Consider the following 71376-nt stretch of genomic DNA (forward strand, 5'->3'; position numbering starts at 1 on the left):
AATGCGGTGCCAGCGCGATAGTCCTGCGGATTTGCTTGTAGGTGATAGTGGCGTAACAGGATCTAACGCCCGCCGGAGTAGGAAATTGTCAGCAAACGAGGAGCTGAGAATAGCATCGCGGCATGCCGAGGCAGCTGGAAATCACGTAGAATACCCACCAGTGGAACCGCCCACCAACATTGGCAACTCTGTCGGGGTTTTTGTTTTAGTATTCATCGTCGTTGGCCTTCCGTGGTGGGATACCTGAGACAGTTTTATTCGTCAAGCCGACTGTTTTAAATACGACGACAGACTTTCATCTTCTGCGGATATATTTCTTGACTGATGAGTATTTTGCTACATAATCATCCACTAAGTAGGCGAAGAAGAAGGGAGCAATTGCTGGCGGGTTTTGTTAAGAAGTCGAGCAAAGAAACAATAACATATCTTACAGCGCAGCGGATAGATGAACAGATGGCTTGGTGAGAGCTGGGGGTTTCAGCGGTCCGCCCCCTGCTGGTTGTCAAAAATGTGCCCAAATTTAGGCCCAAACCGCACTACTATAATGGGGCACATGCTTGACAATCAAGCCTAACCCTAACCCTTTTAGTATTATCTAAACTCAGGTCCCTACCTTGAATGGATCAGGAAAAGCCCACCACCTACGTATTCATTCGTACTCGCCTTTGTTCCCAGAGGAAAGGGCGACTGCCGCATAATATCACTACAACTACAGTGGATGACCGGGCATGGCATGGCATGGCATGACAATCCTGGGGCCTTTGCGGTACAGAGAGGCGCCCTGAGAACACAGCGAACCCATCTATCTCACTCAGTAATACTTGCACAGCGACACGAATCACAACCAGCGCAACGCAACGTAATGCAGTCAGTAACAGCCAGTATTCCCGTAACTTGCCTTGGGTTACAAAAAATGATCTGAAGGTAAGCCGGGTCGTTCACTGACACGTTATTCTGGGGTACTGGTTACACTCGGAAATGACTTCATTAAGTGGCGTGCGGCGGTGCACTCGGCATGTGGCTTGGTGAGGTGTGAGGGGGGCTGGATGACTGTGGTTTGTAGTCCCCAGAAGATTAGTCGATCGCTTCAGTCACAAGTTGGCACACTGTCATCAGGCAATTCGGGTTAGGCTCATTTCCTATTGCACATTACTCAAGGTTAAGGTCAAGCCGCCGGATAGTTCTGTCTACGTCTTCCCGCCCAGGACATGGTTAAACATAGCGTATCCACGATGGCAATTCTGAGCAGTCATCTATCCAGCTCAGCTTGTCCCATGCTCTACCGAGTCATTCCCCCTTCGCATCTCTCCAGGCCAGGCCCTTGTGTCTTACTTTCATCCTTTGACCAATGCAGAGAATTCCTCTCGACGCAGCGGAACTGGGCGGGGCGGCTAAATGCATCATGTAGCCGATGCTGCCGGTGAGTTATCGCCTGCCGGGAATCGTTTGCTCCAAACCCGCAACCATCAGCTTTGAGCACTTTGCAGTATTGCAACTGCACCTTCACCTGCACATCTTCCCTGCTTCTGAACGACAGGAAACAGTCGTCAACCTGCCAAGCGACAAACGTATGCCTCCTACTGACAGGTAAGCAGATAACCGGCCATTAATCGATCCGGTGCTATGTTTGAGGCTCCCGGGTTTGGCTGCCGTTGCGCTTTGGTAACATGTCGAAAGGGGATATCAGGCGTTAATTGCTGCCCGCAGTTAACGACGTCGTTTTTTGCGACATAACATCAACATTTTGACACCACACACCTCTCGCCTTGGCACTGGGTACCATGAACCCTAGGGGCACCTCAGGTATCACGAGCGTCACGGTGTCTTTGGCTTTCTCCGCTTCTTGATCATCAGCTCGAATGCGGGGCCATCTTCCACATATCCAACCAGGAGTCTGACCATCTCAATCCCCGTCGCCTGTGCCTTCTAACCGTGGTTATTCCCTCAGTGTTTCCGCGGTGCGTGAAGGTTAGGTAGTAGCGGCTGCATGCATGGGGAGCTCAGACCTATCACAGCCCACCACGTCGGGTGACAAACAAACGACAAAAACCTGTCGGAAGGGAAGTGAAGAGAAGTCGCCTCACAGCACAGCTTGGGAAATCGCAAATGCTCTCGAGACCAAGGCCGCCGTCCCCTCCTACACCAATTCCGTTTTGATTTCTCACACTCTGCCACAATACCCGCCAAAGACTCCGAGCCATGACCACCCCAATAGCTTGGGATCTTGACCCTCTTCCCGCAGAACCAACAAGGCATCCCCAGAAGCTTCGCCAAAAAGCGCGCCCCAAACGATACCACGATTGCGGCGAGGACTGGCTGAAGTGTCTCTCTTCCAGATGCATTCGGTGCAACGCCAGCGCGCGTCTCGTTGCTGGAGACGTAATCTCTCCTACACGGCCTTCATTCCGGCCCTGGCGCGGCATATGGCCGTCCTTCAGGTTGAGACAACCTAACAGAAGCTTCCGAGAACCGAGCGGCATTTCCAAGGCTCGGCGCAGCGTTGACTTCGCCGCTACAGACGACAAGGCTGGACGCTTGATTCCGGTCCCCCAGCATACCGACAACACCGAGCTTCCAATCGATCCAGCAATTGTCAATGTCTCCACCCCGCACGCGGCATCGTCTTTCAGCCCAAATGGATCGGTCCGGCTCACTTGGCAAGGATCTTACACGTCGCGGGACCACCCCAATCAGCGAAACGCGTACCACGCCCGATTTCCCATCCAACATCACCCCATTACCAACGACGCAGCCCTCGCCGCCCCGCTACATATACGGGGCGGTCAAATTCCCCCCGGAACAATGGAGACACGGACCACACGGCATTCCGACAACCACGGCTGCGGTAACCGGAACGTGCAGGGATTGGAGAGAGCAGGGACAAACGTCGGGGAGGGAGCGTCAGTTGTGGGGTACGTACCCTGCTGAGTTTGGGAGGGATGGAGGATAGACAATCTCTCAATCAACTAATGTTGCCCTACTTCGATCCGTGTGCTAATATCGGAGCGATCTTGATTGCCCACCAGGATGAGTGTGCAACAGTGGCCCTCGATAATACGTCCGATACACACTCGCTCTCCTTCCATGTCCGCCAACACTTTTGCCCCCAGAACAAACATGTCCATGTACGTACTGTGTATTTTCGGCAACATTGTTTGTGAAAACGTGCAAGCCCAAGATGGAGGCCACGCTTCGTAGAATTGGCCGCATGGACCGACCGTGCCGGCGACAGCTGTGCGGAGGAGGGGCGTCTCCGAATCTGAGAAGATGGAAGAGGGTGGGAAATTGGACCCCAGGACCGGAACGGTTGGGTAGATTGGAGTAGCTAGAAAACCACGTTCAAAGCTGAAGCCTCAGCTTCAATAGACTAAAAGATGGGAGATTGAAGTTCGCACAGTCTTTTCAGTCCCGTTATGGGCTGCCCGGCAGCAGTCAAGAAGAATGCAGCCCTATTGCAACTCGTCGTGGTCTACCCAGCAAAATGGGACGAGGTTGATTTAACCTCTTGGGCAGTTGGAGTTGGGTCTTGGAGAATGTTTAGTTTGTGGATCTGGTGTGGGCGCTTCTGAGTTGGGCACTGAGATGTGGGTATTTCTGTGCGGGCTGGTCCACCTTTCAAGGTTGGTAGGGGGCACAGTGGAACGCGGGGCATGCCGCCGTGCAATGAGCACAAAACAAATGGACATCCGCTCTCCATCTCACCAAAACATTGCACTAAATTTATCTCAGTCTGATGCTGGAATGTGGGAATGCCGGTGCGGCGGGAGCATCGGCCCCACATTGGTCCCCGCATCGGACAGACCCACGGACGCGGCGCAAGCAAGCTCCGATACCATCGCAAATGAGTTGATGGACATGCACGCTCTACTAAAATCATCCAAGATGCCTGCGCTCCAAGCGCATTGTTTCCGGAAACAATTTTTCAAGGCATCACCAGCAGCATGTGCATATGTTTAGGACACAATGCTAGAATACTAACTTGAACAAAATTAAATCAACCAGCCGTGTGATGCTAGGCGTCCAAGCTCTAACATCAGTGGGAGCTCTTTTGCTTACAAAAGGCATGTGGCACCAGCTCGCAACCAGGAGCCGTTCCACATCTTCTAAAAAAAAGAAAAGAGGGGGAAAAAAGTAAGGGAAATGTACATATGTATATACCTATAGACACCGGTGGAATGAGTTGCGACACTTGGCTCTTCTCAAGTGAGGTTCAACCTGAAGTGGTGGGCCTAGGCCAGGTCAACCCTCCACTTGGGGAGGTTGAACATCTGGGTAACCCTTTTGCCTTACATTGACCGTTCAGCATAGGGAGAGCTAGTAGGCTTCGACCCAGCAGCCACCCATAGAGAAGAACAGATCGGCTCAATTCTTAGCTTTCTTATCAAATACTATAAGATTGAGAATCTCTTCAGTATAGAACTATGAATCAAGGCCAAAATGGCCCTTAAGGAATAACCCGAAGCTATGTTCAAAGCAACTTCTACCTACTTCATCAAACTCTTCCACGATTACCTCCTCATCAATAGGGTGTGCATCATTACCTACATTGGAAAACTTAGTAAAAACGTCTATGATACCATCTAGAAGGAAGATTTTCAACTATACACAGATACTAAAATCAGAGGAGTAGCTGCGAAGAACCGGACGTCCAAAAAGCTCATCACCGATCCTGACTTTCTTGGTGAAATCCACTAATAACTGTACCAGAGATTCTCGCCAACCGTCAAGTAAATAACTGTTCAACTAACTGTTCTATCAGCCATTCCACTAGCCATTCCATCAACTGTTCCCCTCAGCCGTCAGCCTGACTGCTGGCATTACTCTCACCCTCACCAGGACAAGAAGTTGACAATACTCATAGTCAATACGCCCATCAAGAAGCAGCAGTACGTAAAACAATATGCCCGTGGGGAACATATTACGTCAATCTTTCAACGTAAGACCTGCTTTGACCTGTCAGCAGCTGCCCCGCACCAGGAACCGTCGCCTGATAGCATCAAGAATCTCAACCGACGTATTACGTGGTGATGGATTCCCTTGACCGAGGTCTTACCATCCTTTCCTCGCAGCGGCGGCGGCAGCGGCAGAAGCAACAGCAGTAATGAATTCCCTGCCACAGGGAACATCGTCTACTTCAGCTCCACGGAGAGCAGAAAGGGTCGCAGACAGCGTACTCACGTCAGAGTTGTACGCAATCGTATGAACTTCAGCCTCGAACCAGACCATCAAACGGTTCATGGATACTAATAATATAGCTCAACTGATAGAAGAATTGGTTACGTGTGGTTAAACTAGTGGCGTGGGCAGGGCAATATGGGTATTTCTACGGTAGTTGGTGGTTTGTACCGACTGTTAATTGCCCTTCTTTTGTACCATATTACGACATATTCCAACGGCACTAGCAAAAGTAAAAGACTGCAAGTGTTGGATTACTAACACGGAATACAGCCTGTCCAGTCGTCAACAGGAGGCCGCAGCGAAGCCCAGGGGTCCAACCTCCGGGCCAAGAGAACATATCCTCTACTGTCGGTTCCGTTGACTCTTCTCTTCTTCGACTTCTATACATCACCTGTACAGTTACACGAATATATAGTATTTTCGTTGGTCTATCACCCGGACGGGTATCCTGTGATGCCAATAGTATGTTTGCAACCATGAGCGCTCAAAGCTACTGTTGGAGAGCGGGGCTGATTTGGGTGCCTTTCTGTGAACACTGAGGGCGCCAATTTGCTTCCAGGCCCTGGTGCCTTCTTGCCTTTGGCTTCCCTCTCTGATCCTAGTCAATATATGAGTCGATGTCCGAGTGCAAACAAATACTAGCATCAATTGCTAGTTCTGCTTGAGCTAGACAACGCGTCTCGTGCGCGAGTCGTTGCGTACATATGCACTGGCCCGCCGTTGGATTACCTTGCAATCACCGTCGACCGAACTGCCATGCTGTGTTATTAAACATACTGTTCGCCCCGCGATACCAGTAGCAATTGAAGCAGAAAACTTTGATAGGCTCCTCCATAGTCTAGACAAACCAGCCAGCCAGCACATGATTCATCAAGTCGCATGTTACTATGGCCAGTGGGTTCTTACTTTCAGCCTCATACAACACGAGATATGTTTTATCACAGTTTTGGGCGTTCAAATCAATCTTTATTTTTGGGCTTCTCAAGATCTAATGCCGATATTTTCGCGATACCACTGGCAAAAGTAGTCGAGGACGGATCCCAAGCACGACCTCGCATCCCAGGACAATCACTCGTCTGCACACCTTTGCGATTGCGGCCCCAGGGGGGGACGGCTATGACAACGACTCAGGGGCGACATCGTTCACTCCAGGCTTGGAAGGGTCTACCAACGAGACCACGCCTCCGCCGAATGTGAGATGAGATGGATTGTCGGGAGCCGCTTGGCATTGGCTGCGAAACCGGCTTTCTGGAGCCAATCATCTTCACGGGCAGCGGGCCAAGAAGGGACCATCTGGCACAGCCGTAGTATCGTGGATCTGCATACCGATGAGGCCCAAGTGCTGGATTTCAGGTAATGCAATGAGTAGGCGAGGTTCGTGGGTCAAAGTCTCGGCTTGTGCTCTAAATATCTTCGTTTTGCTTCACGTAACAGCTGACCAATATCCCATCGGGTGCCAATTAAACTCATTTCACCGAGAGGCGAGGTAGAGCCAATTGTATTGATTACTTAAGAATGCCTAGCAATATTTGCCCAACCACGATCTCATGTATTGACGGTTCCTTTGGGAGTAAATGTGGGATATTTTATGCAGCAGCAGGACATGATGGGTACGTACCACTAGGTACCTAGATACTGGCAATGCTATTTGAGGACCGGTATCTACCTTTTGTAACACACCTCTCCCAGTTATAGTAAGTAGGGTTAGCGAGACAAGATGTGGTTACTTTAGTAGTTAGCACCTGATGAGATACCAACTGCTGTGCCAACGCCATTCAATGGTCGGGCTTACCCCTGCTGCCGGTCAGCAAGGTCAACTGAAGAGATGACGACGCTCACTCGTGGTTCAACAGACGCTAGAGTCAAAACTTGAGTGAGGCTGGTGGTGAGTGACGCAAGGTGTGGTGGCGATGGATGGCATGGTAGAGAGCCGGCACTCGGGGCATTGAGTTGGTTTGGCAACGCGGCGGAGAGAAAACGAGTGCGGTGGTGCTGGGCAAGATATGTTTGGCCATGTCCTTGAAGACAGCGCGGACACTGCGGCGAATGGGTTGATGGGTGGTTGGGTTAGGCTCGGGGTACCACAGCCGGCCGGTTTTCGAGAAAGGCTTTAAGGGACGCCAGAGACGTACGACTTGTCGAGCTCGCTGTTGATGGCGGCCGGGGTTCGCTCTTCGTTCGAGGCGAACTGTGGCGCTGTCTATTTCCCACTTTCAGGGCGTACACCCCAGCTGGAGACTGTTGGTGACCATGGCATCGAGGCCCAAGTCAAGAAGTGAACAGTGGAGGCACGGCTCACCGGGCATGAGTAGCGGCAGACTTTGCGTATCCATGGAGGGGCCGTGGCCGGTCGAGTTCGGCTCCATCAGGGATGGGAGTCGGAATAAGGGTCTCGGGGGTATGACTGGCTGCCAAGGGCAAGTTACTATCGAAGTTGGGGGTTGACGAGGTTGTCTTGACTGCGATGCATCGCCATCGTCATGTGTGTGTGTGTTATTTGTGTGTGTGTGTGTGTGTGCGTCTGATGATGGGGCCCACCACACCCGCGCTGCTTTCCACAACCAGGTTGTGTTATAAAATCAACACAACCTCCGCCCAAGCCCAAGTGCCCACCCGGGCGACAAAAAAAGATGGCCGGGTTTTTAGATGACCAACTAGAATACCGCTACCATAGATCAATCACTGCGCGACAATTAGCGTAAGGCGCGCGGCGCAGCCCCGCGGTCCCTTGGAAGTAGTGTTGACGGCAGCGCAAGCTCTGACCGCTTGCACTCCCTGGCCTCATTGAGGTAGAGTGTTGTACTGGTAACGCACGCGGGTACGCGGTTTCAGGACCAGTATCCTCCTTATGTAATACATCTCTTATGTATCCGTAACGCACATCTCCCAAGTGCCCACAAGACCGGCCGGTACCTAGGTACTTCGCACCACGACTACTTACAGCAACTACGACAGCTACGACACCTGCCACAATACGCAGTCACGCAGTCACGCAGTCCAGGTGCGGAAGCTACCTGCTGCTGCCGTTGCTGCTGCTGCAGTTAGGCCCTCACTCTTCTGACGTAATTGAATTACATCAGCATCATCTCCTGCGCATGTTGGTTTCGGTGCTGGAAACTGGAAACCAAACACCACTACGCGACGTCCTTGACCACTGCTTGGACCAGTCACACACGCCCTCACCACACAGCACACAACACACAACACACAATACACAACACACGACACACGACACACGACACTACACAACACCCCCCGCCCACGTGTTCTTGCCATGGAAATCTAGTCACCTTCCATCAACGAATTCGCCCGGTACTGTAAGACAGCTACAGACAGCAAGGCCGTCAATCGCGCCGTCGTCAACAGATACACCATTCTAGAGCGTCAAATCACCGACACGGGCGTCGACGTTGTTGATCTCCGCTGCTGGCTTCCCATCGACGCAGCCAGAGTCGTCGCCTCCTGCCATCCCGCCTCGGCCCTGACCCCGACCGATGCCCAGTGCCTCCCAAAGCTCCAAGCAGCCAGCAAGACTTGGGGCCTCGACTCGGCCGTCTGCGCTTTCGTACTCGACGCCTCCCAGCACGGCCGCCGGTTCTTCCAAGAGCTGCGCGACTTTTCCAGGGCGTGCCCCGACTGGCTCATCGCCAATCAGGTTCTACGGCGGCACGCCAACCTACGCCGTCGCGTCGACTACCTACCCCGTAGGCGCAGGGCGAACCTTGGGTCTTACAAGGGCGTCAACTTGGCTACGAGCGGTCTTGTCGCGGCCGACATCCGCGCCGCACATCGAGAAGTAAAGGTCGAAGAGGACTTGGGGCCTGACCTGGAACTCTCAGCACCTGAACAAGAAGATCTTGTCATCGACCACGAGTCCCCCATCCTCGACCAAGGAGATACAACACCCGACTTAGAGAATCCCCGCCTCGAACAAGACAACCCAGCACATGATTTTTCTTCTCTCAAACACACAGAAGAGAACCACAATTCTGTACTACAATCCGCCTCTGTGTCCCCGGAGCATGAGCGAGTGATTTCCATCACTGTTGACCGCTTTCTATTCGACGACAGCGACGACGACGACGGCTCAGCTGTCGGCAGCACCAGACCCGAGGAGGCCATAGTCCAGGCCGAGAATATCTCCATCCTCGAGCGCCCTGGGTCGCCAGAGGTGCGTGTGCGTACCCTTCTGTCCAACCCCGTCTGGTACTCGGCACGTTCCAGAGCTAATATTCCTTCCTCTGTTTCTAGAGCCTGTCTCCCGTGGCGTCGGGCCGGTCGTTTCTCGAACCTTTCGAGCCTCCTAGTCCCGGGGACGGTACTCCCTCGAACGCTCCTTTGGACGATTCTTTGGATGATTGGCAATTCCCGGAACCAACCCCCCACCCTGAAAACAACGAGGGCGCAGTCGCTATGGAAGAAGATGGTGTGAGTTTCGGCGGGGCCTAGGCAACCCCCCAGAGCCAGACCTCTACAAAAAGACCAGCCGACGGTTCACCAGAGTACTCCTTACAACACAAACGTCGAGCAGCGGTGGCCCAGAACCCGACGTCATTCGTCGAGGAGTTTGAGCCTGCTGTCTGGCTCTCGGGAGCGGCCGTGTCTTTCGTACTGCGGTGGTTGTGCAACCTATGCCCCACCGCGGCCCTCGCCGTAGACGCGTCGGAGGCCGAGATTGGCGAAAAGCTGAGCAGGCAGATGCTGCAGAACTTGACACGAACGCTCGCGTCGGCCGCCGACCCCGTCTTCATCCTGCTGCCCATCTCCCAGGAGAAACACTGGAGCCTCGCGGTGGCAACCATCTCCGAGTACGCGGGAGTGGTCGACCATTACGACTCGCTCCCCACCAGCCCGGCCACGGAGCAGCAAATCTTTGCGGAAGCCCGCGGCCGGCTGGACAAACTCGTCGGCAGCGTCACTCGGAGCCCTCAGCTGCACGACTCAAAGCCCGCGGCGTCGTGGGGATGCTCTGCGCCATACAGCCTGCGCCAGCCGAACGGGGACGATTGCGGCGTCGCCGTCCTCATACACGCCTTCCACGTCCTGGCGCGAGTGCCGCTCCCGGCGTCTACGGATTGGTTGCTATGGCGGCGCGTCCTGTTGGTGTTCGCCTCGGCTATACTCAACGCCACCAACGATGACGACGATGACGATGATGACGACGACGGCGATCGTGCTTCTCCCGCGGAGTTGTCGGGCGGGATCGAGACTCCGGCCTGTCTCCGCCGCCTCCGGGACTTCCACGATACCGCCAGCGGCCTAGTGGAATCATCCAAAATTGTCCACGGTGCGCTTCCGTGTCTCGGCGGCAGCAGCCCCAACGGCGGTGAAAGCGTCCACGTTGGCGTGCAGGACGTTGACAGCATCTGCAAGGCCGTAATGGATTGGGCCCAATCACTGCAAGCAAAGAAGCAGGAGATTCTCCAAAAGCTGCAGGGCAAGCAGGCCGCCACGCGCCGCTCCGTGTCCGACATTAGACGAATCACCGCCAGCCTCCGCCGACGCTCGGCCGCCGCCCTGACCGCCACTACGACAGCCGACACGCTTGAACGCGAGAAAAAGGAAAACAGCCTGACCCAGGTCCGCGGCGCGCTTGGCGGCATCCAAGACGATGCAGACACGGCAGAGGGCCTACGAACCCAGGTTTTCAGGCTCGAGGCGGCAGTCAAGGCCATCCAGAACCGCGGGGCCTGCACGGCCAGGACCGTCGCAATCAGTGCCAAGGCCCTCCAAGCCGTTGACGATGAGCTGAACGCGATCGATGAGCAACTCGGCAAAGTTTAGGATTAGGTTGACGGGGTGCCGAAAGGACACAAAGATTGACTGAAGCCCGTTGATCCGGCCGGCAAGCACGCACGCACGCTCACCCGTCGGCATGTTTGAGCATCATTTACCTACATGGCGTTTCTTATGGCCGTCTCTATCTTGACCCATAATTAGTGCAAAGGCCTGGCGTAATTGGATTGGGATGGCTTATACTGGGGGGTGGATAACTGCACGTATCGTTTGCGCATTCAAATAAAACATGATGAACCGACTTCTTCTTCTCCTTTCAGTCTTGTGTTCGAAGTCGGTGTTGAGGTTTGAATTTCATGTCTTTCCTATGGCTCGGCAATCATGTTTACGATACGGCACGTAAATTTCCACGGCCCAACGGGATCGATGACGACGGACCATTGGGCATGGTAAGTTGCGCATCGAAGAGGGAGGTGAGTAATATCCCATACTGCATTCACGTATGTAGGACGGGATGTCGCCAACTTGCCCTTGGGCAGGCGGATCACGACAAGACGCACGCGCCGCAGTGCGCAGGTCGCTGGTGGGCAGCGAATACCTCAGGGACATGGGGAGGTACACAGTCGTTGCCATGCCAGGTGTTGAAGATCGCGACCAGTGGGTGGGTACCTAGGCTTGGGGGGGGAGGTTGTGTTGATATTGGGCTCCAACCTTAACTAAACCTGTTCAGCCTCAATTGGTCATCGTCCAACTGTCCACAACTGTCCAAGTCTTAGTCATCACTACGTACACTAAGTACACTCTAATTCAATGCAACGACGAGAAACATGGCAACACGATTGCTCCAGGGCGCCCATGAAATTTTTTATTTCTTTTTAAAAAAAAATGGGGGAGAAGAAGAAAGTATGCATTGACGGCCACAGCGGGCAGCGACACAGGCAAAAGCAAGTGGCCCGGTCCATTCGCGTGCATCCGGTGGATGCATCATCACTGAGCCGCCGCACCGCATTCCCTGGCCCGAAGCCATTGGGGTTACCGAGACGCTGTGGCTCATTTCCGGATGGTAATTTTCATTATGTAGAAAGAGGGAGGTGGATAGAGCAGGACGAACGCGCCCTCACAACTTGGATTGAAGCCAATGTCGAGGGAAGCATCCGGGTTGTGGCGTGGCGGCCTACCTTCCCTCCTTCTGCACATGTTCCGCCCAGGACGCGCCAGGTGCCGTCACGGCAGTTGGGCGGGTTAAGCACTACACGGTGGGTAGGCGCAGGTTTACTTACCTATGTCAAAGGTGACGGAGGACAGGTGGGGGGGCACCACATGGTGGCAAGGTGGGCAGGCACAGGTGCAGGTTGTGTTAAAAATTCAACACATCCTCGCCTTCGCCTTCCCGGCTCTGGTGCTCCTTCTCCCGTCTCCTTCCTTGCCCTTTCCTTTTCTTCAAGCAACCCCCCGCCGATCGGCACCGCGTCTTTCTCCTTCTCTCCCTCTCTCGCCCTTCTCGTCCTATTGACATTTCAATCCCGCTCCAACGGCATCGGGTTTGTCACCAGCGTCCAGCCGCAAGGCGCAATTCGCAATTCCTCAAAACCACAAGCCCCGGTGACTCAGGCCGCTCAGCTCAGCTCAACTCGGTCCAGCACAGCACACCCCATCAGCGGGTGAGCAATTGCTTTCTTTCCATCTACTCTCGTATGCCCTCTCCAGGGATCGGTCGCTCGTTTCCCTTTCCTTGGCCGCTGGCGCCCGTGCAGACGACCAACCATCAGACCGTCCCGCCGAGTGCCCTCTAGGTCGCGGACGGAATTGAGGCAATGTTGGAGAGGTTGAAACACACGCAATCAACCTTGGCTTGAATGCTCTTGGGGAAGCCTCGGGCCTTCAAACCCGGCGGCACGAGTGACTCGGAGGCTCTGATGACGGCAAGCCCAGGTTGTCCGTATACTATCATGGCTGACTTATCCTATGTGATGCGGTGTGATGTGATGTCCACTGCACTGCGGAAGGTCACTGGCCGTAACTGATTGGTGGCTGACCTCCGGCTATGGGGCGATTGATGCGCACTACCTAACCTAGGCAGCGTGGCAGCGTGGCAGCGTGGCTGTGTGGCTGTGTGGCTACATAATGACAATTCCTCATTACGGATAATGAGTGGTGTACGGGATACTCTGCTCACCAAGGTGGGCATCAAGCTGTGGGAGGAAAAAAGCAACCCAAGCACTACCGCCTTCATGCTGGCGAATAGTATTGATTTCTTACTCCACAGCTTGGGTATATCGCGGGAGCTTGAAGAAACATGACAGATTTGAAATAGGCTAGATTTCTGGTGCATTTCAGTAAGGCCGTGGCTCTGGCTCTGGCTGTGGCTGTGGCTGTGGCTGGAGTGGGTGCATTTCCAGTTCGAGTGTGGGTATTGTGTAATCTCACCGGGGCACCCCCTCCGCCTGCAACCCCAGCATCTACGTAGGTACCGCTACTGCACCTACGTACGGATACGATACTTCACTCAACATCCACAACACCGCCCTGCAGTATTTATTACCTTGGTGCGGCCAGCAAAGATGGAATAGAGTGACCACCACCACCCAGCAATTGCATCTAGACCTCATGACACCCGAAAACCCACCAAAATCAATACTGGTCATGAAATTGACTTAGACAAAGCCTCATCGAATTCAACAAGAAAGGAACATTAGAGTAAAAGGAGGGGGAGTAAATCTTCGAATTGAATAGCCCGTGAAATACTTTATAAAAATTTTACAACACTTTATTTCTCTTTTCCCAGAAACCCTATGAACCTTTAGAATACTGGTAGTGATATTCAACACCAGAATGGCTGCTCACTACCCTGGCTTAGTCAGCCCCACTACACCCGCCCTGCCTTCTTCCACAATGCGGCCCGGCACTGACTGGGCTGGTTGCTAACTAGTTACCTACTCGGGTGACAAACAACGATACGGATGCTGGCCATTCAATTGATCCAAGTGCTTACGTGAAGAGAGGGCCCGGCCGCCTTCATAACCACCCCCTGTGGGTGTGCTCTCCTCAAGACTTGGGTTGGGGCCAGCTCCATCACGTGATGCCGCTTCCTCTGTTTGTCCTTTCCTTTTCTTTCCTTTCCTTTTCTTGTCCCCATCTCATCTCGAAAAGGACACGGCATTGTCGTCTCTTTCTCCTCTCCCGAAAAAGGTTGCATCTGCATCGCATGTGGCAGCATCCCACACCACCAAACCCACATCACCGTACCGTCCTCCCCCTGCCTACAGCGTGGCGCGCCGCCCGTTCGAGTCAGCAGCACACCAATTAAATTAGCATACGCTAAACTCGGAGCCAGCTCCGCCCTCGCGGCCCCGCCCCCGCATCGCCGCAGATGAGAGACTATGGGTCTGTCGTTTCTTTTCTTTTAGCCCCCCCCTCCCCCATCCCATCTCTCATCTCTCATCTCCCATCTGCTCCCCGCGAAACAAAAGCGAAGCGCAGCTGCTAACGACGCGCCAGAACAGAGCCTCTTCATCCCGCCAACGAGTTTGCTACCTTGACCCTTAAACTCCGGCAAGACCCCAACGCCGTCGACCTCCAAACCATCCATCTCTGTCTCCATGCCCGGCAGCCATACCGTCCAAGTCTCGCCATCCATCTCCATCATGATGGGTCCATCTACTCCACCGACGCCCCCTATCCGGGCGTGCCACGGCGCCCGTACGGAAATGTGCGGGTGACGGAAGTCGTCAATCTGTACGCCCTCGACGATGATGACGACGACTGCGACAACGACAACGACAACAACAACAACAACAACAACAACAACAACAACAACAACGATGTTTGCAACTCTTTATCTCCTCATCGCGAAACTCCATACGCCAATGAAGGTAACGACGCCGACGACGACGCGAACCCTGACCGATCATGGCTGCGCTACGTGGTCTTGCTTGCTCTCCTTGCTGCCCTCCCCTTCCTCTCCCTCTTGGCCTTGCTGCCGCAACTCCAGCGCCCAATCGTCCTCGCCATCCCCGTTCACCGCCCCATCAACAATCTCCTCGAGGCCTACAACCCGCTCGATTTGATGCTCTTCTCCGAGGTCAGACGAGACGTGTACCCCGGCCAAGAGCAGCATTCCCTCGCCCTCGTGCGCCGCCTCACACGCATTGCCGAGTCTGTTTGCGGTCCCTTCTTACACACCGCCGGCACCGCCGCCGTCGAAGTTGACGTTGACGTCGACATTGACATCGAGGCCACCCCCACCCCCCCGCCGCACGTCTGTGGCGCCGTCCTCACTCGTCTCACAGACGCAGTCGACCTCCTTATCGACATTAATGCGAAAATATCAACCACTGCCACCCATGTCTACTACCTCGGCCAATGGCTTGCCGAGGCCACCCTCTATCTCGATACAGAGCCTCCTTCCCGCTACTCTCCACTTACGCCAACCGTTGCTCGTCTTTTCCTCTACTACCTGAGCCCCGAGCTTTCGCTCTCGGCTACCGATGCCAAACACCACCCGGTCGATAGCCGACTCGAACTACTCCGTTATATTACCCAACTGCCCCTCCTCCTCGTCCAGTTTGGGCCTCTCCTTGGCCCCGTCAAGACCGTTTTCGAGACACAGATTCTACCTTCCCTCCACGACCCTGACCACCCGACGTATACCGATTTGGCATTACTCGACGAGATGATAAACTCTTCGCGAGTTCTTTCGCTACGGATGACCTCGGTATTGCAGCAAGTCGAGGATCTCCGTGTTGCCTTGGGTGCTGTGAACGCCGTCTCGCACCGGTCACTCGAGCGCGCCGATGGCGAAAGCGAGATCCTAGAAACGGCCCCTTTATGGAACTCATCGGCACTAGATGGCTGGACGGGCTCTTATGAAGAGCTAGCGGTTCGGTTGTACGGCATCACCTTCGCATGTATCCCCCCCACCTTCTGCCGATTCGAAAATGGGGACGAGGGTAACATGGATGACGCTATAGGCAGCTTGGTCCCCCTGTCAACTTCACCATCACCACTACCCCCAGAGCACCCTCGCCGTAGCCGCATTCCCGCTGCACTGATCACTGCCCCGTGGTACAAATGGATCCTCTCCTCGGCCGTCATCACGCTCAAACCCGACGCCGTCGCGATACACCAAGCTGTTGATCGCTTGGGCTCCCAGCTCAAACGCTACGGTCGCCTCCAGGTGGACGAGATTCGGAGGCGGGACCTCGTGCAGGAACAGGAGAGGTCGAATCAAGCCGCCTATCTACGCAATGTCTACGCGGCGTTTGACCGTCTCGTCAAGGCAGAGGCAGGGACAGGGGCCTGGTCCGGTACAAGCGCGGACGCCAGGGACGCAGCGCCTCGAGACTCCCCATGGGTTTTCAACATCTACCAACTGATTTCCTTCTTTTCTTGGAACGCCTCGGCAGGGCGACGGCAACAGAGCGGGTACATGCCTGAGCCTGTCGGCGTGAGAGTTCCCGCCCACCCCGAGTTGGCCCGCGAGGCCAGCGCCGATGAGTTTGCGGCGTGGTACGGTCCCGTGTGGCTCTCGTTTCCGGCGCACAGTCGACAGTTGATCCGCAAGCGAAATGTCAACATCGCTACCCTCGAGTACCTGCTTCACGAGCGCGAGTGGCAGATCTATAGGAACAAGATGAAGGAAGATTGGAAGAATAGGAAGTGTGTTTCGACACCACCATCCGAGAGAGACCACCAGTCCGCATGATACCAAGACGCACGCACGTTTTTCCTTATTTTCTTTTCTTTCTTCACTTCTCATTCTCTTCTCTACTGGTCCCCGTCAAGTCCTTCATCTGCTCTGCCACCCTGCAGACCACGTCGAAGCTGGCTGGCCAGACCAACCTCAATGCGGGCAAACAGTGTACGACAAAGTTACAAAGAGTCATACCCAGTTTTTCATTTCAGATCAAGTGAACAACAATCATCGTCCTCCATCCCCAACAGGACATGCCCTGCCTGCCCCACCCCTACCATTGTCGCCTCGTTGCCCTGGTTACACCATGACTTAAGCCCGGAACCCGGCCCGGGTACAAAGCGACGGCTGGCCAGACCGCCACCTTGTACGCCTCGGCCAAGCTCACGGTGCAAAAGTCATGTGGCAAACAGACGCAGAGGAAACGGCATGCGGACGCGTGTGGTTGCGTTCGGGTGGTCGAGTATCTCCTCCGGCGCTTCGATCGATGTCAATCCCATTGAGGGTATAAGACATGATTTTCGAAGGAGTTGATAGATGGTTGTTGACGACCATCATGACTATCTCGGGGTGCATTGAGCACTAACCAAGTCATGACAAGTTGCAGAGCGGGAGGAGGAATCTCATGACGACTTCGTGTGAAGATGATGAAGATATCCGACATTAGACGAACAAGACGCAAGACGCAAGCAAGACGCTACAGGGAGGCGCAAGGGAATAAGGATCGCACTGTTGGGTCACCCATAGTCTCGCCTTGTGGGAGAGGCAACTAGTGGCGTCTGCAGCCGCCAGATAATCACCCCTTTCTCACAATGCTCACCCAGGCCGCCCATCATGTTACGTCCTCGACCAGTCGCCTCGGATCCAGAGAACCGTGGATGCTTTTCAGGTGGTAGTCGCCAACATGGTATCAACCTCCCGACTGTTCTTGCCCGCGTCGCCAAACATAGATCTGTACCCTCTCCCGCGAACGTCTCTTTCTCTTTGAAAAAAAGTCCCTCCAACGGTACATATAATGACCGCATTGGCCGATGGGTCCAACGGGAAACGATGGGAGGTATGCTATGGCATGGCGTTGGGGGTGGGGTGAAGCGCGCCAGGGCGTAAGACGTGGTTGCTTTTTCGGCTGCAAGTTATGCTTTTCTTGGGCCATGATATATCATGGCGAGATTGAACTGCTCTCGGCAGTCTTCGCCACGCTTTCGGCGTGCACCTGCAGCGTTGGGGCGTGCTTTTGGGTGTGCTCCGTTGGATTGCGAACCAACGTTGGGGGAGGAGGGAGGCTGAGAAAGAGAGAGCGCGAGAGATACTGTTCTCGGTAGTCTTCGCCACGTCTCTGCCACGTTGTCGGCTTGCGTCTGCGGTGCTGGGGCGTGCTCGGTTGGATTGCGAACCAATGCTTGAGGAAGAGGGAGCCTGACGTCCTCGGATTCTAACCGCTCGTCTCCTTGCGGGCTTCACGAGTTGGGCATGCTCCATTGGAATGCGCACCAATGTTTAGGGAAGCGGGAGGCTGAGAGAGAAAGAGAGAGAGAGAGAGAGAGAGAGAGAGAGAGAGAGAGTGTGTGTGTGTGTGTGGATTCGCCTGTTGTCTGCCACATGGTTAGCTCTATGCACTCGAATTCGCAGCAAATTATCAGCGCGCATCCATACCTTGCTTGGAACGCCTCGCTTCCGACATACGAGTGGATCGCCTGGTCCCCGGCACATAAGTGGGAGCGGTATTAAAGGGTGCGCAAGATGTTGGTAAATTCGCTTGTTTTCTTGTTTGCCCATGATTGCCTTGTGCGTTCGTCAACTTTGGGGCTTTTGGGAGTCATTTCCGTTGACACTTGTGGCAGCCATCAGTACTCATTGCAGGCTTGCCAACTTGACCAAGTAAGAAATACGAAGACGCCGTGTAAAGATGGGTGGGAATGGGGAGGAAGGGAGAAGCTGGTATTCATATCCATCGCCCGGCACATGCGTGATCACTTCGGCAAACAGCCCGTCCGGCCGCTATTGGGTTCACGAATCGCGTCGGATTCTGCCTGCCTGCCTGCATCGCATGAACCGGCCGTCCTCTCCTCCTCATGAGGGGCGACTCGCATGAACGTGAGACTTGGCTACGTCCATTTGCATTACAGGATCTCCTGACCGCCTCCTAATCTAAGGACTCCTGCATGAACATGATGCTTGGTTCCGTTTACCTGCATCACACGAACTCAAGACCACCTGGTCGACCACCTGGCTTTTCAATGCAACGTGGACTTGATTCTGTCTCTCAACCCCTTCGTTTACATCTTGTCCACGGCAGTATTTTGCCGACTGGTCGTTTACTCGTTCGTATGAGAACCCTAACGACCTTTGTGACAATGGTGTCGTTTTCATTCTCGATACTTTTCAGGACTCACACACTCCCGCCTCCCTCTCCCTTCCTCACCCACTCACACACACTCTCTCACTTATGCTCTTTCTCACACCTTCTCTCTTCCTCACCCCCTCTCATTTTCTATCTCATGTTCTCATCCTCTTCATCCCCCATGATCTTCATCCAGTAATCACAGCCTTCTAGATACAACGCCTCCAAGCCATCACCTCCAAGCCATCACCTCCAAGCCATCACCTCCAAGATCAACAGCCTTGCACCATGTGCAGGGCCAACACCGCCGAGGTAAACTCTGGCCTCGCTTCAAATAACTTGAAATCATGCCTGGCTAACAGTCCCCCTCCAGTCCGTCGAGGGCATGCCAGTCTCCCAACTTCGACGAGGCAGGAACAAAAAACTCGAGTGGTGCCCTCGCGCGCACACCGCCATGTTCCGCCATCTCGCCAGGCACAAGCCGGACCGGAAAGCTTGCTCTCAGGCTCACCTTGAAGACCTCCTCGTTGAACTCAACTGCGTCCATTCCGACAGTGAATACTCCGCCCTCGTGTACCCCCGAGTGCAGCGCGCCCTCGAAGCCAAGTTCGCAAAGTTAGCCAAGGAGCAGACCATCGTTGAGCACCCGGACGGTACTTGCGTCTGGCCACCATGGACCATATCGTGGGTCCATCCTGCTTGGGATGGCGATACTAAGCCTCCCCTTCTCCCGGCGGTTGGCGAGGAGCAGGCGTCTAGCCTCGACCAAACAGCACCCAGAGTCGGCCTCTCGCACCTTTCCGTGTCTACCGCGAGCATTGATCCCACATACCAACCCCCTTCCCCTTCGACAGTTCCCACAGCTCCGACAGACCGATTCCAAGGTGGTTTGGTATCGTCTGGAGTACTCACGACAGTATTTGACCCACACTACGTCTCTGCCACCTCATCACCCACGGTTGCCGAGTCGAGCGGCTTGTCAACAACTACATTCGATCCGTCTTTCGCTCCATCATACTCGTCTTCAAGACGACAACCTCGGTCTAGGTCAAGCGGCATGTCCGCAACCACCTTTGATCCGAGGCACATTCCCTCGCGTGCCACAGACTCCTATCCTTCGTCGCCTCAAGCTGATGAATCGAGCCGCTTGTCTACAACCAGCTTCGACCCGTCCTACGCCCCATCATCCGCACAAGACGAAAGAGCTCAGACGACCACACCTGCAACGGCCTGGAGAAACTCTGTCAATGTCCTGCCGTCGCCACCCGCGTCTCCTCATCGTTCATGCCACCGGCGCGGAGGTGGAGAAAACTTCCCTCCAGTACCGCAAGTTGAGGATTTTGACCCCATCTTCCCAAGCGATTCAAGCAGCAATATTGGCACTCGATACGGACGGCAATACGACGGAAGGGCACCTGGAGAAGCCTCGAGCCACCCTCTTCTCGTCATTCAAGAACAGGAACATGAACACGGGGGCCTAGTACACCAGTATCGTCGCCCTGAGATACAACACGTACCAGATTTATCTCTAGCCCCCCTTCCGACGGTGCCGTTGCGTATCAAACATCATGTCAAGTCATGGCTCAGCCAGCGACAGGGTCCGCAGCCAATGACGCTGCCAAGGGACCTGCCTGGGCTGCTGTACCCGGCTGTGGCGCCTCTGCGGCTGAGGACGCCATTACGGTCGAAAACAATACTAGCAGCAGCATCAGCAGCAGCAGCAGCAGCAGCAGAAACTCCGAACCAAGTTTCGGATCTGAGGGCATCACTGGCGACCTCCTCCCCCATCTTGGTCCGCGCCATTAACGACGCAAAGCGCATCAAGCTCAATGCTGCTGATCAGTGGCGGCTGCGTACCTTGTCGCTCACCGATGCCGCCATATCTGCGGTGACGTCTCTGCTCCACCGTATCAATGGCACGGGAGTAGATGATGCTCGTCTTGATGCTACTAACGTCCGGGCGTACAAGGGTGCTCTTGCGCTGTGTCGGTCCGTATTATGGGCCAAGGAAAGGCGCTCCGGAAACAAGGACTACGATGATGCTCACATCGCCTTGCAGCAGGTCCTCTGGCTTCGACGCGACATAGCAGGCCTCGCCACCAGGGCTGATGCTGCTGGTGTGGCAGACTCTTGGCGTGCGAGAGAATCTTGTGATGACGAGGCTGCGACGTTGAATGATCTTGTCTTTGGAATCTGGGCGAGGTAGAAGATTAGCTAAACACTGTCTATTATTCCATGTCGCGTGTTAGACTATCAGCCATTCGTCTCATCGTCTCATCGACAATCGCTACTCAAGAGTCGTCAGCAGGCCATCCAGAAGACTAGCCAACTTTTCAAAAGCAGCATCATCATCCCCGCTGATGATTTTTCCCTCGGCCGCTGCCGCGCGCTTGAGCCCATAATCGTACTTCTCTTGAGCTTTCCTGACATTGGTCGACAAAACCTCGTGCCGTCTCTGCTTCCGCTCCTCCTCATCACTCTCCTCGGCGGACCGGTCTGTGGCGTCCTTTCTCCCAGTGCCATTATCAATGCCTCCTTTTTCGGGCCCACCTGATCCTACCTCTACTGCCATCTCAATCTCTTCTCTTATAAGGCTGCTCTCAGCCAAGTCTCTTGCAGCCTCGAGGTCTATGGCACGTCGGAGGAGGTTATGGGCGTCAACGATTCGTCCTCGCAGGCCCGAGAGTGTCACCAACGCCTTCGTGGCGGCGCCCATCACTTTGTCGCGGCCCTCCTGCGTTTCCATACTCCTCGCCGCCCGCCTCTTCATTTGCGCCTTACACCACTTCCACGCCTCGCACGGCCGGCGGTCCCACTCGCCATGATCCGCCGCCATAATCCGTATGTCAATGCCGTTGCAAAACTCACCGCCCTCGCTCTCAAGACCCGACTCCGTCTCCTCGATAACGTGCGCTGCCAGCTTCCCAAACGTACGCCGGAACCGCTCGAGCTCGGGGTATTCAGCCAGCCCGCTGAATTCCCACAGGTGCTGCTGAAGCTTCATCCGCCGGTCTATATTCAATGTGGCTGGTTCCGTCATTGGTGTTGCGCCTGTCGTCTGCGGCTTGGCGGCCTGCAGGATTTGGCGGACAAGTGTGCCCTTGAACCGATGACAAAACCGGACTTTCTTTCGAGCGTTGGTGTGCATGGTGATTGGGTTTCCGCAGATGTGCTTCTGCTGCGTCAGTAGAAGGTTTACGGTATTCAAGATGTCTCTGTGGCCACGAGAGCAAGGCTAGACACACACCGTAGCTGTCACGCAATTGTCATGCTGCTGCTCCGCGGGAGCTGCGACCGAGTCGGAGGCCATGTCAAGTCGAAACCTGCGCCGACTTGGGTCGATAGATTTGACGACGGCTCGACACGAGATGACGCCTTAAACTGTGTAAACGGGTTTGATGGATGGCGCTCAAGGCACAGTATATCGTCGGTGGGTGGATGGATGAATAGTTTACAATGGAAAGGATAGAATGGATGGATACGTGGCGGATGATGTACAGCAAGCTCTTATCTGGCGCCGTTGTTGCTGTTCTCGCTGTTGTCATTGCCCGGATTTGAATTGTCTCGCGCCAACCCCGTCATGTCTCATCACAGCATCGCGTCCACCCATCGTCATACAATTGCGGGATGCCCGTTTGTTGTTCATGTCTAGAACATGGACGGCTAATTTCAATTTCGGCCGGAACAAACGGGTCAAAGCACATTCAGCTAGTTACGACGGCTCCCTAGTGACAGCGCGCCCTGGTTATGTCGTATGTCCTCCCATCATTCGGGTCCCTTTCTTGGCCCTTGTCTCTCACAGATCCTTCAGTCCCGGGCTACCTGCCATTCCCCTTCGCTTGCTGAGAACCCATCTCGTTTTTCTTCACCTTCTGCCTTTTGCTCGCCTTACCACACACACCTCTTCATGTTCAGCATCCATCATCTCGTCTGCACTCTCTCAGCCACAACTCGCACCCTGCCTGTATCTCGATCGATTAATCCTCTCTCCCTGCTTGGGCTGGGAGATGTCCCTGCCCGCCAGGATGTGTATGAACAACTCTAATGAGGTATGATTTGACCAATACCTGCAAGTTCTCTTTGCTGGGGACCTTTGACGCTGACCGTTTCCGACGCATGCCAGCTCCTCTGCGGGGTCCCCGTGACCGAATACACTTGCTCGAGAGAGAGAAAGCGCGTCCGCTACTGCGAACGAACCAAGGGGTTGATCGTCTGGGGCGCGGCAACATACGGCCAACGCCCGGAAGTGATTGCCCAATCACTCAAGACGGGCGCGCCATCGCCGCAACTCGAATCCCATGTTGACCGCCTGCGGTCCCGCTGCCACATGCATCACCGCGGCCTCGACCGCCTCATGCACACGTGGCTTAACATGCTTTTAGACATCACCGACGCCTACTGTAAGTGCTGTGACTTCCTTGGTTTCGAGCCCGGCGCAGCTACGTTGGAGGAATGGGAGAAAGATCCGGCTGCCGCCTTTGCCTGGCTTCGTCTCCAGAACCGTGGACGAAAGCAGGCAAAGGCCCTGGCCAAGGCTACCGCCCTGCGACTGCGTCATGCCATCGAGAAACGGCAGCGCGAGGACCAAGAGGCGCCAGAAACGGCTGGCCATCGTCATAATCACCCGCCCGACCCCGACCCCGAAACCAGACCGGCTGCCCAAGCCAGCTCTCTTCTTTCCCACGCGACCTTCTCGACCCTTTTGACGGCGGACACCGGTGTTGACCTCCCCACGGCCCACGCCGATTACATCAGGCGCGTCAAGCAGTATATGCGGAACACAAACAAATGGGATCCCCGGCTCCAGCGAGCCCCGGCCGTGCACGAGGTCAGCCCGTCAGTATGCCGGTGGGTTGCCAAGAGCCACGCCCGTTCCAAGCTACGTGATGCAGAGGCAGCAGCCAACCGGGCGGCCGAGGGATCCATGCAGCTGTTGGAGATGGAGAAGGAGGTGGACAGGTGCCGGATGCAGTATGACGCGGCCAAACAGCAGTGGAAGGGTTAGGTTATGGCCTTTGTGGGAGATTTAGGTGGGCATTATTGCGCGCCGGCTCACAGGTACGCGTTCTAGAGTTTTCGAACCTCGGCAAAGGCACCTGTAGAGATAACATGGCCACTTTTTCCCTTCATTGACTTTACGCTGTTTACATGTAAATCACCACATCTCTCACTCAACACTCCGTATTGCCCGACTCTAGCGGCTAAGAACTACGTAGACTCGGGTGCTGCACAGGAATCATAACTTCAATCACACCGTCAGCAACAGCGCTACTCCTTTACATACTCTTCGCAAAGCCCCCATAGTTCCCGGTCGCTCTGGGCTTGGGCCTTTTTCTTTTGACGAAGCTGGGAGACCAAATCACCACCACCACTTGATGACGACTGGCCCTCGTTCCCAGCTTCCCTCTCGACATCCTCGATACGCGCCAGCACGGCAAAGCTGTGCAGAACCTCGCCATCATACTTGGACCGAGACGGCAGGGTCCACAAGATGTCGGCGGCCCGGTTAGCGAGATTGAGGTCAGTCTGGAGACCTACGAAGACCGGGTCGGCGCACACGCCCGGCAGGTGCTCGAACGGGTGTATCACGGCAGCATCCCGGCCCGTCTCGTCAAGCGCCGTCCAGCATGGCTGCATGCCGGGCCGCAGCTCCTCGTGCACCTTCTGGAGCGCCTCCATGATTTCGACCCGCGAGGCTCGGCGGTCGACGTTGAGAAGGTTGTAGAGCGTCCGGTGGCGCCCGTATATGTTGTGGACGTCTCGCTGGAGTTTGCATATCGATTCTGGATCAGGACATCAGATGTCAGCTTCTACTTTCTCAACAAGGCGGGGGGGGGAGGATCTGCGTCCCATTTTCAAGGAGGACAGGAAACGAGAAAGATAATCGGGTCGTCAGCGTGCGGCGTGCTGAACCAACTTACTGAGAATCGTGTCGTGGGTGGTGGAATCGAAGTTGGTTGTATACTTTAAGGCGGCGGCTGCATCGGCACGACACCAGAGCATATAGACACAGATTCCGAGGGTAACAAGCGCGGAAACCGAGACGGCCAGGGGGTTCGTCATCTTGTAGAAGACACACCGTCACGAATTTGCACGATGCAACGGACCCAACGGTGACAACGAATCTCGACGGCGGTGGAGAGAGTTATGACAATCGGGACCCAGCGACTGATGGGCAGAAGATACGCTTCACAGGAAACCTGGACATTAATAACGCCCGACAAAAGTCGACTAAAAAATACCTCATGTGTTGAAGGGAGGGGAAGGGCCGAATTTAGAAGAAGCGGTTAGAAATCTACGCTCAGGGATCAAATGGAGATGGGCCAAAGATGACATGTCGGGACACACCAGACCTGCCCACGTCTTTCATGTTCCACCGCACGCCTTTTTGGATATTAAAAATGACAGAGAGAGCGTAGGACTGATAAAATACAGATATGGAATGAGATACAACGCAACCAGTTCAGACAGGTCAACCCCGACAGCTATCATGATTTATGATCAACGCACCATGCATACGCTGTCACATTACACAGCTACTGCGCCATCTCAACCATAGTAGTCTTGTTCAAAGTGTTCCGTCAAAACTGTGGCGACTTCCTTGATAACATCAACCAGCTTACCTCTGAGGATCCGCGTCTCGGTCTCCGACGTTGATATCCGAACCAAAGTATTGACTTGCTCCGACAACACATCAGCCTGCCGCAGCAGCAACATCTGATCCTTTTCCAGCTGTCCCTTCAATCTCCCGAGCTCTGCTCTCGCTTCCTTTACCATGGTGCACAACGCCCGCAGCGACACCGTGGCGTCAGATATGTTTTCATCCGCGTTGTCCAAGCCTGTATTCGCCAGCGTCACCCCGTCTGCAGCAGTGACAACTCTAACAGACAGGATAGAGGGCTTTCTAAGCCACTTTGTGACACATGCTGGTTCGACGGTGCTGGAGAGCTGTTCCTGGAGGCTTGAAAATGACTTGATATAGCGTTTTGCATTGCGGCAGTGGCTTGTCACGGCGTCTCGGGCCGCTCGGGCGTGCATAATGGCCATGTCATTCTTGTGTCTTTCGGTCCAAACCGGCATGTCTCGCTCCTCCCCAAGCGCAAGGGCGAGCCATTCGGTCACAGACCAGTAGAGTCTCACTGGCCACGACGAGGCCTTCCATCGCGCCATCTCGTCCGCGTGCTGATCATCCTCCTCTGCCCACTGCTGATCCAACATAGCAAGTGTGTCAGAATGTTGCGTCAACATCCCGAGGAAGCCTCCGACGCTCTGCATCCACTCTGGGCGGAGGGAGCTCCAGTCCTTCATGGCTTTAGCCCAGGACTCCGCCATTGGCGTCAGCTGTGACGCGAATCCCACCATCGCTTGAGGTGCCACAACCTCCGCCAGAAGACTCTTGACGTGGCCTATTGTCACATGAAAGCTCGTGTCGATGCGAGGCAGGATGAGACCCGGTTCTTGTAGTGGCGCATACGACGGTCGATGGCTATACTTGTCCTGCTGCTGCTGGCCTCTGACGGCATCTTGGCCGGCTGCTGCTGTCATCATCACTGCTGGTTCTACAAGAGCCGAATTCCGAAATACCATCGACAGGTAGCTTTTGAACCAGAAGAATGCTTCCAATGAGAGCTGTACCGTCTTTGCCGTCTTACACAGTACCCATGCAACAACCATGAGCAAGGCACATGAGATGCCGAGCCTCGCCGCCGTCATGGGGTTGCGCAGTAGCCAGCCGGCAGCGGACAGCATGATCCGTATTAGCACACTTGGCCACGTCATCAGCCAACGGATTGGTCCATCTGCAGAATCCTTTGCTAGCTGGACTCTGCTCAGAGGCGTGTCGTTCGAGACCATGAGCTCTGTCGTCGCCAATTGCTGCGCGGAGGCTTCGACCCGGCCTGATCCGGCAAGGCTCGCGGGGGTTACGAGCCTTGCTTGAGTCTGTTTTTGAAAGGGTACAGTTCGATCCGGTTTCCGAGGGATTACAGTCTCGGGTGACGAGCCATGATGAGCTTCAGAGCAAGCAGGCCGGTGGGCTGTTGTCGTTTTGGTTGTTGATCCGGTCGCCGCATCATCTTCGCCGTCCGAATCCCAAAACTTGAGGAGGTCTTTACTAGAAACCGACTTGCTGGGCTCTAATTTGAGGGTATTGCTGCGAATACCGTTGCAGTCCCCAAAAGAAGGCATTCCGAGGCTTTGTTTTGCGTCACTGTCTGGGAACGTTTTCTTTGCTGTGTAAATACGTGTCGAATGCGTGTAGTATACAATTACGGCCGAGGCTTCCTGTCTCTGGGTGGGCAGAGGTGTGAAATTACGAAGCTTTCCAAAGTTGAGACGGCCGTTTAATATTCATGGACTCATATAAGATCGACTCTCGGCGTCAGTCGTATGATGTAACAAGGCATCATGAGTGGTCCCGTAGAACATCACATCCAACTTCTACATTTCGCCAACCTATACCCTGCCAGATTTCTCGCGCCTGTAGGTAAGGCTTCAAAGACGTTTTCTAAATTTACGGACGAGCCGGTACAAAGACGCGTCGACAGCCACATCTGCTCATGTCGATATATTAGACTGATAACCCCCTATCATATTTTCCCGTCCTTCAGGGGAGTCCACCAAGCCCCTTCACCCGCAATGACCTTGATCAACTGAAAACCACGGTTCGCTTCAATTTCCCTCAGAACTAACCAGGTCAAATAGAAACGCATTGTCTTCCCGTAACCCCTGTAACGTGGCTTTCCTCCCTGGTCAACGCTTGGTCCGCTTCTCACACGCTCTAGAGTCCAGGTCATTCTGCAGATTGCACACGTGCTCGCGGAACAGTGCTTTTAAGCCACGTTTCGTTTATACCAATCTGTCACTTTGAGAATCAGCACCACTTCAACGTTTGGTTATTTCATTCTCCACTGCTCGGGCCATGCGATAGGGATGATGGTCAACAGCTTTAATCGCTCTGCATTCACGTTACTACCACCGGCTCAATGAGATCTATTTGGGCCGGGCTGCTTGCAAACACAACTTTCACCTCCACGATCTCTTCCTGCGCAGTTATTGTTGGCATTGTAAGATTTAGCAGGAGTTAGGTGCATTAGGTGCAAGAGATAATAAATGTCTTGATGGCGGCAGTGATACCGACGCAAGACGTCTGGATGCCCCTAATAAACATTATTAAGGTCGCCTGAGAACGATTCCTAGGCCGCTTTATCCTTGTGTAGTTATTGCGATTCCCAAGCGTGTTTTGCAAGGTCTTGTTGAACGCGCAAGTTTCTTTACACAGCCACCATGGTGACCAGTCAATTTAAGAAGAGTCATGTCTCGGGCGCCAACGACTAGTCTCATCGTAGAACTTGTGGCGTTCCTCACTGCGGCGGGAATGATGTCATTGGCGAAGAAGAAAATGAAGGACAAAAGACAATAGATCGGTGTCGGCTGGCTGCGAACGGTCGATTTCTTAGGCGACGAATGGCATGCCGTCTCTCGTCATTGACAGGATCAATGAGCCCGAAACACCCAACTGGCCTACGCGGCCGCGGCCATTCAGAGGGGGGCATCAAGTAGATAATGAAGACCATCCCAACAACAAGATAACAGAGCCACCAATCTGTTGACCGTATTCTTTTGACAGCTCAGATCACATCTGTCTACCGCATCTAATTGCAAATCGCTCTCCGCAAATCTCGAAGACGCCAGGGGTTGAAGCAGCCGTAATACCCATGGCGCGACGCGCCGAACTCTTATTCGTCTCGCCTCGGACGACCATCCAACAGCGTCCCGCTGAGAGAGAGAACATCCCGCAGGTGGTCAAAGGCACATTGCATAGTTCGTCAGCTCGAGCCGGTCACGCCACAGCCTCAACCTTGGCCGCGCGACAGGAGGAAGATGTCGGCACCCGCCAGAAGGAACAGACTCAAAGATACTCGCAGTATTCAGGGACCACCGCTACACCCGTACCTCACTGCACGTTGACGCAACCACGGCTCCGACTCGAAAGCAAGAGAGAGGAGAGGGGTGAAACTTGTGGATGGTGCCAGGGAACGCACGCCACATCGGCGTGCAACGTGCAATGCGCCGGCTGCGGTTCCTGCTCGCACAAGATTCTCGACTGTCCCGTCTCGATCTGCGTCGTGTGTTTCCCGAAATATGGTGTTGATCATGACATCGCCGCGGCCGAGGCCAACTCGACCGGAGCAAAGCTGCATGTCAACGTGCAATGCCCGATGAACCGTTGACTCGCTCCATCATCGGCAAGGGGAATTACAGGGTATATGATTAGTACGGTATGGAAAACTATGTGGGAGGAATAAGATATGTCTTGTAACTGCTGCTTGAAATAGGGAAGCTATTCTTAGCGGATGTTGGGTAGAGATTTCGTATTCATTAGGAGTTACCCAGGCTCAGAGCAACAGTTCTTCCGGCCGGCGGGCCAACCATGGTTCTGCAGGCCAATGGTAAGTTGCTTGTCAACGGTCGCCCGTTGTTGCCCGTTAAGCTCTCTAGTTTTCTGGCTAGATCATGCCTAAACTAGCAACATTCGTTTCAACACCTTTTAATAGAGCATGCCGTTAATCACAGTCTCAACTCGGTCTTCCACGAAACCCCACGGTTTTTTCATAAACACAAGGCCGCGCCTATCACGACCAGGAAAAACAAGAAAGGGGAGCAAATACAGAGACATTTCCACTTCTATCGCCTCCGCTCCCGAGCCCCCCGTGTCCACCACCGTAGCAATGCAGATGGCCCGCTAGTCTGGGCACCTTCGCTTCTCTCGAACTCAGACTCGAGGCGAGGAGGGCTCCTCGTCGGAACATAATGCCTGCCACTATCACGCAGCGGCAAAGCCGGCAAACCATCCTCGATCCGCCGAAAAGGAACGCGTTCCTCCTCGCGCCGTCTGTTCCAGGATCCATGCATACTCTGGGCCATATTTTCGTGCCTCGTGATTCCACCTCCAATACTGGTGACAGACCTTGTCGTGTTTTTTGAGAGCTTAAGGGGAGCAAAGTATGGGCTGATATCGTCGTTATCTTCGATGCCAAAGCCGCCAATACCAGTCTCGGGGCGAGTGCTGGTTTCAGTTATACCCAAGTCTATACCATGAATATTGGCTACATTTTTCTGTTCGTCATGCTGTTGCGGTTGCGCTGGTTGAGATTGTGGTTGAGTTTGAGTTTGCGGCTCCTTGTCATAAAGATTTTGACCAGAGTCATCATCTAGGACCTCGGGTAGCGGATTTGGCATCCAGTGTTTTTTGAAGGCGGATAAGACGCCTATCAGGCTGCGGTTGCCTACATTAAGCCATTCCACAGGAAAAGTGTCGCTTTCAGTGACGTCTGGTTCTTTTGAGCGCGCGAGGCTCAAAATGGCGTTCCATCCCTCTCGTTCACAGACCCAATTCTTCACATCATGATAGTCTGGGCTTGACTCAACTGTCTGCCAAAATCTCTGGATTTCACGGCAACGCTGGTTCAGTGAGGACGACTTCTTTCCCGCCATGATTGAGAGTAGGTTTTGTTCGGTTGGAAAAACTGAGAGAAGCTGAAGGTCAGCATAGGTATTGAGAGGCTCTATTGACTCCTCATCTTATATACAGGGGCAGTTAGGTATTGTCAAGTCAAAGGAACGGAACAGTGCGTCTGAAACTTCTCTTGAATTCTCTGACAGATACCATCGAATCCTCTAGAATCATGCTATCTTTTGGTGTCGACTTCTGGTAGAGAAACAAATAGAGACATGTCTTATTTGTGCTTCAACTTTCAAAGAACATCACATCTACATCACGTTTCATGTCCTCTTGTCCCAATAAGGCCAGCTACTTCGAATATATACAGCTCTCTTCATCGTAAATAAACATACACAGCTTCTGGCGGCTACGAGACGACCAGGTACTGGTTTATTCATCACAGTTAATAAGGTAGCTCATTCAAGATGATCGACACATTGCTTCGATACATAACTAGCACTGACTAGTGCACTATTGATATCTCGACAGTGAGTGCGTCATGTCGTCATTTTGGCTTAAACGCCGGCCCTTGTAGGTGGCTGTAGAGATGTCATGCCGGTAAAAGTAGCGGGACGAAGCCCAGAACCCGCAACGGACACACAGCGGCAGTGTTCTGGATCAAACTTGGCTTGATGGCAGGCGACGAAGCTTCAGATGGAAGGCAGCTGTCGGGGTCTACACTGTCGTCGGGGCTTCTGGCGATAGCTGCAGAAGCAAACAGCCGTGATGGCCTAACCATGAGATTGATATGCCTGTCTTGCATGCATCCTGGATATTCAAGACTTTCTACCGGCTGAAGCTTCGGTACCTCATCTAAATTTTCCAGGATGCGTGGGAGTTGAGTTGTTCCAAGTCTTCAAAACACTTACGGGCATGAGGCTTACGAATTGGAAACTGTTGAACACGACTGCTTTTCCCTGCTGGCCCTCTGAATCAATTCCTACTAGTGTGACCCCCTGGTCATCCGTGGGCCATGAATTCTCGCAAGTAGCCGTGCTGGTCGTATGCAAGACACCTGGGCACAAGGCACATAGCAATGCACATCCTCCATTTTTCAGGTCGTTGCCGGGACCAGGAGCAAGTAACCGTGGTGTATGGTGCCCTTGTGGCCGTGTACCGTTGTCTCTCTAAATAGTTTGGGATTGAGAGCAGTGATGGTAGCGCCTCGGCTGAGGACGCGTTGGCATCTGGGTAGCTACTCCTGATATCCCCAACGCAAATGCTCATGATTTTTATAGTCTCGTTCTTAAAGTCTTCCAGGTGAGTCACCGAGGTACCAGCCCATCGGTGGGCGAGGGGTTCAGGTCTTGCTCGTTCATCTGGTGACTTCTGCTGCTGTTTGCAGCCGCCGGCGAGCTCAAGGGCGTTGAGAGAGCTCTCTTTCCCTGCCGAACCTCAAAGACAGCCTCAGGAAGAAAACAGAAGTCTCCAAAATTGCTGCATAATAGAAAACGACCTCGGATTGGAGACTGCCTTCCATAAAGCAGAGGCTGGTTCGGTGACGGGAGCGTGCCGCAAGTGGCTGTCTAGCTGTTTTACAGGCAGAGCTGGAGGTGTTGGGGAGATCTTCTGGGCTGCAGAGTGAGACTTATCAAGCTGTCATGGTGTGGCATGAAGTTGACGGCAATGAGGATGACCACGAATAATTATAAGGAGGACGAGCAGCAATCCGAGCAAACGAGACCCCCAAATAGCCATTTTAGACCAGGCCAGAGGTCCGCTGAAACATTTCACTTTTGTCAGACTCAGGACCACCAACCTTTCCGACCTTTTCATTACATTTGGGCTTACAGATGCTAGGGCACGTTGCCGTTCACCTTGCAGACTTTAACAAGCGTTGGTATAGCACTGCTTCACACAGAAACCAGGTCAGTGGCAGAGAGCGTATGTAGAGATTTGTCGAACGACCACCCGATATTCTCATAGCCTTTGAACTTATATGGTCAATAAGCCGATTATTCTCACCCTATGCTGTGCCGAAATCAGCAAGTTTATTTCACGGCCTCGGCTCCGGTCACGGTGCGAGGCAGAGGGCAACAGGCCGTTAAGCTGGCGAGCTGGGTGCAGGGCACCTTAGTCTTTGTTGACTTTATGACTTTTTTACCGCTTTTACTTCTACGTTGTGTTCAATTTGATGTTGGTGTAAGAGAATCGGTTTGACGGCCGGCCAGCTTTCTTGTCCCCCCGAGTACCCGTGCCCAGTGGGTAACCTAGGTAGACTTGGAGGAAACTTCGAGTTCCAATGAAAAGTGGGGGCATGCACCGGTAGGTACTTGGGTTCCGGGGGTACCAAGGTATCTTGCGGGTCGGTACGTACAAGAACAGCTTGCCCAGTAAGTACTAGCGCGTCCGGGTAGCGGAACTTATCTCGGCCCCGCCCCCACCCAAAGCTTGCGAGTACCTAGCGACCTTACATTGCCTTATCTAACATCCATCTTTAACAAATATTAAAATTATAAAAGTATTTATATATATATATATATATATTAAAATAATAATAAAGATATATCTATTATATAACTAACTTATATAATCTTATATAATATATCTTATATTCTACTTTAGTTTAACTCTAAATTATTTATAGTTAGTTTATTATTAATATAATTTATTATTAATATAATTTATTTTTAACTATAAATTATTTTATTAATTAGACTTTATTTAAAAACTAAATTGTTAATAAACTTTTTATTTATAGCTTATATAAAACTATAAATTAAAAACTAATCTTTATACTTTACTAATAACTAGTTTCTTTTTAAATATTTACTTAATATAATATATAAGATCTATATATATAGTAAGTGTAATATTAACTATATACTTATTACCTTAATATTAGCTTTTCTTTATATATAATTATAAATTTCTTTTTAATAAAAGTAGTATTATTTAAGAAGTAAAGCTATTAAAAAGAGGAAAGATTATTTATATAATAATTAACTTTTATATTAAAGATCTAGAGCCTATAGCCTAGTATTATATCTATAAAACTGTTGTTTATAAATATTTTCATCTTAACTTGCCACTATATTAGCTAACAGCTATTTAGCTATATAACTCGCCAGTTTATACCTTAGTTATTAAGTATACCTTTATTAACTATCTACTTTTAAGATAAATCTAGCTGTTATTAAATAAACCTCCTGTTAATCTAATTTTACTACTATAATTCTCTTCTAGCTAGTAAAAGACCTTAATTTATTATAGTATAATTTAGTATAATCTACCCTTATAAGAGAACTAACTTTATAGCATCTATCTCCTTAATAGCTTAGGTAGTAGTATTTATAACATCCTTAATAAGCCGGGACGGCAGACAACTATAAAATAGTGATCTTAGGGGTGGAATTATATACATTAATAAAGATGCCCTTCTCTTAAGACTACTTAAGGCAGCCTTATATACTAAGATAGGTAAGTGGTTAGCCAGGTAGATGGGTATAGGATTAGCTAATAGCATGGCCTTAAGGTCGGCTAATGAGATGGCTATGTAATTAGCTAATTAGATAGCTAATAAGATGGCTATAAGGTTGACTAGTTATACGCCATTAGGTGGCGTATGCTTGTCCTACGTTACGGTGTAGCTGGTCCTTCTAGCTGGCCAGCCTTATGTCTATTAATCCTTAAAGTATTTAAAGTTACTAGCTTTATTAAAGCTATTAAGATTATTAGGTATTTCTATAAGCTTAGAAAAAAAAGCAGTAATTATCTTTTCTATTTTTCTATTATAATCTTTAGCTAGGAGTTTAAAGCTGAAGATAGCTATATTAAAATTTAGATTATTTAAAAGCTTAAAAAACAATATCTCTTTATTAACAGCCTAAAGGCTGAGATATTTAGTAACTACACCTATTTATAGTAGATCTCTATAGGTAGTATATAGGGTGTAATAATTCTTAGGCTGTAGTAGACCCTATAGGTTAAAGGGAGTACTTCTTAATAATATTATAAAGAATAAGATTATTAGTTTTTTTAGATAATAAAGAATAGGTTAGTAGGTAGGCCTATAGAAATCAAGCTCTTATATATATCTATTTATATTAATCTTTTCTTTATGGATTTAAATTAATTTAAATAAAAGCACTCTCTATATAACTTACACTATAAGGTTTAACGACTTTAGTACTAGGTTTAATAAAGCTATTACTATTAAAGTAGTATTTAAAGCTTTTAGTAGTATTATATCTATCTACTATTTTAGCTTTACTTATATATATATATAGTAATAGTTAAAGTAAGGTCTAAGCTAGCAGCTGTTTTATACTATTTACTGTTTTTAACTAAATTAAACTATTAAGACTTAGTATAAGCTAGAGATACTATATTATAAGGTAATATATATTATAGTTAACTTATATAAAGAGTAAACTATACTAGGCTACTTGTAAAGAGCTAGAATATTAACTACTACTAAATATTAAAGATCTATAAAGTATTATATTAATACTAGAATACTAAGTAGTTATTAGTAAAGTAAAAAGAATTTATATTTAAAATAAATAATTATAGTAAAACATTATATTATACTTAAAGTTCCACTATCTACTATATCTATTTAATATATACATAATAGTATAAGTTTATATTATTTTACTAAACTTACTCTTAGTAATTAATACTATAATTAGAACCTAATTATAAGCTTAGCTTTTTAATACCTCTAAATTACTATATAAAGTACTTAATATAAACTTAATATTTATTAATTTATTTTAAACTCGTTAAAATACTAAGAATATAAGTAAAATATTTATTAGTAAAAAATAACTCTAATGTAATTATCTAGAAAAGAGCTAAATACTTTTTAAATTTAGACTAAATATAATTAAATTTAATAGTATATAACTAAAGTATTATCTTAATATTAAGAGCTTTTAATACTTTATTATTAAAGCGACTTTTAGTAGTAATATTTAGTGTTTTTAAGTTGTTTACTAATATAAAAAGCTTACTAAACAGTAAAGTTAAAATATTTAAAAGTCTATAAAGTAATACTATATATAAAAATTCTTAATTTATATAATTTAAAGTATAAATCCTATAAAAAGTTAATATATATAGGTATTAATTAAAATTATAACTATATTTTTAAGTAAATAATTACGAGTTATAATAATTTTACTATATAGATAACTAAGTATATTAGAAAAAGTAACTTAATTAATATTTAAGTAGTAGTTACTATTAATATTTTTAAACTTACTTTAGCTTATATAGATTTTTTTAAAAATAAAAAAAATCTTTATATAGTTTAGTAAATATTTATAAAAAATATTATAAATTAGACTAAACTAATAAGTAAATTACTATAGTAAAGAATAATAAGAAAACTATAAGAAAAAGTAAATATTAATATTAGTTTTATAATTAAAATAGATTATTTAAGTTAGAAGTCTTAAGTATTACTTTAGAAATATAATTCTTATCTAAGTATATCTTTTACTTAGTATAATTAGCTATAGAGCTTAATTATTAATTTACTTATATTTTAGTATTAATTTAAAAATACTTAGAGTTGTTTATAATAATGTAATACTTCTTAATATAACGTAATTACTTAGTTAGTATAAATAAAAATTTAAAACAATATTTATTAAATTTTATTATAACCCCTTAATACTTATACTTAAGTTAAGTATATAATCTTAATTAATAAATTATAACGTAAGTAGTTACTAACTTTAATATAAACTCTAGTAGCGTATTGAGCCTAGTTATTATCTGTTTTTTATATAAAGTAATTTTATTATAAGTAAATTTAAAGTATTTCTGGAAACAATTAGAAGTATATTATAACTTTTTAGTTAATAAGTTATACTAGTTATTATAATACAAAATAGAATTAAAATTTTATTTAATAAAAATGACGTTAAATACTATAATAATAATACTTAAATTTAAATTTAGACTTTTATTTTTTTTACATTATTTATAAAGTTTAAACTAAACACTTAGTTTATTATAGTTCTTAATATAAAATAAATTTATATTATATTAAATATATAAAGATGTTTAGAAAAACAAGTAATTAACTTTTAAGTTGCTAATATGTTATAAGTAAGTTTATTTAATAACAAGAAAGATTAAATTATCAATTAATACTTTTTTAGATATATTTATATTTCTTTTCTATTAATTATATTCTTTTCTATACGAAAGAAAGTTTAATATTTACATTACTTTACTACTTACTAACTATTTTGTTTTATAAAATCCTTTATACTTTATTACTTATTCTCTATAAATAAATAGAAAAACATACTACCTTTTTAATAAATTCTAAATATACTAATTTAAAGTAAGTAAAGATTATTACTTAAAAGTACTTTAGACTAAATTAATATTTCTAAAAACAATGAAGATTTAATATTATTTAAAAATAGAATTATCTATTAAAACTATAATATAAACTATAGAACTTAGTATTATAAGTTTAAAATACTATATTAATTTTAAGATATAAAATTATAAAATATAAATTTGTTAAGGTTTAATTACTAATAATTACTAATTATAGAAGTTTTAAATAAAATAAATAGGTTTAATATTAAAATTAAAACTAATACTAAAATTTATAAAGCTATAAACTTAGTTCTAAATTATTTATATACCTAAAGTACTATAAACATACTTAAATATAAAAAAGATTTATAAAACTTATAAGCTTATAGATTAAAACTAAATTAAAATAATATATATTATTACTTAAAAAATAACTCTTTAATTCTTAAATTACTTAGTAGAACCCTCTTAACGCCTAAGAGAAATTCTTAAAAGTTAGGAAAAACTAAGTATATACTTATATATTATAATATAAATTAAGCTATTTAATATATAATATTACACTTATTAGATTAATAGTAATAAGCTTAATTAGCTTATTAGCTTTAGTTAGCTATTTCTTTATTTTTAAGTATATAGTAATTTTCTTAAATAATTAGTTCTAATAATATATATAAACCAGTTATTTAAACTTATTTCTTTTAAAATATTAAGTATATTTACTTTAGTATTATTAATAACGTTGTAGTTAAGTTAATTAGTAACAAGAAATATAATACTATTAAAATATCTTTTTAAAGTATTTACTAATTTAGAAATTAATACTTAATCTTTCAACTTATTATTATTATTACTAATTATTAAGATTAGTAGATAATACTTATATTAAGTAAGTAGTTTTCTAAATCTTATTATTATTTTATAGTTACTATACTATTTTTAATAATAAACTCTAAGTTAAGTAAAAATAAGTTAAATTCTATATTTATACTAATAGTAATAGTAAGTTTAATAATAAGAATAATAAACTTATATTATATACTAAACCTATTTTAGGTAAGAAAAACTAAATATATATTAATATAATAATACACTATATTATTTCTTTATACTTATTATAATACTCTTATAGTATAAAAGTATATTACTTTTATTAAAACTAAGAAATAGGTTAAAAGAAAAGATAAAGTAACCTTTAAAAGAAGATTATTAATTAAAACTTACTTTTTTAATATTTATATATAGTATATCTACTTTTAAAAGCCTTATAAATTTACTACTTTATTTAAAAGTATTAAAACCTAAGTATTTATATTTCTTTTTTAATAGATAAACTTACTTATTTTAACTAGCTAATATTATATTAATATATAATTAGAAATTAAGAACTATACTTTATGTTATAATATTTATTTAATAAGGTTTATATACATTATAAATATAGAGGTAATTCTTTAAGATAATTTTATAATTTCTAAATAATATATTCCTTAAAATATTTTAAGGTAATGTTAATTAAAATAGAGCAGACTTTAACTTTTATAGCCTAGTAGATATATAAATAGTTAATCTAGTTTAGTTTTACCTAAGCTACCTATCTTGTAATTTTCTAAGTTATTAGTATATATTTAGATCTATATAAATTATTATTAATCTAAATATATATTATAGATTTAAAATAAAACTTTAGTAATGTCTCTTTCGTTATATAATCTAAAGACTTTTTAAGGATTTAATAGTATAGGTATATAACTATAGTATAAATATCTACTAAGTAATAAAGTAGCTTTTTATTTTTTATATAATACTAAAAATTATACTATATTAGGAATAAGCCTTATTAAGTCTATTTTATACTAAGTATCTAGGCTTTCTAGTATATTATAGTTAAAAGGTTAATTCATAGTAAAGAAAACTTAAAGTATATCGTAATATAGTGTATATTATAGAGTTTTACATCTATTAATACCTACTGGTTTACTTAAATAGTAAAGGTATTCCTTATTAGTAAGTAGAAAAATATTTCTTTTTTAAATTTATTTATAACTACTAAGATATTTATAACAATAGTAATATACTTTTTAGAACTAGCCTTACAACTACATCACTAGCTAGTAGAACTTTAACCTAGATCTAAGGCTTTATTAGCTGCTGTATTTATTACTAAATAGCAGCACTAGAGATCTACCTCACCTTAAACCCTATTTTAACTACCTACTAATCTGTTATCTACTTTTAATAATATAAGTTACTATAATTTTACTTAGCTTAAACTTTATAGTAATTACTATTCTAAATACTTTATATATATATATATATATAATATTTAATAATTTATATATATATAATACTTTAATAATTTATATATATATAATACTTTAATTCTAAGAAGTAATTTTTTAAATAAGTATTAGAATTTATAATAATTATAATATCTACTTTAAACACTATAAGACTTAGCAAGCAAGTATAAGTAAAAGAGTTTATTATATAACGTTATAAGTACTAAAAAATAACAAGTTTAAATATATAATCTTTAATTTAGTTTATAAAGTATTTATTAAAGTTAAATGTCTCTCTATATTCTAATTACTATCTTTAAATAATACTATATACTAAGTAAAACTAATATATATATTATAATTTAAAGAAGTTATAACCTAGTTACTAAGAGAGTAAATACTAATATAAACTTTACTAGTTTAAATCTTAAAGTAAAAAAATAATAAAGTAATTAAGAGCGATATATTAGTTCTATATAAATAATTATTCTAAGTCTTGTCTTCTTTACTAGTACTACTAAGTACTAGTAGTAAAAGTATTTCTAGTAATTAGTAATCTACGCTTTTAATAGTTATAAGATTACCATCTTTATTATTACTCTTATATGGTTATAAAGAGCTAGCCTTTATAGTTAGTATTAATAGCTAGAATATAAACTATTTATATTTATTACTACTTATAATTCTTTAATAAATATAATTATAAAGACTACTTATTACTATTACTAAATATTAAATCCTATTTATAACGTCGTTTTTAAATACTTAGTTAAAATATATACTTACTAATATAAACTATTATTATCTTCTCTCTACTAAGAGTACTAAACTAAATTCTTCTCTTTTACTATGTTAAGGTTAAAGTATAGTCTCAGCTAAGCTATTTTAATTTTATATAGGCCTAATAATTATTAATTTATTCTAGCTTTTAGATAAGTAGCTTTCTATAAACCAGGTTATTAGTTAGATACTTTAAATATTCTATAATATACTTAGCTAGCAAGTTACATTTAGATAGAAGTAGCTAGATAGAAGGTTAATAATATATATATTCTCTACTTAACTATAAAGTAAAAGAGTACTCCTTTAATTAATAATCTAATAATATAGATTAGAAAATAATGTTTTCTATCATAATTATAAAGTATAGCTAGACTTTCTTTCTTTCTATTTACTAAAAGTTTCTAAATTTATTATTTTCAAGTAATTTTATACTAGTAAGACATACTAAAGTTAATTAATATATAATATTTATTATTATACTTTTTAATAAGGAGTAGAAATAGCCTTTTACTAATAGATATTACATAATATATTAACCATTATTACTTTATAATTAACTTATTAGAATTTTAAGAAAGTATTTTTTAGAACTTACTAACGCTTTTTAAGTAAGCGCCTACTTGTTTTTACTTTACAAGCATTCTATTAGTAGTATAACCTTATATAATATATAACTTATAATTATAAAGTATTTTTATATTATCTAAACTAGTTTAAAAACATCACTTAAGTTATTAAGAAATAACTTTTAAGATTATTATTTAATAACTTTAAATTAAAGATAATATAAATACTAAAACTTTTATACTTCTAAATAAAGTAATATACCTAATAAATTTTATAGATAAGTATTATAAATAACATTCCTATAGAATTATATATTTGGTCTTTAAGCTTTTATAAAAGAATCTTATACTATTTTAAAAATACTTTTAGTTTTAGTAAACAAAAAGGTTTTATATTAAGACAGACTTTAAAATAAATATATATAGTAGCTTTAACCTATTAATTAGTAAGTTTGTATAAAAGAAACTATAACTCTTTAAGTTTCTTACTATCAAGAAGGCTAAGTATTATATTATAAAACGAATTAATGTAAGTCTACTTAGTAACTTAAAATAATAGAATATTTTAGAATATATAATCTAAACTAGAAACTTAAAAAGCCGCTTTAATTCTAAGAAATAAAGAGAAGAGGCTTAAGACAAGCTAATAAAACGATTAACGTTATTACCTACTTAATAAAACGAATATATAACCTAGTATAAGTAGCTTAGTATTACTAAATATAGAAACTTTTATAATATTTAAAGCTATTAATAGCTAAAAAGTAGAGTATAATAATTTAAATTAATATAAATAAATTCAAGAATAGCGTTTAAACCTTTAATATAAATAAACTTCTAGAAGTAAAAGCTATAGAACTCTCCTAATAACTGTTAACTAATAAGTATATAGTAAATTATTTTAGTTTACTTTAAAAAAGCTTTTACTAATAATTAATAATTCATTACTTTAAGTTAATAAGCTTATTACTTCAAACTTAAATTTAATCTCTTAAATTAGAATATAAAGGAGTAGTCTTAAAGTTATTTAGAATAGTAACTTTACTCTCGTAATATATAAAAATAAACCAAGAGTATATATTATCTTTAGTATATTACTTATCTTTAAGAAATATATGTAAGTAGTCTTTAAGTACTAATAAGTATATTTAGAAGTTTATTAAAATTATAAAACTTACTTATACTTACTATAATTATAAGTTCTACTTACTTATTCTTTAGGAGTAAAGGGTTACTAGAAGTATTTATATTTACAAAAATATAATTACAAGCTCTTTAATATTATTATTAAGTTTAGAAACTATATCTACTTAAATAATATTTACTATTTTCAGTATATATTTAATTATATTAGTTACTAAATTACTAACTATATATACTAACAACCCGGTAGTACTAACTTATTAATTATATTAACATAAACTTTCTATTAGTATTATAATTAACCTATATTAACTTTATTATATTAAATATCATTAAGTAGAAAGTTAATAAATCTATACTTAGATTTTACAATATTTACTAAAAACAATACCAAGTGTATTAATAGTATTTCTAGAAATTATTTACTTATATAATGCTATATACTTTTAAACTAAAAATAATTATAGTAATAAGATAATAACAGTGTTTTACTACTACTTAAAGAGCTTTATATTTCTTAGAGTTTTATATTCTTTATTAATACATTATTAGAAATTATAGAGAGTATTTCTGCTTAATAATAAGGCTTAATATGTTTTTAGGTTTAATTATAAGACTACTTTAAAATTAAGAGAAGTATTTCTAAATTATATTTTAATTTATTTATATTCCGAGTCTAAATACTTATATACTTAGAAGTATTTACTTTTTATTTATTTATATAAAGATTTTAATTTAGTATAAAAATATTACTTTTAACAAGTTATTACTTATTTAGAGAAAATAAGTATTATATAATAAATTCTACTACTTATATTAAAAAACTTTTTATAAACCTTGTTTTAATAAATAGAAAGCAACGATAATTAAAATATTGTTCCTATAAGTATAAATAGAATGTAATTAATTACTATATATCTTTCTACTTTATATTTTAGTAATTACTAGTTACTTATTAAGTTAGCTAAATAACGTTAATAACTAACTTTAATTTTAGAATTTAATACTAATCTAAAAAGAAAAATAAATTAGTAAATTCTTTATATTAAAAATTAGAAAACTTCTAAATTTAGAAATCTTTTAAAACAAAGCTTAATAAGTCTTTACCTTTCTTTTTCTTAACTTATTTCTATTTAGAGTTAGTTATAAAGCTTTAATAAATATTAAAATTAATAATAATTACTAAGATTATTAAAAGTATATAAAAGAAAGACTTAATAACTTTAGTAAGATAATATTATTAAATATTTCTAAAAATACTTACTTATTAAATAAAGTTTATATTATATTAAATACTAATTTCTAAATGTCTTTATATTATTTTAATACATAGTAATAAAATGCTAAGAATACTAAGTATAATACCTACTCTAAATAGTAAATTATTAATAATAAATAGGAAAACCTTTCTATTTAAATTATTTAAAAGAAATTATAATTATAAATTACTACTCTCTATTAATATACTAGAAAGTATTAAGAATAAAAAACAAAGTATTCCTAGCATTTAGTTTATAGTAAAGACTAAAACACATATTTATAGTTACTAAGTATATATTTAAAACTAAAGATTTTAAAAAGTTAGTTATACTTAACTACTTATAGTAAAATGTTATAATATACTTAATAATATACTTAATAATATACTTCTTACATTATAAACATTACAACGTTATAAAAGTTGTAATTAATTACTTAGGTTAAAATATTTCTTTTATAATTTATTAGTAGATTAATATTATTTATAATATAGTAGAAGTATTCTTTAAGTAAGTATATTATAATATATTTAAGGTGTTAATTACTACCTATAATTAGTAAAAGCGTCTTTATAATAAACCTCTATTTATTTTCTACTTATATTACATAATTATATAGAGCTAGAAATACTATTTTATATTTAATATTATAAACAAGCTTTACTAGTCTTATAGTATTAAATTTTAGTTTGAAATTTAAATTACTTATTAACTAATATATAAACGTAATTACTATATTTAAATATTATTTAGGACTTTAAATTACAAGTTTATTAATATTAAAATAATCAAAAAATAAATACTAGTAGTAAACCTTATCTATATTACCTTACTATAGAAGACTACTAGGATATTTTCTTATAAAACTCAAGTTTAGCTAGTTACTATATTTTAGTTTTTAGTAAGAGAAAATTATTAAACTTAAGTTATTAATAATACTTAAAACAATTTAAACTAAACCGATATATAGAACGTAGGCTAGTAAGTATATAATTATTAGTAATTAACTTAAAGAAATATAAGTATTACTTAGAATCGTTACTATAAGTATATACTAACTATTATTAATACTTAAACAACATAATACTAAGTAATTAAGTTTTTATTAAAGTGTCTTACTATTTACGTAATACTACACTATAAATTATTACCAATTTAAGTACTTAGTGTTCTTTTTAGTTTTAGTTTCTATCTAGAAGTAAATTAGTTTTACTATATTATATTTAAACTGATAACAATTAACTTGAATTTCTTTTTCTTAGTTCTAACCTTATAATAAAATAAACCTTCTTATTTATATTCTTATAATAGTAGGTAGTAAAAGCTGGGTATTAATATAAAGTTCATTAAATTCGCTTTAATTTATATATAGTCGGTTAATACTATAATATAATGGTGTTTAATTAGTCATAATATCTAAGCTAGGTTTACAGTATAGGAAAATCTTACTAAGTCGTTGTATATAGTTTAAGTCTACTAGCTAAGAATTTCCTAAATACTATATTGATTTTTAATCTCTTATTTCTAATAATCTCTATTTATCTCACCATATAAAGATATATAAAAGATTAATTCTACTACTAGTAATTCTTTTTAACAACTATATAAATATTTTTTAAATACCTTTATTTATACTTCTCTATTATATAGTGAATAGATAATCTAGTTTGAAAGTTTATTCTTATTCTTATATAGAAAAATGTAAAATAAATTCAAAGTTTTATAATTATTTCCTTCTTATTTAGTTTATTTATAATAATAAATTAATCGTCCTTCTTAAGTTAATTTCTTGTAAGTAATTATGTTATCTTTTATACTATATATAATTATATACTTTTCTTTCCCTTTTTATAAGTCTTCTTTCTTTACTAGTAATTTTTATATATATATATGTAATTTTGGTTTATAAGTATATATATAAGTATTTAATTAAAATTTTATATACTTTTATATATAATACTATATCTTTTTAGTTCTGCTTTAATTTCGTAATTATAGTATTTTATTTAAGCTTTCTTATAATAACTATTTAATTTACTTATAATAGTTCTTTTATTACTCAAAGCTAAATTACTACTTACTATTATAGTAATTCGTATAAAATTTCTTATTTTAATAGTAATAATAACTAATATATATTTTTACTAATACTTATTTATATAGATTAAAGAATGTAATATAATTTCTATATCTCTATATAATATCGAGATCTCTATTAATTATAGTAATACTCTCTAGAATATTACTATAAAACTTATTAATATAGAATGTTATTTAATATAATATTTATACTATCTTCCTAATTATTATTACTAATATATAAATACTAATCTTTACTACTTCCGTAATTACTACTATACTAATAGCTTTTTAAAAGAACTTACACTAAGTATATTAATACTTTCTATAGTATTTATTATAACTACAATAATACTACTTACAAAACTATCAGTAAAACTACTTTTAAGTCTAGCTTATTTAATAAAACTAATTCTAGTAGTAATAGTCTTATTAATTACAATCTTACTCTTTTTGCAACTTAGAGTTATAGTTGCAATACTTATAGTAGCTGTACTAATTACTATAGTAATCTCTTTCTTTGTCAACGGAATATATTTATAATTAATAATCACTTAATATAAGAACTAGGTGTTGTAATATAAGAATTTAGTTTAATTAATTTCAAGAATATCTATTGCGAAACAATCCTTATAAAGTAATATAGTAAGATGTAGTTATATAGAGAAAGATACTTATTAATTTAATATAACTAACTACTTCTTTCTTTATACTAATTTTATTTCCTTAAAGTTTATTTATATATAGTTCTATTATAATATATAGTATACTTATTATAATTAAATATTAAGTACTAAGTTTAGTATTTTTTAGTAAATATGTTTACTTTTATATGTAATTATTAATTAATTTTACTTTAAGAATTACTCTTCTTTTAATTAAATAAAGTATTAGCTAAGCTAGAAAGTAATGTTAGGTATCTAGCTAAGTATAATACTAAGTAAAGGTTTTTATATTTATAGTTACTTTATAATATTTACAGAATTACCTAAATATAATAAACCTGTTAAATAACCTATAATATATATTACTAGGTTCTATAGTAAGTAGTAGTTATTTAATACTTATACTTTTTAGCTTACTATAATATTCTTTTATAGATACTACTAGTTCTTTTTTTAATTATTACTTATTTTATTTAGCTCTTTAAATAATAATATATATCTATATTATATTACTTAGAGTTCGTTATTATAGTAAAAGAAACTAAAATACGCCTAAAAATAATAAACCTTTTAGAAAAGTTTAAATTTATAAAACTAATTATAAAATATTTTAGTTTCTAATTAACTTTATAGATTAGTAACTAATTTATAATGATAATAATTATATTTTTATAATAATGTTTTCTAATCTAGTTTATATTTATTCCTTAAAATGTATTTGTTTTATATATAATAAAAATTAGCTTCTTTATATTTAATATTTACTAAATACTAACGAGTTTAAACTATTATAAGATTTAGTTACTAATATTACTAATTAAATTAACTTATAAATAGAATATATTAAATACTTTCTCTTTATTTTCTATACTTATTTTAAGATATATATATTAATTTTAACTATATAGTTAATATACTTTATATTCTATAAGAGTAAAAATAAGAAGAATTTTATTAACGGTTTTATTTAGACTCTTATAAATAATAATCCTATTATTTATTTCTTAAGTAAGTAATATTAATAGTTTCTTTTAGTATAGTTAGTTTAAAAGCCTTTTTTTAATAAGACTTAAAGTACTAATAGTAATATAATTACTATTCGTCTTTTTTAACATATTTTATAAATAGTTTACTATGATTATAACTAGTTAAGAGGCTTTTCTAAGGTAATAGTATACTATAATTAAAGGCCTTTAAGTAGAAAAAAGTTATTTAATAATTATATATAATTAGTTACTAGATTATTACCCTTTAAAATTATTAAAGTATACCTTTTATTCTAATTAACTTAATTGCTCTTTTACTATTTAATAGCTAAATTATATTTATAATGAATTATATATTACTTATATATTAAGTATACTTCTATTATTATACTTTAAACTCTATAGTATTTTACTTAGCTTTAAATTAATAATTTGTTTTAAAAAGTTTTAAAAACAAGTAGAAGACTACTACTATATTATCTTTATATTAATTTATATAATATAACTTGGTAGTTAACTAGTAAGACGTAAAATAAATATTATATTTATTCAGTTAACTAATAAAAAATAGAAATAAATCCTCTAAAAGAAATTCATTTTTATTTTAAGAGACTAATTTTATTATCTAAACTTTGAATTTAGTTAATATATTAAAAAAAATTATAATAGGTAAAATTATATTTTAGTAAAAGAGAAGCTATTTATACTTTACTGAAAAACAATTACAAACATAGTATAAAATATTGTAATTACTCCTTCTTAATTACTAAGTCTAATACTACTTCTTTAATATATAAAATAATATATAAAAGTAGTTAATAGTATAGAATTTAAAGGAAATATATATATATATATATATTGGAAGGGTTATAATATACATTATACTTTTAAACTAAAAAGATTTAATTATAATTATAATTAATAGTTTTAAGTTAAATAACTTTAGAGATAAATCTTTCTAGGTTATTAAGTAAACTATAATTTTAATTATAATTAAATTATATAAAAAATAAGGTATTATAGTTATTAACTTTTAGTTTTAGATTTTAATAACTTAATAATACTAAAACTATTAGCATTACTAAATACTATAGAAAGCAAGATGAAAAGAGGTTATAAGTATTAACTTAATAAGTATATAATTTATAATATTTAGCAAATAATATTTATAATTTACTATAATCTTAATATAGTAGAAATAGGAAATATATTGTTTATTAATAAATAATTTACCTTATTACCTTAATATATATAATATTTATATATATAATACTAAGATATTAACTTTTTATATATAAATTTAATTCTTAGTTAAATAAAGCTCTTTAAAGGATTTTAAGTAATATTTCTATATAAACTTTAGAATATTTAAAAGGAAATACAATATGATATATATATATATATATATATATATATATATAATATTATATATTTTTAATTAATTACTATATTTTAAGAATAGAAAGTATAAGAGAAAATACTACTTACTATTTTATAATACTAGTTATATATATATTATTATATATAATAGATATTACTTTATCTATATATCTAGTTTTAAAATTCTATAGCGTATATACTAAGTTAATATATTATAAATAGCTTACTTATACTAACTTACATTATATTTTTTATAGCTTTTTTATCTCTAGATTAAGTAAACTATATATATTAACTGCAAGTATTATTAGTATCTACCCTACTAAAAACTACTTTTACTATAATTATTAGTTCTATTTATTTTGAAAATATAGTTATTTTCTTACTAAATCTAAATATTACTTTCTACTTTATATGTTATATATATTTATATTCTTTAGTGTAAATAACTATAGTATTTACTAGTTAACTTACTAAATTGCAATTTAATATTCTAATACTATAACACTAACAAACTACCTAGAAATAGGTAACTTTTAGTTTTATAAAGATAATTTATATATTACGTAACGTATTATAACAAAAATAATTTTTAGATTAAAGATTTTATTTGTTTAATTATAATCTTAGGAATTATGTTATATTTTTTTAGGAATAGAATACCTTAAGAGAAATATAGTCTAAAATATAAAGATACTAGAATATAAACTTATTTAATTTATATAACTTTATAAAATATATAACAAGAAATATATTTATAATAGTAAATTATATATTTCTAATAACATATAATTATATCTAAATTTGATTATAGTATTTTTTAATTTCTATTTAATAAAATATTCTTATATATATTTAAGGTTATATTTTCTATTTCTTTATAAACAAATATATTATACTTTATTAGCTTAATCTATATTTTAACTATAAGTAAAGTTAATAAACTTAGAAACTTAATTATTAGTAATTAGTTATTAATTAGTTATTACCTTAAATTCACCTTTAAATTAAATATATAGTATTATTTATAATTAGTTTATTTATAAGTTCTTCTTATGACAACTTCTTTAAGTTTAATTATAATCAGTATATATTATTTTAAATTCTTAAGTTTAGTATATATACTTAAATTCTGTTAATATTTTCAAGTTATATAAAAACTCTTAATTTAACTAATTTTATAAAATACTTTACATTATTAAAAAGAATTTTTTTATTCTATTAAAATATAATCTAGTTAAGTTTTAAAATAAGAAAGTATTTTATTTAGTATTAATATATAATTACTTTTAATACCCTATTAACTTAGAAAACCTACTATATTAATAGCTTTTACCCTTTATTCTAATTTTAAATTTAGTTCTTATATAGTTAGTTATCTACTACTTTTAAGTTTATATATCTTAGCTTTATAATATCTTTTATTTTTCTAGTTCTAAGCTTTTTTTCTAGTTAAAGCTTTCTCTCTTCTATAAGTAAGTACTAAAAATATTATAGAGTTAGTTTAATAAAAGCAGAGTCTATATATAATATTTATAGTTTAGTCCTTTTTAAAGAATTTATTATATAATTATGCTTACTAATAAATTTAAAGTTCTATTTTTAAGTTGAAGAATATCTAATATTTATTAAATTACTTTTCAAGATATATAATAATATATATATCCTATTTAATATAATGTTAATATTTACTAAATATTGTTTTATTAGTTAAATAATTATTATTGAAATTAATAATAATTAAACTTTAGAGAGTTAATATATGTTTATAAAGATATAGCTATTTTAATATAAGTATTTTATATTAAATATTAATAATAATAATAATGTTATCTTTCTTAATAAATATAATATTAGATAGAAAAGGTTTTATACTGTTATAATTAATTTAAAATAAGTTTTTAAATTTTATTTATAACTTAAATATAATTCTTTTATTAAATATATATATAAGTAATAAGTTTTTAATTAATTATATTATTACTAAGAATAAGTACTTATTTTATTTTTACGAAATTAAAACTTAATTTCATCTATAATAACTATTTCTTACTTAGGTAAAGAATTAATAATAAATAATCTAACTTACTTTAAATTAAATAAAGTAATACTATAAATAGACTAAATTTTAACTAAATTTAAAGTTATACTTCTTGATTTCTTATAGTTATAATATTATATATTTACTAAACCCTTATATTACCTTTAGTTATATAATATATCTACTCTTCTTGTAATTTTCTTTATTTTATACTATTATTAATTACTATTAAAGCTTTATATATAGTTTTATACTAAAAAGTTTTAACTACTATATATTTATATAAACTTACTATAGGCTAGCCTTATAGAGGTACTAGTAGTAGCTATACTACTACTATACCCTATAGATATACTTCTATATTATATATAACAAAGGATATAGAACTTTAAGACTAGATATTTTAGTGTTAGCTACATTTAAATATATACTATAGTACTACTCTACTACTACTATAACAAACTAACACATTCTTTAAAGCTAGTAAAAAATTAAAATTAGAACTTTAAATATATTCGTATATAACCTAGAATTTATAAAAGCTAATTATATTATAACTAGAATTTAAATAAAAATTAAACAGTAAAATAAAACTAAAAAGAAACTAAATATATATTATAAAATACCCTAAAATAATAGAAGTTAATATAGTTAAAAATATAGATGTTCTTTATATTTAAACTATTATTAAATAATAATATAACAGTATAGAGCAGTTTATATATTTAATTTGTTAGATATAAAGTATAAATTAAATCGCTAAATATAACTAATATATATACTTACAAAATAATTAATAAAGGTTCTAGACAAGAAATAAATAAATAATTATAATTTATTACATACTATATAGTTTAGTCTATTTCTAATTATAATAAAAATAAATTTATAAATGTATAACTTACTATAATATATAATTTACTATTTATATACATTAAAAATAACTTTCTTTTTTAAATAAGAAAGTTATAATTATAAAAAAAGAGGGTTATTTAATAAAGAAAACAAGATTAAGTAAATATATAACACTTTATATAATATTTTACTTACTATATATCTATATATACGCTTATACTTACTAAGTATAATATTATACTAAAGTACTAAGCAGTTATAATTTATTTTTACTAATAAATATATAGTTAACATAGTTTTATTATTAGTACTATATATTATAGAGTTATTACTTTCTTATAACTACTATACTTAGTTTATTTAAAATAAGTTTATTTTATATATTAATAAATAAACTAATAATTAAGAAACATAAGTAAATAGGTTATCTAGATGTTTTTTCCCGTTATAGTTTGCTCTATTTATTTACTTATTTAATTTATCTTTAAAAATAAATATAAACTATTCTATATAAAGTACTATGTTTAGTTTTCTAAAGTTAAAAAGGCTTAAATTATACTTTTTTTTATTACATTCTAATCAACAAGCTTAATAAAAAGGAAAACGCCTAGTAATACTACTAGTATTTCTTATAATATATAGAGTATTAGTTCTTTAAATATACTATTTCTTTAAAAAAGATCTAAACTATATTTATTTATTTAAATAATCTAGAATATAGGTTTAATTATATATTTAAATAAATACTATCAATTTTAGTTAGTTTATAGTTTATTAACTTATTATATATAAGTATGTTTACTTTAAAACTACTATTCTAATTATAAGTAACATTAGTACTTTAAACAAATTATAGTTAATAAAGTAAATACCAAAGTTTAAAGTAATTACATACTTATTATATTTATTAAGTTTATTTTATAATTATTTAAATAATTATATACTTATAAGTATAACTTTTATTTATATTACTAGCAAGTATAATTTTAGAAGCTAACTAATTTAATAGTAGTATAAAGAGTATTAAGAGTTGAAAGTAAAATTAAAATAGTTTTTATTGGTAGTAAATAAGTATATAATACTTTTAAGTTTTCACTAATATATTCTTCTAATATATACATCTTTAAGCTTTATTAAACGAAAAATACTTAATATAAAAGAAATTTCTAAAAGAAGATAGATTCTTTTTCTCAATAGGTAATATTACAAATTAACTATTAATAGTTTAATTAATTAATGCTTATATAATAGAATTATTTTAAGTTTCTATAAAATAGTTTTAAACTGTTTAAAAGATAATATACTTCAAACTAGTAAATAACTAAACTGTTTAAAGTATATAGTCTATATTTTACTAGAAAATATAATAATTATAACATTAAAAATACAATAGAGAAGTTAATAATATATAATGGCAATATAATTATTACAATAATTTATAATAATACAAGTTAGACGGAATAAGAAGTAAATGTTTCTAATATTAATATCCTAATAACTTGTATATATAAGTTACAAAATACTATTATATTATAAGCTTAATAGTATTTTCTTAATATATTTTGGAAGTTTAAATATTAATTCTTTTAATCTTACTATAATGCTATACTATAATAGTTTGAAGTTTATTAATATTAATTCTTATATATTTTAACTAGTTGAATTTTTGTTTCTATTATTATTTATATAAAATAATGATTAATTATTTAGCTTTATTTATATCTACTTTATTATATAGAAAATAATCGTTATTAACTTATTTTAGTTTTTTTTAAGGTATATAGTAACAAAAGTATCTAACACTATAATAATTAATAATTATAAAGTATATAAATTTATAGATTTATAAATTTGCTTTATTTATTATTTTCTATATAGTAGTAAGTTAATATATACTTAACTTATTATAGAGTTATAAAAACAGGAGTTAAAATAAATATATAATAATAGTATTCTTGATAATATTTTTAAGTATTGTTAATTAAGTAATATAGTTAGTCTAACGAGTTTATAATTTCTAAAATGTTATAAATATAACTCTTAAGAAAGAGTATTAATTTATAACTTATATAAAAAGCTTTATTAAAAAGAAGAAAGTAGAGTTAATTATATATAAGAGTTTCTTACTATACTTTTATTTTGTAAATATTATATCTACTATATAGGTAGTTATTAAATATAGTTTATTATTACTGTTTTAAAGTGACTTTTAATAATATTACTACTTAGCTTTTTAGAAAGTAATTTAAAAACTAGACTTTTACTACTAGTAGAGGTAATAATTATGTTTACTAGTATTTTATTACTAGACATATAGTATAATCTTTCGTAATATATAACGATATTATTCTTATTATAATAGTTTAATTTACCTTTTCCTATAAAAGATACTTAGGTCGTTTAAGTTTGTTACTATATAATATATAATATTTTACTTTTAATAAAACTAAATTCAATATAACAAATATAACTAAAACTATATTTAAATACTACTTAGGAATTCTTTTTAGCTATACACTATAATACATATAACTTAATAATATAGCTTACTATAGTATTTAAGAGGATAAAGTAACTATGTACTTATATAGTAACTAAACAACTTATTATTTACTTCTAGCTTAGTAAAGATAATAGCTATAAGGTATTTGCTTCATTATTTCTAGGTTATTTTCCTAGCTATGTAGTAAATAAATAAAACTTTTAATAATACTAAGAATACTACTAAACCAAGTTTAAATTTTTTCCTTACTATATTATTAAGTAATTCTTGTAACTAGGTAAGATGTAATAAGATACGTATTTAAATATACTAAAGATAAATTATAATTATAGTAACTATATTATATATTTAAGTATTAAATTACTAAATATTTAGTTTTTTTAAATTTAATACTAAATAGCTTATTTATAAAGAAATATTAAACTAATATATTAGAATAACTAATATATTTTATATAAACCTTATATCTTTTTTAGGTTATTATAACTATTCTACTTTTCTAGTTCTATAATATATAGAAAAAAAAATATTCTATATTAAAACTTTATTTATAGTATTAATAAGTTTATTCTTTAATTAATTTTTATAAGTTTAAACAATATTATAAGATATTTTAAACTGTAATTGTATTTTTATATTTCTATTTTAGTATAAAACTTATATTTTTATCTATTAAATAAAGTTTATAATTTTAACTTTATGAAAGACTAAGTAATAATATATAGTATCTATAGTCTTAATAGTTAAAATATCTCCTTATATATAATAGATAAGTAGAAGTTTTTTTTAAAATATTATATTTACCTTTCTATATAATTAACCTAGAATATTACTAAGTATATAAAATTAAATATTTCTAAAACATACTATTATTAGTTTTAAACTAAGTCTTTCTATTATATCTCTTTTATAATTTATAATGTACTTATAATATCTATATAATGTAATATTAAGATTAATTACTCATAACAACACTTTAAGCTTGTATATATTGTCTAAATACTAATACATTAAGCTTATAAAAAGACTAGATTATTTATATTAACTTTAATTAAAGAGTCTTTTTACTAAGCTATATATTTCTATATAATATACTTATTTATATTTATTTCTAAATGGTATATACTTTAATACTAAATACGTATTAGATTATAAAATTTACCTCCTTACTATACTAGTATTAAGAAACTACTTTAGTACTAGCTTACACTATTTTAAGTGAAGTAGGACTATATAAATATTAATATATCTATAGAATTCTTTATTAATATTTTTCACGCTTTCATGCTAATTTAGATATAAGTTAAGCTATTTTATTTTAATCTTATTAGTTTCTTTATTAAATGTAAAGTAATATTTCTTAGTCTAGAAGTATAAGTTTAATTCTTATTATTCTTAAAGTAAAAGATATATAAAAGCTTTAACTAATTTATTCCATTAGTACCTACTTTATTTAAAAAAGACTTATACTCTATGTAATAGAAAGTATTTAGTATTAAAGTATAATATTTTTATAGAGGTAAAGTATTAAGATATATATAGTTAGGTTTATAGGAATATAACGTAGTAAACTAAAAAGATTAAACTTTCTAACACATTAATTTACATAGAGTTTTATATAAGTTAAATAACTAAATTATAAAAATAGTAATTTATATAGAAATAATTATTTACTATTATTCTTAATATAAGTATACTAAGAGAAGGTCACCCTGTTTACTATTTACCTTATAAGATTAATTTACGCCTAGAAAGTTATTACTAAGAAATAAAAATAACAAACTATTATTATTTCTAAATATAAGCATAATAAATATTACAATTTACTAGAACTACTTTTAGTTCTAATTTATTAACAAGAAATTAAATTAGATACTTATTAATCTTAAAATAAAAGTTAGTTACTAATAAGTCAGTATAAAAAGTATTATATACTAATAAATTAAGTAAACTTTCTGTTTTATAACGATTATATTTAAAAATAATTTTAGTATATATTATTAGTTATTATTACTTTTAGAGATATAAGTTAGAGAAGGTATACGTTAAATGAGAAAAACCTATCATTATACTTAAATAGTGATTTTTATATTAACATTATATATAATAAGACTTAAGTATATATATAAGCATTAAACTATTTAGGCTTATTTAGTAATACTTAATAAGGATTAACTTAATACTTAGTTAGATATTCTTTAATAATAAATTTAATAATAAATTTAAAGATATAACTAGATTTTCTATAAATTAAATTTAAGTTAAGTATTATAACTGATATAGGGTTATTCTATTAAAATACTTTCTATTATTTCCTTAATAATAAAATTATTACTACTATTAGTACCTCTATAACTTTAAAAATAAGGCCTATAGCCTAGTATTATATCTATATAACTGTTGTTTATAAATATTTTTATTTTAACTTGCTACTATACTAGCTAACAGCTATTTAGCTATATAACTCGCCAGCTTATACCTTAGTTATTAAGTACACCTTTATTAATTATCTACTTTTAAGATAAATCTAGCTATTAATAACCCTCCTACTAATTTAATTCTACTACTATAATTCTCTTCTAGTTAGCAAAAGACCTTAATATACTATAGTATTATTTAATATAACCTACCTTTATAAGAGAACTAACTTTCTAGCATCTATTGCCTTAATAGCCTAGATAGCAGCATCTATAATATCTTTAAAGTACTTAAAGTTACTAGCTTTATTAAAGCTATTAAGATCGTTAGGTATTTCTATAAGCTTAGAAATATAGGCTGTAATTATCTACCCTGTTTTTATATTGTTATTTTTAGCTAGGAGTTCAAGCTAAACATAGCTATATTAACCTTTAAATTATTTAAAAGCTTAAGAAATAATATCTCTCTATTAACAGCCTAAAGGCTGAGATATTTAGTAACTACACCTATTTTTAGTAGATCTCTATAGGTGGTATATAGGGTGTAGTAATCTTTAGGCTATAGTACACTCTATATATTATAGGAAGTACTTCTTAATAACATTATAAAGCTTGTAGCCTTTCTAAATAAGATTATTAATTTTTTAGATATTAAAGAAAAGGTTAGTAGATAGGCATATAGAATATAAGCTTTTATATATATATATATATTTATATAAAGCTTTTTCTTAAGGGTTTAAATTACCTTAATTAAAAGCACTCTGTAGTATGTTAGTTATACCTTAAGTATAACTTATACTACAAGGTTTAACGACTTTAATAGTAGGTTTAATAAAGCTATTGCTATTAAGGTAGCATCTAAAGCTCTTATTAATACTATACCTATCTACTATTTCGGGTTTACTTATATATATATAGTAATAGTTAAAGTAAGGTCTAAACTAGTAGCTATTCTATACTATTAACTGTTTTTAACTAAATTAAACTTTTAAGATTTAGTATAGGCTAGAGATGCTATATTATAGGGTAATATATACTATAGTTTGTTTCTATAGAGGGTAAACTATACTAGACTACTTATAGAGAGCTAGAATAATAACTACTACTAAATAGCCTTAAAGATATAGTATTTTAGTAGAAGCTCTATTTTTAAACTATTTATACTTAAAAATATTAGTTAAATGTATTTAGCTATTAAATAAACGTAAATAAATAAATAAATTTTAGTTTTTAAATATACTTAGTTTATATTTTAATTATCTTACTAATATTAACGTTAGTAAATTTAAACCATCTTTTTTTACTTTAAATAAATTCTAATTTTTAAAAGACTTACGAAATATATAGAAATATATTATATTATATACTTATATTAGTTATAATTATATTATTAAATATACTGTAATATTTAGAAGGTAATTAGATTTATATAAAGGTAAAATAAACTTATACTTTTAAAAGAAATTTAAAGTTAAAAATATTACGTATTTGATTTAATACTAATAGAAATAAAACTAAGAAACAGATATAAATAACTTACTACTTAAAAACTAAGATATATATTAAACTTAAAATAATTTAATAAACAAACTAGTATATTTATATAATATATTATAAGGTAACGTTTTATTACTATTTATAAAAAGTATATTTTAGTAAATAACTTATATTTACTCTTTAATAATTAACCTCTTTATTTATATTAAAGTAAAAGTAAAAAAACTTTAAGGTTAATAATTTTAGGGTTAACTATAAAGTAAGTTAAGCGTTACTAGAAATTAATATAATATTAAGCTAAATACTTAATATATTATCTAGAAATATATTTATAATATAGATTTTAATTAAGTAGTTTAAATTAACAATAAGTACAAGTAAATAAGTATTTTTTCTCTACTTTATAAAAAAATAAACTTTTTTAAATAATACTTAAGTATAACCGTATATAGTAAGATAAATAGAAATAATATAAAATAAGTATTTAATCATTACTATAGTAGCTAGAGTATTCTTAGGTAAAAGACTCTATATAAATATTCTAAGAGTCGAGTCTAATTAGTAAATTCTTCCCGAAAAGAATTAGTCGTCTATAATAGAGAAGATTTAGATATACAACTATAGTAGCTAGAATCTTTAAGCTTTAGTCTTACAACTTAATAAGACTTACCTTTTAATTAAGAATCCTACCTAATCTAAAGCCTATAGCCTATAACTCTTATAATCTAGCCTAAATATATATAACGTTTTATTTAGATCCCAGTATACTAAAAGCCTAGCTTAAATATTACAAATAATTATATAAACCTAACTATATATATACTAAAGCTTATTTAATACTAATAAATATTTATTTTAAGTAGTTTAAATAAAGTAAAAATAAGGAAATAGTATCTTATTATAGAGACTAAGCTCTATAAAATATAACACTTTATCTATAAATTAAGTATAACTACTTAGTAATTCCAACCTAGTTGGTTATATTTTAAAGTAAGAAACTAATATATTCTATATATATATTTAAAACTTACTATAATACTATATATAAAACTAATATAGAAGTTTAATATATAAAATAAGTAAGGAAAATAATGTAATTTATTATATATTAGGTTAAACTAAATAATATATAAAGCTATATAATAACTTATATTAATAGTGTTAGAAAACACTTTAAAACTTAAGTATTAAATAGAAATATATATATATATATATATATGTGTAAACGTTTTTAGTAACTTTCTAAGTAAATTATATAAAGAATTTATAATTCTAGAATTATATATTTTAAAAACAATTTATAAAATACTTTAAATTAAATTAAGAAGATAACAACTTCTTTATATAAGCAATAAGAATTATTATTAGACTTAATTAAATAGACTATATATTTGTAAGAAGGTTTTTAAAACTTTATAATAAAAAGATATATACTTTCTGTTTTTATATAAACTTCTAAAAACGCTACTTAAAAGAAAAGTCTTTTAAAATAATAACTAGCTATAATAAATAAGTAAAGAAATTATTAATTAATGTTTAAAAAGTTTTATTTATATCTAGAATTAGTATTAAATACCTTTATAATTAAAATTAAATAAAGTCTAATTATATATTAATAATAAAGTTAGGTAAAGAAACTTAAATTATTATATTAAATATATTAGTAAATATAAAGTTAAAATAGAAACTATATATATATATTATAACTACCTAAGTAGTAAATAAAGACTACTTAAATAGGAAAAGAATAATATATAAAGCTTTTTACTAAAGTAAAATAAAGATACTAAATTATAAAATATTTAAAAGATTTCTACTTTTTAAAAAGAATATAAAAGAATAGTAATTATACTAATAAGTTATAAAATATTTCTATAATAAAATAAAATTATTTATTAATATATTTATTAAAACTTTACATATTAAGTAACTAATTTTATAAAGTAGTTGTAGATATTATAATAAATTATTTAGAAAGCTATTTTTTTAACTATAATAATTAAAGTAAGGAATAAAACTTAATATATAATATACTAAGTCTATACTTAAACTCTAATATTAATTAAGATTATTACTAGATAAACTTAAAGAACGTTAAATTAAATTAAATATTAATACTATTAAAAGTTTACTTAATATACTTTAGTATATATTAATAGTTTATAGAAATAAATACTAAGGAAACTAACTATTCTATATAATAATTTAAAAACCCTTATTTTTAAAAACTAAAACTAGAATCTAATATTATATGTTAATATCTAATTTATAAAGTACTTTTTTCTAATTTAATAGAATATCTCTTTCTTATAATAAGTAAACTAACTTTTATTTTATATAATATTAATACTAAAAATAAATATTATACCTTTAATTTTAAAGGCTACTATAAGTAAATATATTATAAGGAAAGAAGATTTTAGATATAAAGTAAAAAATATTAGTTAAGGTTACTATATATATAAACTTAGTAAGACTTATAGTTTAATAACTTAGATATATTAAGTAAGGAACATCTTATTTATAGTTAGATATATATTACTAGATAAAATCCTTAGAATTAAGCAAGAAATATATAGTAGACTAATAGTTCTAGGTATATAAGTTATATAATTATATAGCTTTATATAATATATAGACTTTTAATTTTTTAAACTCTAGAAAGAGTAATTCGTTATAATACTTATATTTTAAAAAGAAAATAAGAAGAAGTAAATTAACTTCTTACTTTTTAATATAAACATAGTATGTTTATTATATTAAATATAGTACTTTTGTAATATTTAAGATAAATAAAGTAAGTTAATTAATATTATAACTTCTGAAAAGTATTTTACTAAGGTAAGTAGAAACATATAAAGACGAAATTTAGTATATATAATTAAGATTTATAAATAGTTTTTATTAATTAAAGTTCTAGAATAATTAGTTTTAGAAAATATTTAACTTATTATAATTTAGATGCTCTTACTTAAGTTGAATTCTTAATTTACATTTTAAGTAAGTTAAAAGTATACTTAATAAATTTGTTTATCTTAATATGTTTTAAATATTATTTTACGTCAAGATATAAATATGATTTTACTTATTTAGTAAGTACTAATAGTATTATTGTTAGAATTTCCTTAAAAGTAATATAGCTACTAAGGTAATAGCTACTAAGTATAAGTACTAATTAATTTTAAAGATAGTTAAGCTTTATCTTTAAAGCTTCTAAAATAGTTACATTGAACTAGAAAGGTCTCTATATAAAAAGAGTTACCTAAATTTCTTTTAGAACCTAGAAGTCTTACTATATTTAAATAAAAACAAATTTATAACTAAACTAGAGTTTATATAACGTAATTATTAAAATAACATTTTTAAGTTTACTAATAACTTAGTATTTAGAGTTTTCTGAAAAATATTAGTTACGTAATTATAATAATAAAGAAAGTGATACTAAAGAGTTTATATTAAATAATGTAATAATTAATAATACTAATAAGTTATTTAATAAGTATAAACTACTTAATATAATCTATACTTAATAATATGTTGTTAAACTTAGTATTATCTTTAGTATTTAGTAAAGAGTAATTTAAAGCGATATTCTTTATATTACTAAAAGGCTTATATATTTAAAGGAAGTATATTTTTAAACTTAGTAGTAGATTTAAACGAAAAATACTTAACTATTATCTTATTTCTTAATACTTACTTAAGGGCTTTAAGAATATTATTATTTATTAAGTAAAACGCATTAAAAACGCTTTAAACTGCTGTATTAGAAGTTGTATTCTTTACTATATATCTAGTGTACTTAGTAGTAAATATTATAAAGCCTAATAACGTTTTTTATTTTATATAAGATGAGTTTTAAAATCTTACTTATAGGTAGTATTTTTAGAGATAGCTAAAGTATTTATATACTAATTTAGTTATTATAGTAATTACTATTCTAAGAAACGTAGTTAAAAGTTATATTTTTAAGAAGGTTAATTATAAACTTAATATATTAGGGCGTTTTATTACGCCTTGAAACCTATGTTTAGTGTAATATATATAGTAGTATAATATATAAAAGTTACATATTAAGAAGTAAAATTTATATATTAATAGTATGTTTTAAATAAAAGATATTAAGAATATAAAATATTTATTAGGAAAGATAAGTAAGTTTCTATATTAAGCTACTTATTATAAAGTTAAATATATTTTATTTATAATGATAATAATTACTTAGTTAATATAATAATATATAGAAATAGTTTTACTACAAATATAGTATATAATACTTTTATTACATAGAAATAGAAAAGTATCAAACTATAAATAAATAAATTAAGTCAATATTATAACTTACAAGATAAACATAACTTTAAAAAGATTATAGTCTTTAAGAAATCAAAGAATATTGTTCTTAAATATAATAGTATAGTAATATAGGTTTAAAAATAATATAATAATATTCTTAGTTGCTTTTTACTTTATAAGACTAAAGAAAAATATTAAGAACGTAATCTTAAATATATAACCTGTTTGTAATTATAAAAATACTATTTTTTCTTAAGAAATATAAAGTAAATTATCTAGAGTAATAGCATTTATACTTATATATAATAATATTTAATACTAACCTTTTAAAAATAAATTCTAATAACAACTAAAGTATTAAATTTTAAGCTTTTATCTATTACTTATTTCTTCTTTAATATTATAGCAACTTAAATATTATATATACTTAGTCTAAACTAGTAAACTTTAGTAAAGAAAGTAGTATAACATAATAAAACAAATCAATAGGCTAAATAATATTATCTTATTTATTAATATTATTAATATAAGTTTTATATTTTAAATTACTTTATAATACTACTTTTAACTTCCTAAATATAATTTAAATAATACTTTTAAACTAAAATGTTTTAACTTTATAAATATTAACTTTTATAATGGTATGTTTTATAGTTTTATTATTTATAAAGTAGCTTTATAGATATAGTATTTAAACTTGTTTAATAAGTTCTTTTATAATTATAATAGTAGGAAAAATAGATTTTAATTATTATTATTACTTTATAATATTTAAAACTTAATATTTATTACTAGAAACGCGTTATAATTTGTAAGTGCCTAAGTAAATAAAATCTATTTATACAACTTAGCTAGAGAAGAAATAAAAAATATAAAAGTTATATCTTTAGTAATTAAAATAATTCCTTTTAAGAATATTAAATATAACAATGTTAGTATTAAGCTATACTATAACAATATATTTCAAGTCGATATATTAATATAACGCGACTTACTTAGAATACCTCTATACTATATAAATACTAAATTTTATTTCTTTTAAATAAGTTTAGATAACTTGTTTTATTTAAGTCTTATTATTAGTTAATTATATATTTCTTTCTAGATAAATAAAAAGGAACTTTTACATATACACGTTTAAGCGGTTTTATTACTTTTTCGCTTATCTAGTCTATTTACTAGTTATATACGTTAGTTATAACTATATAAGGTAATTAAGCTATATAGTAAAACGATTAATAAGTTAGTCTATAAATTACTAATCTATATAAATTGAAAAGTATAAAATTTAGATAGTAGATTATTTCTTAAGTAAGTATTAAGAATAAAAACAAAAATAACTCAAAATAAATAATTAAATTTAAACTACTTGTTAGATAAAAGATAAAGTTAGTTTTACTTATAAAACAAAACTTTTCTAATTACAACATTTTTAAAGTAATATTTCGCTATTAATATACTACTTAATTACTACTACATAATATAAATTTAAGGTTGATAGGAGTAAGTTAAATAGGAAGTAGATTTTGTAATATATATATATATATATTAATTAAATTATATATTTTTATCTTATCTTATTAAAATATATATATAAGAAGCTACCTCTTTATTATATATAACATAATATATTATAATTTAAATAAGTAATAACTATAGCATATATATATATATATATTTAAAAGAAGTTAAATAATTTAATTAGTTTAAAATATTAATTTAAAGTCTTATAGTTATAATAATAAATTTAATATCTAGTTAAATACTAATTATTAAGTAGTTAGTATAATATATATATATATATATATATATAACGTATATATATATAACGTATATATATATAGTAAGTTATATATTATAGTAAGTTATATATACCTACTTAATTTTATACTTTTTACCTTTACAACAAGTTTCCTTTATATACAACTATAGGTTATTCTTTATATAAAAGTTGTATTATCCTTATAATTAATGCTATTAAAAAAGACTTAAAACCATCTATATAATAAGCAGCCTCTATCTATAATATTCCTAAAGCTATATTCTATAACAAATATATTAGATAAATACTATAACTAGAAAGATAATTAAAACCAATAAAGATAACTATAATAAAAGAAACTATAATTCTTATATAAATTATCACCCTAATTAATTGGGGATTTTTATTATCACTTAACAATATATAAAATATAGCTAGCTAATTACCTTCTTAATAAATATAATATAATATATATTAGATTATAATAGGTAGAAAACTTTATATAACGTTAACTATAATTAATAATACGTTTTTAATATAGAATTAACTATTAAAAGGTATTAGCTAAGAATCCTATAATTATATAGATCTAGTTTATATTTATATAAATTATAATTATAAAGTATAGAATATAAGATTCTAATACCTATAATGTTAATAAAACTAGATTCTTAATAGAAATACTATTATATATAAAGCTTATTATAATCTTTAACTATTATAAAAGGCTTTATATAAAGCAGCCTGGTAATTATAAATAGGTTTTTATTATTTAAGGTATATATATAGATAGCTAGATGCTACCTTTTTATATTATTATAAAAGGTAAATACTACCTCCTCTTTTAATATATAAATAGCTAGTTCCCTATTAAATAATACATCCACTTTAATAAAAATAGATAAACTATATATAAAATTAACTTAAATTAGTTAAAGTATTTTAATAAGTATATAAAGTCTTATATAAAAGGCGTTTTCTAGCTTTTAATTCTTAATAGGTAAAACAGCTATAAATCTACTAACTTTAATAATTACTATAAAAATTAAATATTATTACTTTTTATATACCTCTTTAATTATTATATAAGCTTTAGCTTCTTAATATTAGTTGTTTTAATCTACTAAAGGCTTTATATAGTAAGTAACTTAAAAAAAATATAAATATAGATTTTATATAATACTAAAGTTGATTTTTTATTTATTTAATATAGCTTTTTTTACTTTAATAGGTAAAAGAAATATATAAGCTGGTTTCTAGTAGGCTGGCTTTATACCTTTTAACCCTAAAGTTATAATTTTTTATCTAGATTTTAAGCTAAAGTCGCTATAATTATCCGACTTATAGCTTAATAGCTAAAGCTTTTAAGACCTAAAGATACTAATTATAATATATAAGAATATATAAAGCTTTATTTTACTTAAAAAAGATTTATTAATATTAAAGCAGCTTACTAATACTATTATATAAAGTAGTTAACTTATAGGCTAAAGGTATTAGTAAGTTAGTATATAGGTTGCTTTTTTTAAAGCTAAAACCTATAGGCCTTATATAGTAAATCAGCTATTAAGTAATGTAAGGATTACAGGCAGCGCGGGGCGATCGCCCTAAGTGCGGCGACCGGCTGGCCTAACCTTATAGTAAGCGTGTAGTGCAGCTCAACCACTAAGTGGTTGAACTAGCGGATCTTTTGGTCTATTGGGTCAATCGGCATACTACCCGATTTTCTTACAAGTAAGTACTAGAAGGTAAAGAAAAACTAACTACATCTTAAAGAGTTATATAATATAGCTAAAGTAGAGGTAATCTAGATTAAAAAAGGGATTATTAACACTAGAGGTGAAAATATACCTTAAGAGAGTACTTATGTAGAGATAGGGGAATTAAGCAGGTAGTAATATAGTAATTATAGAAAGACTAGATATAATATATAAACTTGTTAATTAGTTTAAAAGACCGTTAAAGAAGAGGTTAATAAGTAGTTTTAATTAATTTTATATAATATAGCTTAATTAACTTATATAAATACCAGGTAGTTAGTCGAAAGTATATAACTTACTATAATATACAACTTACTATATATACATATTACAAATTATTAAGACTTTTAACTACTAGAAAGAGTTTATATAATATATTTAAATTACATAGTTAATTAGTTTTAAGTATAGTTTTATAATTTAATATATATATAATTTAAACTTACTTTTATAAAGAGTTATTTAGGTTAAATAGATATATTTACTTTAATTAATTCTAAAGAATATATAAAGGCTTTTATAGTTACTATAATAGTAACTACCTTCTACTATTTAGAATAATAGCTTAGTAATATAGACACCTAAGTATATAATACTATAATATACTAGTAGAGTAGTACTACTTTAAAGAAGAAAAACTTAAACACTATCTCTAGTAAGAAATATAGAGAAGGACTAAAAGGTAGTAAAAAGAATCTTTATTAAATCTAAACCTTTTAGTTAAAACTATATAATATTAAAGCCTTTAAGAATATTATAGCCGCCCTAATAGATAATAATACTTTATTTTATTATTATCTAACTAAAACCTTCTTTATTTAGCTAGATATATTCTATAACTTGAATTTTATATTTATAATATTTTAACTTAAAGATAATATATAATAAGTAAAAGACATCTTAATTAAAAGCCTAAGTATTCTACTAATTTTATATTTAAATAAAGCTAGTAATAATATTAAATATAAGTATTAGCCTTCTAAATTAGAAATTATTTATCTTATTTAAAATATTAGAAAGATAAAAACTACTATTTATTTATCTCTTATTAACTAAGTTTAATTAAATTACTTTTATATATCTAAATAGATAAATATTATAGTAAATATACTTTTAAAGCTATTAATCGTATTAAAACCTTCTAATAATAGAGGGGAGTTAAGTCTTTTAATACTATTAACATTACTAATAAAGTAAAAATAAGTAGTTACTTATATATCAATATCTTATAAAAATATATAAAAGACTTTAAATAAGTTAATACTATATAAATTCTTAAAAAGATAAAATATATTTTATTTACTCTATAAAATAGATAATATTCTACTATACTTTAAATAATTAAGTAAATAATATAGAACATATATTCTAAATCTGGTTAAATAGCTCTTTATTATTACTATAAATAAGGAAATACTTTAAAATAAGGCTAAGCTTTTTATTATATTAACTTAAATATATATTTAAAACTAATATAATTAGAAATATAAATAGACCTTATTTTTATTATAGAACTATATTAGTTTATAGTTTAAAGCTAGATATTAACTTTTAAAGAAACTAAATACTATATATAAATACTAAAAATAAAGATTTTAAAATAAGTAGGTAAATTAATATAAAAACTAAATATACTATTAAATATAAATATCTATCTAGTAGTATCTATAGAATACTTACTTCTAATAAAAGCTTAAAAGTAACTTGTATATATAATAAAGAAGCTACTTTAAACTAGTTAATATATAAAAAAAAAGACAATATAAATAGAGATACTAAATAAATAGAACTATATTATTAGTATGATAAGATTAAGTATATTCTAATATAAGAATTATAAGAAAAGTAAAACAAAATATCTATAAGTATAATACTTAGTTAAAAAAGAATAAATAGCTAGCTTAATATAATATATAGAGAAATAAAGTAGTAATAGTAGTAAATAAAATAATAAAGAACTTTAAAATAGTATAAAATAAACTATATTAGTATACTTTTGTTTACTAAAATAATAATCATATTTAGTAAAGATAATCTAAGTAATATTAATAACTTAGTTTTTAAGATTTTAAAATATATAAAGTAATTTAACCCTTTATAGAAAACTACTATAATATATAGTTACTACCGAATTAATAAGTAAAGTATAAATATAAATACTAAGCTTTAAATACTAATAACCTTTGAAAGGGTAGCTTGTTAAACCCTTTCTTATTACTTTTATATAGTAAAATAATATAGAGTATTATCTACATTATATTTATTTTCTTTTGCTTTTATTATCTTCTTTTCATTAAAGAAAAAAAGATAAGTTTATAAACAAACTCTTTAAAATCTATTATAGAGAATATATCACTTTTACTTTTCCTTATATATATTAGCAGCTAGAAATAAAATATAATTACTAATACTTTAATCTTTAACTAGATTATATTTTTTATATATAAAGTTTTAAAACTTAAGTTAGTACTTAATATTTATAGTTAATTCTCTTAAGCCTAAGCTAGAAACTAATAAGTATAGTAACTTAACTCTTTACTCTTTTATATAATATTTTAAAGAATTAAAGTTTATATAATATCTAATAACGTAGAATTAAGTTGTAATACTAACGTAAGATTAAAAAGATAATTACCTAATTTTATATATTACTATAGTTAAAATAAGTCTTTAGCTTAGTCTATTATAAGTAACTAAACATTTTATTTAAATACTTAATAGAATAAAAAAGCCTAAATTTAGTTACTTACATTTTAATAGTATAACTCGTTTTAATAATTATCTTAACTAAATCTATTTTTAAACTATTTTAAACCTAATTATAATTATATAAAAAGTCGATTTTAAAACTTATTATACTTATTAGTTTAAGAAAAATTAACTTTTATTAAATTACCAAGCTCTTTTTATTAATATAATTATAATTATATTATCTTAGTTTTATATTTATAATATATATAATATTTAAATATAATTGTCTTTAACGTTTTATTTAAAGATATTTTATAAAGGCGTATAAAATAAATATACTTAATACTTAGAAGTTTACTAGTTCTTAATTAAAGTAAATATATAATTATAGACTAGTTATATACTTATATAACGTTATTATTAAATAATAGCAATTAATATATAGGTATAAAGAATTACTATATAGGTATAATTTTTATCTAGATATAACTTTTACTTACTATAATTAGCTGGAAAATTTCTAGCCTATATATACAACTTAATAAAGGCGGTAAAGGCAACTATACTATATTCTCTTCTAACTATTATTTCTAAGTAATTCTCTAATTAAGTTTTATAAAGGTTAACCACAACTTATCTATACAGCCTTTATAAATCTTAAATAGGCAGCTTTTAAAGCCTATTATAAGGCTATTCTTTATAACTATAGGATACCATCCTATAGGCTAACCCTTTACAGCTATAAAAGGTAAGGCCTGCCTCCTGCCTTTTTTACTATCGCCTTCTATAGCTATAAAGAGCTACCTTTTTTACTACTACCTTTTATAGCTATAAAGAGCTACCTCTTTAGCTCTTATAGCTAAAATACTAAATATCTATATTACTTAGTAAGTAATTACTTTTAATTAATAAAGTTACTAAAACTACTTATTACTATTACTAAATAGTAATTCCTATTTATAACGCTATCTCTAAATACTTAGTTGTATTGTAATAGGCGTCTACTTATATAATATCTTGTTATCCTTTTTCTACTTAAAGTATTAAACCAGCTTTTTATTTATTACTATAATATTAAAGCCTAACCTTAATTTAGCTAACTTAACTAACTTGCTTGCTATATAAGTCTAGCTATTATTAATTTATTCTAGCTTTTAGGTAGCTAACTTTACTTATAGCTAGTTACTATTTAGCTAGTATACAACCTATTAACCTATTTAGCTACTTATTTATTATTAACTATAGCTAGCTATATTAAAATTAGCTATATTATATTTTTTAGCTAGCTATAAAGGGATATTATAATCTTAAGGTTAAAAATCTAATAGTATAGATTAAAAGAAGATATCTTATATAAACGCTATTAAAGATAGACTTCCTATTTACTAAAAGTCGCTAAATCTATTATCTTTAAGTAGATTTTATAATAGTAGAGGATATTAAGCTTAACTAATATAAAATAGTTATTATTATATACTTAAGAAGTTATTAAAATAACCTCCTTTTAGAAGGTATTACTTTTTATACTAGCTGAAATTACTTTATAATTAACTTAAAATACTTAAAAATATTATCTATAGTTTACTAAGGTATTCTAAATAGACGTTTATATACTTATAGTTATTAAGAACCTTATCTACTATATAAGCTTATATAAAGTATAGCTTTTAGTTACTAAGTATAATTTATATAATATTAACTAGTTAATATAGGTTGTTTAAACTATTTAGAAGGTAGCCTTTAATATTATTATTACTTAACTTTATCTTAAAGGTAATATAAATACTAAAGTTTTAATATTTATAAATAAAGTAGTAAGCCTATTAAGCTTTTATATATAAGTATATTATATATAGATATTAAAAAATTAAGTATTAGTTATTAAACTTCTTATAAAGGTTGCTTTATACCTTTTTATAAGCGTTTTTAATTTTAGTAAAGATAATAAGTTTTTATACTATAAAAATATTATAATAGGTATAAAGTATAATATTATCTACTAGTATATTAATATATATCTAGTTTTAACTATTAAGTTTAACTATAACTTATCTTACTAGTTTATTCTTTTTATTATTAAACCTATTATTATTACTACTATAGATAAAGTCTTTAATATATTTTTATTTAGCTTTAAGTATAACGTTAGAGTTAATATAGTAGATATAAAGCTGTTACTAGATTTTAAAAAACTACTTATCTAATATAGCTTTTATCTATTTATTATAGTTAGTAATAATAATAATAGGCTACTAAATTAAATATTAGTTAATAAGTTAGTAAATATTTATTAAAAGGAAATAAAATTCTTTAAGCCTTTTATTATTAGTAAAACTAAATACTATATTATAGATAAAACTAAAATATATTTATCTAGTTGCTTAAAATAAAAAAAAGCTTAAAATAATTAATAATATATATATTATTAAAGCTAATAACTTTAGAAAACTGCTTTTATATCTAAAAATAATAATAAAAAGTTTAAATAAAGCTAATAAGGTAGTTAGGCTTATTATCTACCTACTTTATAATATATAATATCTCTTATTTATTAAACAACTTAATTAATATTATAGTTGTTAGGTATTTATCTAGTTTCTTTTAGTTTATAAAAGCTTTAGCGTTATAAATATCTTACTAAGTAAATAAGAAGTTAGAAAACTAGTTCTAAATAATAATATATATATTATAGACCTAAATTCTAACCTTTTAACTTATAGTTCTAATAGCTAATTTAACTAACTAGGTTAGCTTATAGTAAAATAGGTATATAAATACTTTAAAGCTAAGCTTATAGTTATACTAACTATATTATAGGTTTTAATATTAATATAAAAGCTACTTACTTTTCTTATAAGCCTTTTTAATAATTATCTATTAATAATTAGACTTTTATAATCTTTTATTTTATAGCTTTATATCTTTAAAAAGATAAAGCTTTTTAAACTTATTATGTTAAATTAAGTATTTTATCTTACAGCCTTTATAGATATATTTATACTTCTAGATAATATTAAATTTATACTTCTTTATAAAATTATTAATTTAGTTAAAAAGAGTATTAAATAATAGCTTTTAGTTATTAAGAATTAATAGATTTAAAATTAGTTTAAAAAGTAGTAATTTTAATTATTTATATAAAAAAGATAATAAGGTATTAGGTAATCTACAAGATAAAGTAATAAGTAATTAGTAAGGTAATATAAGCTTTAAAAACTACCTCTAGTAAGAAAGAGAATATAATAAAAGGGGAGGTAATATAAAGGTATTAAAAGGATATAATAAGTAGCTTTATCTTTCTTACTGTTAATAAACTTATTTATAAGATTATATAAACTTAAAGGTTAATCTTTAGTCTTTCCTAATAACCTTATAGATTAAGCTTAATATATTAATAAATTTAGCTTGGATTAAAGATTAAAAAGGTAGAGATTTATTTTAAAGCTAATAAGTAGAATAAAAAGGTAGTAAACTATATTTAAAGCTAAATATTAGTGTTATAATTTATTAAAGTAATTTATATTAAAGAGGATAGCTTCTATTAAAGTAGATTTTATAATTATCTTATATTATAATAGCTGGTGTATTTATACCTTATAAGCCTAAAGGCTATAGTATACTTATAAGCCTCTCTAGAAACGCTATAAAGAGGTTTTTAGAAGCCTTATCGTCG

The 71376-nt window shown here is 34.3% G+C and overlaps 6 protein-coding genes across 6 annotated transcripts; 4 read left to right on the top strand and 2 right to left on the bottom strand.

The window, feature by feature from the left end:
* Positions 1 to 7509: 7509 nt before the first annotated feature.
* On the top strand, positions 7510 to 10962 carry EsH8_XV_000017 (uncharacterized protein; the record flags this gene model as incomplete). The annotated part of the gene is made up of 4 exons (XM_083274058.1): positions 7510 to 7576; positions 8505 to 9349; positions 9430 to 9606; positions 9721 to 10962. The coding sequence occupies 4 exons, from the start codon at positions 7510 to 7512 to the stop codon at positions 10960 to 10962; spliced, it is 2331 nt and encodes a 776-aa protein (XP_083120590.1).
* A 3322-nt stretch (positions 10963 to 14284) lies between these two features.
* EsH8_XV_000018 (uncharacterized protein) lies at positions 14285 to 16618 on the top strand (the record flags this gene model as incomplete). Its single annotated transcript, XM_083274059.1, has 2 exons — positions 14285 to 14298; positions 14413 to 16618. 2 exons carry the CDS (start codon positions 14285 to 14287, stop codon positions 16616 to 16618), a joined length of 2220 nt encoding a protein of 739 aa, XP_083120591.1.
* Positions 16619 to 19235: 2617 nt separating this feature from the next.
* Positions 19236 to 21153, top strand: EsH8_XV_000019 (uncharacterized protein; the record flags this gene model as incomplete). Its single annotated transcript, XM_083274060.1, has 2 exons — positions 19236 to 19259; positions 19321 to 21153. The coding sequence occupies 2 exons, from the start codon at positions 19236 to 19238 to the stop codon at positions 21151 to 21153; spliced, it is 1857 nt and encodes a 618-aa protein (XP_083120592.1).
* An 81-nt stretch (positions 21154 to 21234) lies between these two features.
* Positions 21235 to 22095, bottom strand: EsH8_XV_000020 (uncharacterized protein; the record flags this gene model as incomplete). The annotated part of the gene is made up of 1 exon (XM_083274061.1): positions 21235 to 22095. One exon carries the CDS (start codon positions 22093 to 22095, stop codon positions 21235 to 21237), a length of 861 nt encoding a protein of 286 aa, XP_083120593.1.
* An 883-nt stretch (positions 22096 to 22978) lies between these two features.
* Positions 22979 to 23952, top strand: EsH8_XV_000021 (uncharacterized protein; the record flags this gene model as incomplete). Its single annotated transcript, XM_083274062.1, has 2 exons — positions 22979 to 22996; positions 23071 to 23952. The coding sequence occupies 2 exons, from the start codon at positions 22979 to 22981 to the stop codon at positions 23950 to 23952; spliced, it is 900 nt and encodes a 299-aa protein (XP_083120594.1).
* A 263-nt stretch (positions 23953 to 24215) lies between these two features.
* EsH8_XV_000022 (uncharacterized protein) lies at positions 24216 to 27134 on the bottom strand (the record flags this gene model as incomplete). The annotated part of the gene is made up of 2 exons (XM_083274063.1): positions 24216 to 24730; positions 25571 to 27134. 2 exons carry the CDS (start codon positions 27132 to 27134, stop codon positions 24216 to 24218), a joined length of 2079 nt encoding a protein of 692 aa, XP_083120595.1.
* Positions 27135 to 71376: the final 44242 nt, after the last annotated feature.

Source organism: Colletotrichum jinshuiense, chromosome 15 (genome assembly GCF_051148585.1).
Source record: "Colletotrichum jinshuiense chromosome 15, complete sequence".
NCBI lineage: Eukaryota > Fungi > Ascomycota > Sordariomycetes > Glomerellales > Glomerellaceae > Colletotrichum > Colletotrichum jinshuiense.